This window comes from Rhopalosiphum padi, chromosome 1 (genome assembly GCF_020882245.1).
Source record: "Rhopalosiphum padi isolate XX-2018 chromosome 1, ASM2088224v1, whole genome shotgun sequence".
NCBI lineage: Eukaryota > Metazoa > Arthropoda > Insecta > Hemiptera > Aphididae > Rhopalosiphum > Rhopalosiphum padi.
The window spans coordinates 68,326,526-68,398,614 of NC_083597.1; the positions used below are offsets into that span (position 1 = coordinate 68,326,526).

Below are 72,089 nucleotides of genomic sequence, written 5' to 3' on the forward strand. Positions count from 1 at the left end.
GTAATATAATAGTTAATCCATTACAACTTATAACTATTATACATTTTAAAGTTTTAACAAATGAAATAGTGGACCAATATTTAGAGAGTTAATTGCGTTATTCAAGTATTTCAAGTATTTTAAGTTAACACTCTGATTTGACAAAATTGTAAGTTGTAGAGTTTAATTTTTAATGAATAATAAGTTTGCTTTCTAGCTTGATTTATAAACAAATTGAAGGGGGGATAGTACGAGATTCCCCTCAGTTAATATTCGGCATGATTTTTAATCGAAGAACCTAAAAATTCCAAAAAACTACTAACAATAATCAGATACTTAAAAATAGCCCAATTTATAAAATGACAATTAACTTCTTAAATAAGATTAGATTTTCATACTATGTAATATTTTGTAAGATTAGATAGAAATATTTTCAAAACTCAATAATTTCAAAAATAATTAGAATCTTACATTAAATCGATTACTCAGTGTAGATATATGTAAACCTATGTATTATCATGTATATCGTGACACATAATATGTCTTACCTGCTTTGATCCGCTGTGAATGCAGTTTTAGTCTGAATACTTAGTTGTTTTGTAAGTAACGATAGGCAAAGCTTTAGCGCCTAGTGGTAAATTAAAATCTGTCACAACTATTCTGAGCTGCAGGTATCGAGAAGAGATTTCGTGGAATATATACGTATTTTCTTTGCTGTATGCTGCATATGACAGAGACTTGTTTTTAGATTTTTAAATGTCGTCTTTGAAGTATTATCGTTGACATCGCTGTTAAAATATTGCTTTGAAGGTTTAAAAAAAGAAACAAATAAGTATATAATATACTATGAGTATAGTCGTGCAAAGATGATTTTTTTTTCACGTAGATCGCGTAACAGAAAAATAATTATAAGAAAAATAATAGAAGAGTCATTTTATATAAGAATAATTTTTAGTAGTAAATTAGCTTTGAAAAAGTCATGCCAAAAACATTTGATTTGACAAAAAGATACAAGTCAGTTTAAAAATGGTGAGATATAGTTATCGTAATATAATAATTGTATAAGTTGTAATTTTATAAGAATCGATATTTAATCAATTTTGATTATAACGAAAATTTAACTTTTTACTTCTCCGAAAATATTTTAAATAACATACGAACCAGTGGTGCACCAAAATTTAAAAGTTAGGACATATTGTGTGTGTTTCCCTTCGGCGTATCAGGTTCTATAGGTATATCTAAATTAATATAACAATTATAAACATATTTTTATTTTACCAAATTATAAGTACCTAATTGTTGTGATGACGTCAGCGTACCATTAATAATTGTTTTTCTCATGCCTTGACCCACACACAACACATTTTTGTTCATCTAGATCTCAACGATGGGTTGTTAGATTTAATCGACCTATTATATATCAAACTTAAAGTTAAAAACTTAATAATATGTGTTCTGTATTGTGTTCTTTAACGGGTTAGCCGATTACCTATTGATAGTATTATAACACAATATATTATATTGTGTTACCGTAATTTGTATCATAAAAATATTTTAATCCATACTTTATTGATTGGAATCCCTCACCCCTTAAACAAAACAAATTCGTTGTTGTTTAACCGGTATAATTGGTACAATCAAATTTAACATTTTATTTTAATTTTTTGATCGAAACAGCGTAATATTTTTTTTGACGACGAAATTTTTTTTGCGTAAGTTTACGGTGTGTTGTCTGAGCATTATCAATATAATATAATATTATAATATATAGGAAATAAAACCGCTGTAGATTAAGAGCATTTCACTTGTTCTCCCGATGAGGTCATTTTTTGTCGGTCTTCTGACCGTCGAAATCCGCGACGTCTCGTAATAATATGGCCATGCACCGATCATGTTAGGTACATGGGCACATGGCGGTCATTACGTATGCGTACCACGCGCGCGACTATACACAGTAAGCGAGCACTGTGCAGTGCCGCCGCATAGGAGGAGCGAACGGGGCCGGCCGGGACAATCCAATCCGGTCGGACGCGAGAACGGTCCTCCTAATGTGCCCCTCCACGTGCGAGTCACGGCGACCGGCGTACATTTATAGGTATTATTATTATTATAATATTATTAATATTATTATTATCATCGCGCTGGTGGAAAAATATAATCGGTGGCATCTATATATTTCCCTCTCTTATTACGTGGAAACGACGATATTTACTATTATAGAAAATGTATGACATGTTCAATATTATTACTGCAGTCACTGTCGATCGAAAAAAACGCACGACAACTCAAAAAAACCGAAACTTTCTGAAAAACGTGTATTTTATTTTACTGCAACAGTTACGATTTATAATCGCTCTATTCTTTATACAGACGCATTGGACACGTACAAGCAGACGCGGCGTCAACTACTGCAGGTCTGGACATAGGTAAGCGTCTAGACGCTGTGCTGTTCCGCTCTTTGACGCTGCAGGGAAACCATACCTTAAGCACACGTACGACGTATCTATATATTATTAAATATATTATATATAATATATGCATACTCCTATTTTATACGTATATATATACTATACACATAGTGGTATACTTTCAAAAAAATAATAGATATTTTTATATTCCACGTATCTTACAGCTGCTAAAATGCTAAATATGCATTTATAGTTTGGAACATCAACCGTATTATGTTATATACTTTGGCTTTTGTTGTTTCAATATAATAATATATATGCTTGCCACTCAAACTTTTCTAAACTATAATAATAAATATATAGTATATATAGGTACCTATATATAATAGCCTTTACGTATCAATATATTACAATTACGTATCCATTCACAGATAAATATTATTATACCGTTTAAACTATAGACTAATATAAATATATCAAGTATCTTTTATAATAAAATTAGACATACTATCTACAAATCAACAATATGTGCTAGAATATTATAGAAATAGAAGAGTAGGGAGGGGGTCTAAAAACATTTTTAAAACAATATTTTATTATCATCAGAAACTATAATATTATACTTCCAAATTGTTTATAGACTTCGCCGAAAATGTATTTAATATTTGTGTTACAAAAAAATATAATTTTAAAAACTTTTTTTAAATAACACAGGATTTTAAAGTTTTTTTTCGATATATCTCCACCAAAGAGGTTTGTTTTTTCCAAAATGTTGAACCCTCAAAACAGTACATTATAATATACATAATACATACAAAGTTCCATCAGTTTTAATTTGTGTGAATAGCGAAGTTTTTGTTGTTGTTTCATTTTAAAAATCGATTAGTTTACATTATTGTTTCTTTTTGAATAAAAAGTGTACGCGGGAGCTTGAACAGGATAACGCTTTACATATTATGGTTCAGATCCAATATTGTCTAGTCTTATTACTATAAATTATAATGTCTTAACGTGTACAACAATAATTGATAAATATATTTCCAGATGAAAGTATCTGAAATTGTATAAATAAATCGTACAAGTATACCTGTGTCCAAAATTTAAGTTTTACATTTTGATAAAGATAGATAATTATAAATTTATAAATGTCGACAATTACAATATTCTTTTTCGACATTCCAATATTGTTCTTAATAACTACGATTACTGCAGATTTATTGGAAATATATCTAAGTTGCAATAATAAAAATTTAACTATCACTGATTAAATATACAATGAATTTATATGTATAAAATATAACGAACATTGTACAGTAGTTTATTTGGTACATACATTTAAAAAGAAGTATTTTCTTGTTCATATATTGTATAATAATAATAATGACATTATATTTTATTTTTAAATGACCATTTTATTATATATACAATACACATGTTATTAAGTTTGAATTGAACGAAAAGTTTTCAGACGTTTAATCTCAATTTTAATAACCATACATAAATTCAACGGCTATTGCAAGTATTTTTTCATAATATTATGTAGGGACAACTATATTATTAAAAAAAAATTAAAAATGTAATACCATGTCTTGGATAATTTAGCCCATGTTACAATTTTGTCTCTGGTCTCTCAACCACCGTAAAATATCTCATTATAATATTATTACCTACTATATATGTGTTCAAATAACTCCACCTGTTATTAATGTTTCATCGAGCAACCCGCTCCGGAATAGGCGCATCCCTCGCACAATGCCGCACTCGTTCGCCTGTACAACCGTTTACCCGCAATTTAATAATTTTTTTGAACCTAAACATTATAATAGTTCTATTACCATATCTGTATAATGTAAATGTTGTCTGTACATAATAATAATAATATTATCGTATTATGTTGGTAGGAACCTTTATAAATGATATCATCTGACATAATCTATTTTTTTTTCATCGCGCGTTCGAGTACAACGTATAACAACATAGCGTGTATTACAAAACCAATTTTAAATTTGTACCGATGCAGACAGGAGATAATAGTATTTCAATTTACTTTAATACATTGACCGGTGGGGTGTGTTCGTCATCATTTATTAGGTGCGGGTAAATTTGCATGTTGCGAGTATAACCGGGAGTTTCCCGAATGCGTCCAAAAATGACCCTTATTTAATGTTCTGAACGCGTTCCAAGACAATAAGATAATAATTTTGACATAGCCCAAATATATTCCAGTTCATTTAAGTTACACAGAAGGCTATTATTATTTATTTTATTATCTTATCTTACACCCATTTTTATATATTTTAAGTTTGGGTGAGTGTATTAATTTTTTATAATATTTATATTTTTTATTCGTTTTATTTACTGTGTTATGAAAATGAAATATACACATATTTTTTTTTATCAAAATAAAGTAACACGAATTCAAAAAAAAAATTGTATTTACAAAAAACCCCACGCCCTACAATATAATAAACCTAATATATATTACGACAGATCCATTTTCTCAACATAGTTTTAAATTATAATAATGTTAATGTTGTGCAAGGCATTATAAAGTCAGATAATACAAATACAATACGTACACGTAACGACTTAATAATTTAAAATTTTTAAATAAATCCCTTCATTCAAAAGCTACTATAGCTTCTGTTATACTCGTATTTCCTTAAAAGTGTAGCTATTATTGTAGTGTGAATTTGTATGCATAGTCGATCGCGAGGGAAGAAAATAATATTATATTAAAATACATTAGATCGTAATTCGTTAGTCCCTATACATTATTCAAAATCAAAATATGTAAGTCATATGTATGAGTACCACGACCTACCTATTTATATGAGTTTTTTTACGCTATCGTGTGTTGTATCGCTGTTGCAGTGAACGGCCATTTATTGTTTGCGTGTTTTGACAGCCATAAAACCGCGCGCCGCGACAACGACAGTGGTATGAAAAAACCACACACGTCGGTTAGGTATTTTTCCGTACGAAATCTGCGTTTTTGTTGTGTGTCACTCATCGGATTTACGTCGTCGACGAACAGTCCGATTTGATTATTATTATTATTCTGCCGATAATCTTCCGCAGGTATAAACGAGGTTTCCGAAACGTCGCCCGGCCGATGTCATATACCACAGTATTATACACACACACACACGAGGTATACAAAGCAAGGTTGGGCGTGTGCGATCATTCGGAAAACGCTATACGAGTGCGAGTGTGTGTGTATAAAAATATTGTACTCACGGTATATATAATACTGTATGGGCTATAGGTACCCGTATATAGGTACATCTATATATTATTATTTGAGTTGTGTTTTATATATAGGTATAATATTTTGCTGCTTCTGCTGCCGCTTACACGATGCGAAGGGATGTTTTCTTCTCTACACATACATTATTATTGTTATGTGCGTGCCGCTTCCGTTGTCGACGACGGCGCACACAATAATCGAACTCGCGGATGTCGGGTGGTCGATGTGTGTGGGTTTGTGGCTGTAGGGCAAGGAGGGTGTAAAGTGGAAATGAAAGAAATCGACGGGAACAGTATATATTTATCCTATACACCGCACCGCAATATATTATTATAGATATATGTCAAATGATCAACGACGTATACATCGAATATTATAGTTAAAACGTAAAATATTATATGTCACACAATAAAACATAATATTATACATCGACTTAGACCCCGCGAAAAAAATTACTATTTTATTAGTTGTGTATAAAATATGTTCACGTCAAGGCGACGCGTCATGGATAGTGACAGGGTCATCATTTGCGGATTACAATGAAGTGTATATTAAATTTGTATAATACCATAGATGAACTTTATGTCTTACACATATAGTGTTATTTGTAATTGATGACGATTTTCTAACGCAAATGTCGCAAATCATTAATTCTACACAAGTTCAATAGTACTCAACAGAAATAGTTAAATGTTTGATGCCTTTAGAGTTTAAAAAATTTTGAATGATGAGACTATTAGAGTGATTATTTGTTTTAAATTTAAATTCTTCTGGTCTTTAATAGATGTATTAAATGAATATTTAAGTGCTTTGATATTAACTATTTTAAATCATCTTCTGAATGTATTTTTGTATAGTAATTTTTAATTTTAAAATATATATTATTAATTTGTTTTGCATTAAGTTAGTAAGCTAGCATCTATATCTACTAAAGAAAAAACTAATTATAACATAATAACAATATGTTTAATAATAATGTTTGAATTTGAGGGAACTATTTATTTCGCTAGTGAGTGTAATCATGATAGACTTTATTGCATTCAACGCAAAATTCTAAAAGTACACCATAACTTGATGGAGTATGAATAAAGCGACTGTAATAATTTGAGATATGCGTCAGTTTATAATCAATTTTTTTTTACTTTGGAATATCAATTATTAAATGATAATCACAAGAAAAAAAAACTTAAATTTATTTCTCCTTCAACCACGTAGTCTTATGCCTATCACAGGTCACACTTTAAGGTCTCTGATATAAAATGAATCACAGATAATATTATATACGAGATGAGTGCAGGTAAAAGTGTTCATCTAGATACGTAGATATATATATATATATCAGACATTAGTGTGAGAAACAGATACACGCGTGCATTTAAAATTTGTAAGTTTTTTTGTATATTCAATGTCAAAACGCTTTATACGTCCAATTACATATATTCAATAACCGAGAACTTCATAAATAGTAAAATATTGAATTATTATCTAAAACAATATGTAACTTTTGTTTACGAGTACATCATTAGCATATAAAGTTATTGAAATATCTAAAATATCACAACAATATGTAGGTTATTTTGTATTTACAATTTTGTAGTTTTCTATAATAATATAGACATGTAAAACAAAATAAATATTAAATAATAACAAAAATAATAATAATAATTTATTAATATTTAAATTTAATAAATATTTAACAATTTTCGTCATTTCGTTGTAATTGAACAAATATTAATCGTAAGATTTTATGTCGTTTTTCAACATTAAGAATCATTATTTTGTTTACAACGGAATGTTCTAAATATTTAGACTAATTATTTAGTTATTTATATACAGCCAACTTATTTCCAACTTCAACGTATACCACACGTTGATACATTATTAGTTGTATACCTACTATGCTTTTAACCAAAAATAGTTTAATATTATAATTATCTACCGAATTAAGTAAATGGTAACGCACAATAAATATTTATTTTATATAATATAATACCCTTAAAAATAAACATTAAAGTTATCCTTTGTAGCACCTTCATTCCGAATTGTTTTTTCATATAGCTAATGGCTATACAATGATTTATTATTTAATTATTGAATTCAAATGTAACACATCCGTCACGGTGACCTGCTCAGTGACGAGGTTCATTCGTTCTATCGTATAAACTATATACGAAGGGCGAGTTTTCAGTTAAAAAAAAAAAATTGTTTTCGTAATATCTTTGCAAATCAACCTACATAATATATTTAAGTAGCTACTAGATAGTTTGTTTATATTTTTCTGCAAATAATTTATTTTTATTTCTTTTGATTGAATTTTTTTTTTGCGCGGGCACGAGCAAAGAAAACAAAAATACAAACGATTAAAGCTGATTTTTTAATTACACTCACTGTCGGCGATGTGGACACATGACATAGAAAATTGTGTTCAAACTTCAAAGTTGCTTCACATTATTCCGAGAATATGCATCAATAGTCCGTACGCAAATTATAAGCTATACTAATTAAAATACAAAATAGTATATACATAGGCACTTCATAGTAAAATAATATTTGGTATAATAATAATATAGGTACCAACCAACTTTAAAATCCATTAACAACGTATTTACAGCACTATTACATTGCTAGCAAAAATAATATACAATATATAATATATCCTTTGAAAGTAATTCTTTTATGTCATATTCTAAATTAAATCGTGTATACCTAGAAAATGTATATAATACGAACACTCAATGGATGTAATATAACCGTAATATTATGAATATATTAGTTACATTTTAATTTATCTTTTAAATAAATTTAAATAAACTAAAATTTATTATCTTTGTGGAAATATTTTCCTTTTACGATAACGTATAATAAACATAAAAATATAGGACTTGTATATTACGGTGTAAAAAAATGCTGTTTAGTCTATGCCAATTTCATCAAATTCCATGTTTTATATTACATAATAAAATATGTATATTATGTTCCATACAGTGCTTATAATAATGCTTTACGTACTGCATATTTTGATATAAAATTACGATCGTTTGGTACAGTGTACTACAATCAACATATACTGATCTATTTAAAGTAAGGCACTATATTTATTAAATTTTTCACTAATTTTATTGATAACATTCATTTTTAATTTTATATTTCGAAGGAGAATATTTTTTTGAAATATTTAAAAATATGAAAATCAAATTTAAAACAAATAGTTTGTGAATTCCTTTTTTAAGATAGACTTGTCTATACACGATTAAAATAAATCGAAATACTCCAAATAGTATTCTACTTTGGAATATAAAATTAAAAATGTATGTTTCATTCGAAAGGGTATTGGCTTAAAAAATTATAACAATACATAATAACAAATGATAAAAATACAATTGTATTTTGTAACGAATACTAAATTATCGAAAAGAAATATTTTCAAAAATTCTAGTATTCATCTTCTTGCGTTAAAACTCGATTTTTAATTTAACGGTTAAATAGATCACTTCATATATATAGTGCACGGGTATAATAAACATAGTCGATGGACGACGATGTAATATAATAATATTATAAGCTGTATATGACGCAATAAATAAAGCTTAAAACCGGTTGATTTGAAATGACGACGTGTACAGAGCGTGAAAAAATACCGCATAAATTTCCGTAAAATGTTTTGGGCGGAAAACGCCATTATAAGCACATACATAAACCCTTCAAATGTCCGTAAATTTTAAGCTCACCGCATCACGCATAAAAATAATAACAGTAATAAAAATACTCGACATTTTCTTCTCGCTCTCCATCGCCACCGCCACATCGTTCGCGTGGCTTTTAAATTTTTTTTTTTGTTTTTTTATTAATACGCTCTGGAGAGGTTTTTCCTTCGTCTTTTTTTTCCGTATACGCCACAGTGAACTCTGTCGCGCGCGTACGCACACACCCACATACACCCCGATTATACGTATGCTTATATATATATACACGGCCGTTGTGTGGTGATAGTACTGGGAATTTCATCTCCACCGGCCATCCAGAGCGACGTGTGTGTGTGTGTGTGTGCGCGTGAAGGGATGACGCAAACATCTCTGAAATGCAACTCAATTTCACGTTTCGCTACCCATGTAACGGCGGGCCCCGAAATCCCGAGCCAACCTTTATGTCTGTGTGTGTATATATATATAATATGTATAGCGTCCACACTCCAACCCACCACTCTTTACACGATCGTCGTCGTAGTCGTCGGTCGTTTGACGAATATGTGTGTGTGTGTGTGTGTCGTGTATTCATGGTGCACTGTGCATGCAGGATAAGACTTAAAAGAAAAAAATCAAAAAAAGGAGAGGAAAAAAGAAAGAATGAACCATATAATGAACCGCCGTCGTATATAATACTCTCACTACATTTATTATATTGCGCGAGTAAAATAAATCATAGAATGAAAGAAATAAAGTCTCTAAAACCAGAGACAGTAATATTATTATGTTACATAACCAAAGTATAAAATAGTATATATTATTATGCGCTTATATATGTATAAATACGTTGATAAGTATATGGAAATAAATCACACAACCGAAAACCATCTGTATATATTATGATATAGTAAACATGGTAAACATTCATTTTTTCGAATAGTATTAACGTTTTTAGAAATATTATTCACATACTTTTAAGTCATCTAAAGCATATAGTATTGATTTCATATTCCTATTTGAAGAATATTTTTTAATAGTTTTATCTTACGTGTAACCTATAAGTTTAATTAATAATTAAACGAGTGAAATGGCAAACCAGAAAATATGAAAAATGTTGTTTTGCTACTCCATTCATGCAAACTTGTCCAAAAATTAATTTCTATAGTTTTATTTTGATTCTCAGAAAAATATTCTGCTTGAATATTAAATTAAAAATGTATGCTATTGTTCAAAAACTTAAGATAAAACTTAAAAATAACGGCAATAAAAATAGAAAACACATAATAATTATTTTATTTATTTTATTATTAAAGTGTTAACTTTTGATGTACCTATAGACAGTATACTTGCATTTATTTCTGCGCCTATAGATAAATCTAAAGTTTTATATTTATTCGAAACGCGGAAATTCATTGTCGAAAACTAATTTTTTTAGTAAATAAAATAACAGTTATAATGGTATTATGATAACATTGATAACAACGATTTAGAACGGCAAATCATTTATATAGTTAGTTTCCAGAACATTGAGCATGTATTTTTTTGTTTAAACGCACCCAAAACTTTTGTTTTGTGCATTATAAATTCACACGTATTATAAAAAAAAAATAATATTTTTTGAAACAAAAGAAACATATATAAATAAATACTGAAGGAAGATATTATTGTACAACAAAGGCAGCAGCGCGGATGCGTCCTGCAATGCGCGTATATTTCCGATATCTGATTGTTCGTGAGAGACGACTCAGTCCGAAACTGTGAAAATAAAAATCCCACTCAACAAAGGGTGATGTGTATAAGTGATAAGATATTATATACGGCCGAACAAAAATATTGTTTTTGTTTGTTTTAATCCAAAAGTCATTGTAAATCGTAAAAACAGTGTTATAAGAATATTATTACGTTATAATATTATACGTAATATACGGCAGGTACAAGAATAAAAACGAATAAAAGAACAACTGCAGCGAGAGGAAATGATTATTATTTTTTGTCGTCGACTTATAATTATATTTTATAATCTGCATAATATCGAGATTTATTAGTATTCCCGAGAGCGACAAAAGTTAATGAAAACAGAATTCAATTGGTAGGAAAAGGGATAAGAATAATATTACACCGACGGATAAAATATATATGTATATAGTAAATAATATAATTATTATACTGCGGCGTAATAGTCGCTCGACGACATGATGTTCGATTTTCCAAAAACAAAAGACAACTAAACGGCGAAAGAAAATTCGAATGTTAACGATAGTATTATTACCTCTATACGTATCGTGTAATACACTCGCGTTGATATTAATGAACGGAAATTGACGCCGTTAACACATATTGTCTCGCTTATGTAAATATAGTGGAAAACAAAATATTATAATTATATTAATATGCTAAATGGTAATATGTGCTATACTGCTATGATAATTGCACCGATGTCGAATCGCGATTAACGAGGTACACAAATTCATTAATATAAAATAACATTATATTTTATACTCATTTTACAAATAATATTTTGGTAATCGTATTATAATAGCGTTCGAAAACAATATACTGCACATAGCTATTCATCAAGTATTTTCATCTCATTTTTATCTTCTATTAATATGTACATATTTTATCCAACTTCTTATTTTTAAAACGCTTTTAGTAAATAAACACATTTTTATTTAATTAAAAACCATTCTATTCTCAAAAATACATACGTTTTTACCATTTAAGTAATTTTCTTATGTGTACACAAACTTATATTTTTCAAACAAGTAATGTCACTATATTTTTATTGTAAATTTTTAATCTGATGATATTTTTGAAAGTGTTATTGATCAAAATAGAAATTTAAACAAGTTGAGTTTTTTACGTCAAACATAAAATATAATAATATAATATTATTCAAAAAAATATACAGTATTTTAGTTAAGTACATTGACTATTTTGAATTTCTAGTTTTAAAATAATCGCAGTTTCCGTAATGTACTCTAAACCTATTGTCATGAAATATTATTATTATTAATTTAAGTTATATGAATTTTAAATCACTCGTTCAAATTAAAAACTATAAATATTAGACTTAAAAAAATATATTTTGTTAAATATTTTACAACAAAAACTATGGTTTTAATTTAAATAATATACATTTTTATTACCACAGATATTCTTAAAATTGCATGCAAACTTAAGTATAAGAAAATGAAGGACCTTAGGTATATATAAAAATTATAAAAATCAAAATTTGAATAAACTCATTACTAAAGAAAAAAAGTAGAAAGCGTTTTGGCGAATCACCTCGTTTCTACCTACATATTATTATCATCGTATTTTATATAAATACACAGCCACATTAAATTATTTAAACTGAAATTGAAAATTAACTTAATTTATTAATTTAAACTTCAATATTTTAAATGAACGTATTAAAATAATTAGTAAATGAAGAGGTGCCTATAATATAATAATTTATATTATATACGAGACGAGGTTGGATAGTTATAGTTACATTCTTAATATAATTACTGCATGATACGGTTAAAATTGTGTTTAACCGTTCACAAATTCACGTAAGCATAATATTTGTAAAGGCAATATATAAACCATCATACGCCACTAAAATATAATAATAACATAACTATTATCGTCCCATATTTACTGGACGCGAGTGAAATGTTATATTATATCATGTGTGATAATCTACGACTGGAAATCGAAAGTTTTTGATTGAAAATTGTTTTTAGAAGAAGAAAAAAAAACACTTTATTCGTTTCGGTGTTCCCATAATATAATAATGTTACATACTCGAGAAAGTAAAATTAACCAACGCCGTAATGCTGTATAACATGGTAATATTGTTATTATAAATTATAATATAGTATTGTAATATTATAGTGATATATTCCGTGATCGAATGGTCCGCCGCCGCGCCAACCATAAAATGAATAATGTATAGTTTTGTGACGTTCGGATGTGCTACCTATATGAATTATTATACATTGAATATAATCGAATGACGCGGAAAACGCGGCGAGCTTGTGGTTGGATGAATATAATGTTATTATAAGCTATGCGAATAACCACGGCACAGGCGTCGTGTATAGCGCGCAAAACGACGAAATGTCGAAATGAGAGTGTGCAACAATAATACTGTAAACATTATTATATGTATATGCGCACCGATCGAAATTCATTTCTCTCCGCCAAGCGCGTATATACATGATAATATATATATACACACAATATCGCATTGTGTCCTCGGGGTCTTAAATATTATATAAATATATATATATATATATAAAAAAAAAACTTCGACAGCGACGTGGATTTGATTGACAGCAACAACACCACCGCGAGCGATGCGACAACCCTTAAATGCCCACCGGGCAACTCCAGAGGGGAAAAAGACAAGTTATCTATAGAAAAATTGTCTACAAAATTGTATTATATATTCAGAGCGCTCCCGCTGTGATATTTCTATATACAGATAGTACCTATGTATACGGTAGTACTTCTATATATATTGATATATATGTATATTCCACTATATAGCTGAACAACCCGATTTCGATTGGAAAATTTAACAAACATAAAATATCGGTGTGTCTTGGTTTTAGTGTACTACCAACTCGACATCTAGCATAACCTCATTATTTGTGAACTGATTTGAGTGCCAGAGTATAGATTTAAACATGGTGCAAACTTTTCTGATACTTTCGTTTAAATCAGTCAATTATTAATATTTTATAATCTATAATCTACACAAAAATTACACATAGCCTTTGTTGTACATTTGAATAACAAACAATTAATTAAATATTGTTTTCTTTCTATTGAAAAATAATCACATTGCAATGCATGGCGAATCTGTTAGTCTACATTTATTATTTTTACTTCTGCAATCAACAGCAACCCTTTATATTAACAACAAAATTATTTGGTTTTAGAGGCCGAAACAAAATACATATGTGAGACACCAACTTAGGGGTTGAAAAACGAACCAAAGAACAATACCCCAGTCTCTATAGGTGTAATCGTGTAGAAGATTTCGTGAAAATCAGTTCCATAGGAACCCGGAATATCAGATATTATAGTAATTTAACGTACCGTTTGGCCAGCCCCTCCCCCCCCCCTCAATGGAAATTTTTAAAAAAAATTATGCAAATATTTAGCACGTAATTCGTAAGCCTAGTTTCGAAATTCGCACGACACTCCTTCCCCTCAAAAATAAAAAAATTCTTGGTGGGCCAGCAGCACGTCTCGCCAGCCCTCCTCATAGACAAAATCAATATTTTTCAAATTTTTTTTGACGAAACTATTTTTCAAAACTTTTGACGCTGCTTCCCCCCGATTTAAATCCACCAATTTTTTATATTACTGATATGTTTTTACCTATAGCCGACCTATTGACCTAAAACAATACAGCTTTTTTTCACTTTGCTCAAAGTATAGACTACGCATATGTATATATACGCATTACGCGATATTATGTATATTATCGCATGCGTTACGCCGAGCTTGTTTTCGTGTCACCCGCAGCCGTTCCCCAAAAAAACCGTACCCGGAGCAGCACAACCACAAACGACGGCGACACGTACTATTATTATTATTATTATTATTATTATTATTATATTCTTCCACCAACGTCGTTGCTACCTTCTACCACCGTACATAATAGTAGTTGCACTCACGGACCACACACGCATTATATAATACGCGTCAATCCGTCGTGATGTACACACACACACACGCGCACCCGAAGACGAATATTATGTATTTCACTGCGTATACGCACTCGTATTATACTATTACAGTCGCCGCGGTGACTGACTGCTGACCGAGATTGACACTGCCGTAGTGATATAGCGATCGTATCGATTTTGGTGATCTATATAATATATATATATATGTGTGTGTGTGTGTGTGTGTGTAGAGGTAGGTACGCGTAGTGCATCGCGGAGAGCCTTATACCATCGTGTGTTATGAGAGAGCACACCGGTCCAGCGGACAACAATTATAATCGGACACAAAAGGACGCGAAAAAAGGTCGGTCCGAACATAATATTTTCTCGTCACAATAGCATAATAATACGCGTAGGCATACATTATATAATGTACCTGATGCATACCTACCTACTTTGATTTATATACATATATATGTGTAACGGCTCGGCTCGGTGCTTCCATGTAACGCTGTACGGTTTCCCCTTCCCCGCCGCCGCCGCCCCACCGTGGACGTTAAACAATTGCGTGCGTTTGACTTTGATGTGACGTTTCTACGAAAAAAACAACCCCATCGAGCGTGAACGAATCGACGGTTTTTCGTTATATTCCGATGAATATATTATTATTATTATTTCGTCCCTTTTCCCGCTCGGCACGCCGTCCACCATTCGACACTCACGCACTATATTATATATTTGTATGCTGGACAAAATACATATCGTATTAGTACATATGTTACCAATATAAATACAGAGTGATTTACTAAGCATACGCACACCCTTTTTTTAATATTTAACAATGCAATTATTGAAATTCAGATTTTTGTGAGTTTTAAAATATACCCACTTTATAAGTGGATAATTATAAAGAAATTATAAATAATTATAAAGAACATATTTTCAATTATTGGGATTTTCTTAAATTTACTTAAATTCCACTCTTTTACTAGATACCTACATACATTATTCAATAGATGTACCTCATTTAAATTTCGAACATCAAATAAGTAGTTTTTTACTTTTAAAATGCTTGTATACTAAAGATAATATTACCCTTAGTTATATTATATAGTTATAATATTAAATTACCGCATTTATTAAAGAATAAAAATAATTGCTTGGTGAATCACCCTGTATATACATTGGTTACGTTATGGAATTCGTTTTACTTGCTGCATAGGTTTATGTATGCGTAGTTACATATTCTGCAACTAGATATAAAGCACAAAAGGCAGAAGCCCGTCATAGCAAAATATAACATGTGCACATTTGCAGATCGTATGATATATTGTGTATTACGAAGTAAATGTAGTATCATGTACCAACGAAAAAATAGATCAAAAGTAAATACATCATATTATTATCGAATAATAAATAATAATATATTATTTGTGGTTGGCATATTGAGAATTTGCAGAAAGTTGTTTTTTTTCTGGCTATTGTAAAATAGATGTCCTACTGTACAATGTTTGAACGCTTGGATTATTCAAAAATTAATTCAATTTTGAAACTTTAATTTCACATACTTTTACATTTTTTTATTAAATTTAATTGTATTCTTAACAATTTGTCTATCTATTAGTATTATTTTTTATACAGATATTAAGATTTTTTTTACACAAAATAAAAATATATTACATATATTATTATGAATATACATAGTATAGGTATTAGTGTTTTTATGATTTATATACATTCACCTAAATAAATCAAATTACTTTCTTTTTGTTCATTAAATATGAAGATAAATTACATAATATGTCTTTTATTTTCAAAAAAAGTTCACTATAAACTCTTTGTATATATTTTAAAAATTAAAAAAAAAATGTCAAATGTATATTCAAGTGCATTTATCAGAGTTTCGAGTGAATTTTAAACTGAATTACTCATATTTACTATTTAGTTAACGCATGCGATTTATTATGAGAACGAAATATGTTATGTATATACGTCTTTTATAATCCTTATAACTATAAATAAAATCATATGCCATTTTATGTACCACATACCTATCTGAAGATACTACTCAACTTGTTTCTCCTATTATAGTTCCAAATATCCCTTTTCGTTTTATTTTTTTAATTTTTTCTTAATTTTCTCTGAACAAAAAAACATGTTTTGATCGCTTCCTGGAAAAATAACCATTCCTATAATTTATTGGTAATTTTTGTGGTAAAATAGTACTTACATCGTATCGGGCCGACTTAAGATTTGTTCCGGTACTTGTTGTTCGTTGGAAAAACGTTATTCTTCGATATACCCAATGTCATACGTGGGTGTAGAAATACTGTATTATTGTAAAAATTATACACGTCGATACGACAACATTTAAGCTACCGTCGACACGTGTGGTAATTCAAATTCCGTGGCGCAGCGGTGCAGGTGGTTTGAAATTTCATAAGTCACAGAAATTATATAGTTACAAACGGTTTAAAATAATATAAGACGCAGTCTAGGTATGTGTAAGCGTTCATTCCATTAATATTTGTTTCATATTTCAATCGGTGTTGTATGTATTGGCTGGGTAATTGTTGTGAGAAAAATGACTTGTAGTTAACTTTAAACGTGGTTTTTGAGCTATTCTGTTTACATGATTACATATTATCATATCATATCATATCAATATTATAATATACAATTTTTTTTTTATTTAATGTTTTATTGTTATAAGTTATAACATACAAATAAATTAATCAAAAAACTAATTAAAAACAAAAATAAAACCAATTTTAATAACAGTAAATTTCTAAGCTTGATTGTTCATGGTAAGGAGTTACATACTATTTATTAGTCAAACAAGTTAAGATTAAATAATTGATGACTACCAAGCTACAATAATAATAATAATAATAATAATATTATTGAAAATTAAAAAAAAAAATAAGTTTGCATATTGTTCGAACTCTAATAAGGTGACTTCTAAAGTCAATTCTCAATATTGGTACATTAAAATTTGTCTTTTTATATATTGTTTTTAAATATATATATTATGCACATATAATATATATGTATTATATCACACGTGTGTGCTGTGAACAAACTCCCCGAAATTAGTGTCGGTTGTTTTCCGGACCTATGTGGCTGTATGCCGGAGTTAAAATGCCGGGGGTAGATTACCACGTCACGGTTGGCGAATTTCAGTGTACCTGTAAAAGAAAAAACAATATAATTTCTAATGACTATAAAATGTGCGTATAAACTATAAGGGTGTTATTTGGGGTAGTTTTTTTTTTATAGATTATACGTATATAGTTATCAGGTACCTACAATGGTTTTAAAGGTACCTATGTAATTTACTTATTTTTACATTGTGTTTTAAAAAATATCTATACATAATATTCTGCAGATAATCTATATTAAATTATGTATAAATTAAAAAAGAGCATCAATTAGATTTAAAATATAAACTATATAAATATACATAATTATTTAGATTTTTTTCTTTATAGTATAATATATCATGCATAGTACCTATGTCATATATTTCTTTTGTTTCCGTGATATTAAAGATCATATCTGCATTATATTTATTCCATTTATATTATTATTGCCGGAATTATTAATAAACGTAGATAATAATAACAAACCTAGCTATATAATTATATAATCATAACCAATAACCATTTTTAAGTCTTGTATTTTTTTTCTTACATTTTTTATAATTATAAAAGATAATTAAATTAAATTTTTAAAGGAGATATCTAGTTTGGTTCTCATTTGATAAATAGAAGTTTATATCACTGCAGAACATGGGAAAAAAATTCATGATTTGAAGATAATACATTCTTTGAAAATTCAAAGATTCAGAATTTGAATAAATTTATTATTTGTTGCAAAAATGGGAGTAAGTATTCTTGACGTGGATCATCGTAAACATAGACTAACATACACATCCATGCATATATACATATAATATACTATACGTATAGCAACAACGATTTATAATTACTAGATAATAATATTAAGTAAGCAGCGTCCGACGAATACAATATTCAGATAAGGCACACCGCAGAAATCTTCGTCCAGCAATAATCTATGTAATATTATTAGGTATCTCAGGTGAAAAACACGGGTGCAGCGCTATAACCCGTTTTGCGCTGCACGATCTATAGTTATTAACGGTTTAAAATGCGCCCATTATTCGGGCAATTATTAATTAGCACTCGTGCATTCAGGAAATCGAAAATATCCCTCATCGATCCTCCGCTGCCGCCGTCACGTCAGGTAACTATTTTATTAACTATACCCACGAAAACGGTATTGTATACTGGGTGATTCTTTTACCAAACAACACTAAATATTTCAAAATATTAAATTAATGTTTTTAAAAATATATTTTGTTTTACTTAATTTCCAGTCGAAGTAGCACAAATTTTTTTTTAAAAAACGTTTATAGATTTCGAAATAATTATAGTGTTGTTCGATAAAAGAATCACCCTTTATTATTATGTGTATTAATTATCTATGCGCCCGTTAAGGTCAGGTAGGAAATATCGAATAATTAATCATGAAAGATAAATCGAGACCATCATATTAATAAGTTATGCTATAGGAGTGAGTTTTTGGGATAGTGTTAATGCGAACCAACGGACAATTCTAATTTCTAACGATATAATAAGCATAATATGTCATATGTGTAACTTGTCAACGCTGTGGTGTTGTAATAAAAACAAAAACTTTGTAATAATAAAGAAGTCTCAAATATTACAATACAACATTAACGTCGACATGAATATTGAATTTAATTTTATGTTAGTACATAATTCTAAGGAGGAATTAAAAAAAATATCGGAATTTTAAGCGGTTTTAAAATAAAATATATTAAGTTATATATTGTATGTATAAATACATTTAATTGGAAAACTCAATTTAAATTGTGTCTATACGTAATCGATTAGATTGCTACGTAGCACGTTATTTGTACGCAATAATATACGTACATTATTGTTATTGTTAATATAAATGTATGAACATTTGAACATTTTGAAATTATCTTGACGTAATGTAAAGTTTAAAAACTTTCCAAAATATTATATTAAATTTTTTATTATATTTGTACCATGTATATATTGTTATGGTATTGGCGAAAGCGAGTAAACTGTTATATTTTGATAATATGAAAATGAGATAGGCTCATATTACGGAAGTTTGGAACGAAAATAATATTGTAACATGCATAAAACGATGATCTCAACTGTGTTCTAAATTAATATGTTTGAATTAGCCATTTTATAATATTTCGGTGATTATCACACAAGTATTTTAAGCCATTGAATATATATTATGCAATATAGCTATAGCGAAATAATCGTTTAAAAATAAAATAATAAGATGAAACAACGCGTCTTAGTTTTACTTCGATCATATGTCTATACAAATCTAATTTAGGTGCCTACAATAATGAATATAATATGGCTATAATAGTAGGTATTCTTGACGTAATCATAGTGACATATGATGATGTAAATATTATTGTACGGAGTTTTCTATTTAGAACGATTCAACGGAAATATATTTTGCAAAACTTGAAAGTATTCAATTTCTAAAATATTTGAGGGATCAATGGCGTAACTAGGAGGGTGGGTGATATATCAACCTCCAAACCGATTTTTTTTAATATTACTAATACTACCTAACCTAAAAATAATAAATTAATGTTATTATAAATTATGAGGTTTGTTTGTTTTACTTTTTCTAACTTGTGGCAATTATGAAATCTATATCATTTTTTCCCTCCACTAATTGGTCCTATTTACTCCACTTTAAGGGATTATAAATTATAATAGTTTTAAAATTATTATTCTAACGTAATTATTAAAATTTTATAATTTATGAGTAGGTATAGGTAACTCGTACCTATAACGGCTATATTAATAAATGCCAGATTAAATTTATTTTATATGTTATGTAGGTAAAACCAATATTAATGAGTAATGATTAAATTATCCTAGATCCATTATAGGTCATATTGTTTAATACTCAAACTTAATAGCTTAAATTTTGATTTTGATGCATCAACATTCACAAAATTAATCATCAGTATAAATCTTTATTTAAATATTAGAAAAGAGTTGTTTAATTTGAAAAACATAAGTCTGTTCTATTACAGAATAGTCTTCAAATTTTCAAATACTACTTAAATATTTAATTAGAGACACGTTTTTATGTAGGTTTATTTAAAAATTCTATAATCGATAATAATATTAACTTATTAAAGACCTTATAAACTTAAGAAACAATATGGGCAGAAGAGAGGAATGAGCATGTTTTGTGAATTACCCTGTATTTATGTAAAATTTTTTTAATGATAACTAGTAATTTTTACGGATCATAGTTTAACACGCCTGACACAATTTTAGATGGAAGTTAAATGTTAAAATGATAGATTTTGATGATGCACTCTGTATAAACAGCTTGCTGTACACTGCTTGTAAACTCAGTGTAAAATAATTATTATGTTATTATTTCGTATAATATTATGTACCTATACAAAACCCCAGAATAATACGCGGTGCATTTATACGGATTTGCATCTATATATTGAAGAACGAAGCTTTTGTCCGTACACAAATATAAAAACTCAAAGCGAACTGGTGTATTGTATTGGCAGTAGCACAAAATAATAATAATACAATAAAGGCACATATAGGTAGGTACGTGACAAATAATATGGACAAAAAAGGAACACGGAAGCCGGAACACAGACGCTGCAGGCTACCTTGCTATAATATATAACTCTCTGTATAAAAATCACTCATCATGCCCAAGCCCCTACCGCTGCAGTATGTTTATTCAAATCCGAATAGGTACCTACCTATATAATAGCACCTAACGTCTGTGATGCATTTTTTCTTCTTCGCGACAATTAACTTTTATTTGGGCTGTAGATACAATTAAACTATCAAACTTAAAACAGTATTATAATATTGCATAAATGCATAATCAGATAATTGTTTGGCAACTAATATAAATATATATATATATTTAACATACATGGTAATGTCAATATCATCACCTGCACTAAAATATTACTACGGATTTATATTTCATTTTCATAATTCAAATAAGGTACGGATGGCCAGAGGATGTATTAACGTTAACTATATTGTGTTAAAACTAAACTACATTATGCATTTTAAATAAGTAAAAATAACTACGTATTTTTACAAATTTTAATTTTGAGTACGAACCAAACTATTCAAATTGTAAATAGAATTAAAAACGAACTTTCAAAATTATGTTAATTTACGAAATTCATATTTATTGTTTTAATTCATTCCACATATCTATACATTTTATTAAGTAAATATTGTATTGTTTGAGTTATTAAAATAAATAAAAATAGAATACAATTAAACTTAACTATAAATTCGAATTGAACTTATAAGCAATATTTACAGCTACTAGTTTATTTTTCAAACATGTCGAGTATAGTTTTATTGGAAAATTGAACGATTCGTGGTTTTACTAAAAAATAACTAAATAAACCAACACCGAAAAACAACAAAATATTAATTTTGTTGTCATAATATAACTTGCTTACCTATTATAATAATATTACATTTGACAGGTTTTTTTTTACAGTTGGCTATTTTCGGCAGCTTCAAAGAAACGAGTGTGCATTACAAATAACATTTCTTCATTAAAGTAGATAATCATTATGTACAATAACGAAAATATAATGTGAGAGTTGAGTTAATACTATACGTTTAAATCAACATAAAACAGAAAAAAGAAAATATTTACTATGTGTAAAAATGTGTTTTAAATAATAATAGTAAAATACAAGAGAAACATACTTAGAAAAAAAAAAATCCAAGACCTTTGACGTAATATAGTTCCTCAAAATCGAAGAGAATTGTTAATTCGGTTTTTTTCACACTAGCCTCCTCGTTGTTCAGAAAGTGTTTCTATTACTACTACTATTATTATTATTATTATTATTATTATATATATAATATGTTTACCGGCAGCACAGGAAGAGAAAAACCAATTATATTGGCAAACTCCGCCAACAAACGACTAGACGAGCTATGATAGTAATAATAATAATAATAATAACAATAATATATTATAGTAATAGACGCGTAATATTAGCTTTGTACGGTGATATATACCAACCTGGCAACATGAGAAGAAGAGGAAGAAAACGACGAAGTATAAATACAATCTTCGCCCAAGAGTGAAGACGCGATCTGTAAAAAAACAGCAAAACGGGAAGAGGAAAGGGAGAGAATATGAAACTACGAAGAGACGTTAATAAGTATAGAAAAAAAATCAAATCTACCAACCACGCAGTTTTCCCTTGTAGCGTCAAACACTACACACACACACCGACGATGCTCACTCTCATCGACCTCGTCACGAGGTTTTTCTTTTCATCGTGCATCATCATTATTATAATATTATAAGACATATAAGCTTACATAAATTATCACAAAAAATAATATAATAATATTCTCACTTTCGACACTACGCGCGCGTACTGCGACGAATGTGGAATGACGGGTGCATTGTATGATATATAGGTACATTATATATAGTAGATATTTATAATAAGGATTGTTTGCGTAATGATATATTCGTTTTCGGTCTTTCTTTACAAATTTTTGTTTTGTTTTCTATCCTCCCCTGTATCAACCCCCCACCCCTCTCACTGTAATAATAATGACGATACCATCAGTCACTATATATAAAGTTAATAATCGGCGCGCGCCGCGGCATATACAGTATAATAACGCACACGTGTAATACACACCCGCCTCGTAAGTATAACATAACAAACAATATAATACCTATATAGGTATAAACATAGGTATATAATATTGTAGGTATACGTTGCTACCATCGCACAGTATTATCATTATTATAACTTTGGTCACGTACCGGTAAAGTCTATGCGGTTTCTACATAATATATATATACATGTACCCGCTGGCTACCGAGCCAGAGCTATATAATATTACATACGTAGCTTGTAGGTTAGGTATAGCCGTATAGGTATGTACTGTCTATATTACATTGTATTATACGAAACTCAAGCATTGCAGTGCCACACACACAAGCAAACTTATTATGTATAATATCTTGATATACAGGTAAATTACAAACGCGTCGGCAGATCCGTTCTTTTTTTATTTCGCGCTCTCCCGGAGTTAAAATAATGTAATCAATTTATGTTTAAGTGAATACAGGGTAGCTCATAAACGAAATAAACAAAACTTACTCTCCACCCTTCTTATTGTTTGGTGCATGATGAATTTAGTCGAGTTCTTGTTTTTAGTTTACTTGTAAACTTATTCCCATATTTTCCAATGGGAATCTGTACTTTTTGTCGTTGTGATGTTCTATTCAGCACACGGTTATTTTTTTTGTTGTAAATAATAAATCCATTCAATTCGAACCAGTGCTTTATAAATTCTGAGTTAATAAACTATTTTTATTATTTTGTTCTAAGGACATAATAATAAATAAGGTCCTTAATAATGATTTTCATAAGAAATAAGAATAACATAAAATATATGTGGTAGGTATCGTTTTTTTTCACTGCAAATGTAGTAAATTCGAAAGATTAATATTACTCAAAATTTTAAAATCATGATAACCTTGCTTATATAATATTATTTGAGAAAAAATGAAGTTTATAATTTATATACCACTAAATGTTGGGAAAATTTGGTTGAGCATGTTTTGTAAATCACCCTGTACAATATGAATAATATTTAACCGCGCGCGGCGCTCACTTTCATCCGTTTCGAATCTATAATAAAAATAATAACGATGAGAAGATTTGCTTCTGCAGCAGTAGGTATCTAGTAGTAGTCCGCGTACCTGCGAGAAGGAGCACTCGATAGTATAAGTACATTATTATTTATAATTTATCTAGCATGGAAAAAAAACGCATACATATAGTCACGTCTTCGTCGTCGTCCGCACACGTATTATAGGACCTATATGATATTATTATTATTATCATCATCATCATCGTAGTCCATCTCGGCGGCGAATGCGCGCTTACGATAATAACAATAATAATAACGAAGACGACGAAGACCGTATCATAATAATAATAATATAATGTATACGCGTATGATATCCGTACTGCACGTGTGTGTAATGCGCGCGCACAAACATATACAATATATATATATATATATATATATGTATTATATATCTGTACGTTTACGAATATTCCGGTGAAAACGAAGTATAGCCGAATAATAATAATACACTCACCAGCGTGTATATTATATACCTACCTATGGTTCTAATTTTATTCCGAAATCATTACTACTACTTGCTGCTGCTACCAGCCGTACCGCACACACGTAATTATAGACGGTTGCACTGGCACGTAGCAGTATTCCGCGCGTACAGGACCCCGCGCGTTTGGGGTCGCAAAGTTCATACATTAATGTTATTATATTATTATGTAGGTTCGCTACTTCCAATATTCTCGCAGCGGTCGTACAGCTGAATACCTACACACAATATATATTATTATTATTATTGTTATTATTGTACGTGCGAGTCATCGCCTGTTATTATACGTACACAGAGCTCTGGGAATTGACTAAAGCTATGTTATAAAATAATTTTATTTTTGAACTTTTTAACTCGACAAGTTGGTTAATTTTCTAATTGACTTAATAAATTGATCAGATCAGTTATTGAATCAATACTTTTGATTTTATGATTTTTTTTTTTATTATGATTAAGTTTTAAGTTGAAAAATCGCTCTTATTTATCATTGTTCCAAAGTACTTTATTGATTATAATGCAGATTCATTTCTGAACCTAAAAAACAATCCAATGTATTTCCCCACGTGTAGAATATGCATGCCATCGTGGCTAAGAAATCTCGTTCTAAGACCTTAAATATTCCATACAGAAAAATAACTGTAGTTGTATGGCATACATATTTTTTTAACACTGCTAATTTATAAATAATATGCAACATTAACACGTAGGAACTAAAGTTACACGTCAAATACGACAATAGCGTTGATGTTTATACTATACTCTGTCCAGCGAACTGAACCAAAATCAGTTTTTCTACGCATTCCCCAATGATATCCAGCCATTAGCGAACCAGTTTTGATAGCATGGTGACGCTGCAGGTTGCGCAGAATCGGCGCGTTCTCTCGCTGGACAGAGCATAATATAGCTGGATTATGATGTAGCCATAATGCAATCCACCATTGGCTTATCGCATTGTAACGTGATACTTATATAGTTGGTATCTAGTTGAAACTATTGGTTTTCTATCTTATATATATATAGTTATCGCGTATCTATAATATAGTAATTGTACTTAATTATCAGCATGTCGTTTAGTTGAATATAATTTTCTTACAGAGTTTTTAAAAATATATTAAAAGTTAAAAAAGAATCCTCATAAATAATGTAAAGTATATTTTATGATAAATGATAATTGTTTATGTTTTATGTTACTGCAGGTGCTTTGAGTCAAAATTGCTTATAGCATACAAAATAAACACATCATATTTATAATATAATCACAGTACTTAGGTTATTATGAAACATCTATCTTTTGCAGAAAACGATATTGCTGACTTCTTATAATTATTTATTTTATTTTATTTTTTTGTTAGTTTTGCCCTCGAGCACTTCAATCTCTAGTAATGTGATCCTGCCCACTTCGTTTGTAATAAAAATAAAAACAAACAGTGTTCAATTTGACGAGCGTTCACAGAGACCTACGGCCAGATTAGCTTAAAATTAGGGAATTTTTTCTCTGAAAATTCAAAATTTATTTTTTTTAAGAAATAACTAAACTTTGGAATGCGCTTCATCAAAGAATATTATATTCAATCTTTGTTCTTTAAACTTTTTTTACACTTTCAACATTTATTTATTTAAGCATTTACCAAATTTAAGAAACAGTATTTCAGACTCGTTCTTAGCCAATTGTATTCCTCCTTGAAGAATACATTATTCCTTATTTATTATACAATACTGGATACATATACATTTGAGGGTGGGATTAAACCACTGAAACCCTATCTAGTTTCACCTATAATAGATACGATTAAACACTAGAATGGAACACTAAAAATTGCAATAATTCTATAATCTTAAATCAAAACAAAATTAAATTTAATAATTGCTTTTTACAGTGATTTGTATATTTTTTTTAAATTGCATTTTTAATTGTAAAACACGTAATTCTACATCGCGATTCACCGTATAATCCATTCGGTACCACTCACATACCTATTATTGTGCCTATTATAATATTGTCGTGTGAGTAATGTGTATAATATGGAAAAAATAATATATTCGTCAAACCCAATGTCAATTTAAAAATAAAATATATTCACAATAATAATATCACAATTCAATGCACCAACGATAAAAATAAATAGGTGTACACGGCAACAGTTATTATAATATTATTATTATTGAGGATCCTCAATTTTAGTATTCGAATACTTTAAACAGCGAATAAATAACGGCACGTGCACAGTAGTCGAGTTTCACGTACACGAAAGCCACACAGTATTGTCATGCATCAGCGACGAATGACTAGACGCATCTTTTTGACAATACTTGTAAAGTAAAAATAAAAAAATAAAATAGAAACAGTTAGATCGTAGGTACCTCACCCATACAGTATACACGTATCATAATATTTCTACTCTCGGCAATTATAATACAGCTCCAAATAGTCAACCGGAACACGCATTACCGCTAATGCATATGAAGGTATTGTGTAACGTAATATGTACACCGTCACATCCGTATGATTTTTTTAATGCGTAGGAATCATCTATACTCTATAGTATTATATAATACTCTCGATTTATAGCAGACCAAGGTAAAATGTTGTCTTTTCTGTATGCGATATGATGGAGTTAAAAACAGACATTTTAAGATCTATTTCCCCGGCCTTCCCTCCTACTTTGGTATTTCAGAACGCACCTGGTGCAAAATCGTTTGTAGATACCTTGTCTGTATTCTCCATTGTATCTCAAAATATTGATTAAAAGAACATTCTTTGCGTTTTTAAATTTCTATTTCTAAGCACCGTGTTATATTATAATATTATTTGTGTTTACACAAATTACCAATCGTATAATCTTGTATTCTTTCTATTTTACCATAATATAATATAGGTAGGTAATAATATGATACTCTTTTTAGTATGTTTGGAACGTTTGAGTATTCACGAAACTGCTCTCATCACACGAGTTTTAAAGTTAGCGAATAGTTTTTGACATTTTTCCAGACAAAAGGCGTGAGTTTATTACATAGATCTATATAACTAAAATCTATAGTGTCAGTCAATCGCAGTCAAGGGAGAATTCGAGACGTGATCACGTCTGTGGTTTTTAGTTGGCAGTTAGATTGAGCAAGGTGAAAGGCGGTAAAACATGATACGTTAATGTGACTATATAGCTGAGTAAGTATTTTCAGGGTCCAAACTTTGTATACTCCTGTATAAAGGATTGGAAATATAGTATTACTGCAAGTGGTGGTTTGAAGTAGGCGAAGTATATAAAAATCGGGTGCTCTTATTGACACGATTTAAATTTGCCACACCACTGAATATACAACATGTCCAAGTAGTTCATGGACTAAAAATCAAGCCAGAAAAAGGATAACTACAGATAAGTGTATACATAAAACATATAGAGCATACATAATATATTCATCAAAATATCTAAAATATGATTTTAAACGATTAAAAAAATTGGATAAAAGCTGCTAAAAATAATAATGGTATAATATGCATATTATATTAAATATATACAATGCATAAATTAGAAAACCGTAAATATATCTGCTCTTCTGCTAATCCACAAAAGTTTTTTTTATTGGGAAAGTTTTATTAAAAAAAAAATACGAGTATACTATAAAAACTAAATACCTATAATTTAACCGAAGCCAAATGAAAATAAAAATATAAAACATTATGTAAAAAACAAAACTATTGAATAATATTTACACAAACCATAATATCCAAAACAATTTAAAACTATACAATATATTATATTGAGTGTATATATTTATCAGGATATCAATATATGACTAAAAATACATTGTTATAAAAATATGTAAAATAGAAGTTTTTATAATTAATAATGTATATTTTTCATATTATGTTCAATCGAATAGAGTGAAGGCGTTATTATTGCTGTTTTGTATTTTTGCACTGCTTTTTCATGTTATTAAGATTTGATTATAACTATAGGTATATAATATACCGTATATTATATTAGTATATATGTATATAATGCGTCACCGACAGAAAAAAAGCAAAGGCGTCCCGAGTTCCGCCCAACAAATCAACCCACGGCGGCGGCGTTTCGTAGTGAAATATATATTATGCTCAAAGGACCTCACACGCTGGAAAAATCGGCGGCAGTCCTGCAAAAGCGGCCTGCGGTACTATATAATATATCGCTACCCCGCGGCGAACGTCGAGTCCATCGCGGCCGTCCATCAAACGCACATATATACGCGCGACACATATGCGTATCCAGGGCGCCAGTCGGCACACACACACACACACATGACTAATGCTCAACGAATAAATATCGTATATCTTACGGTTATTTGTGGGTCTTATAAAATAAATTACAATCTGTTAATTAATAAAAAACAATACGAATAACATTGTTATGATAAACAAATACGCAAAAAAAAAGACCAATGAGCGAGCATTTAGTAACCGTAGAACCTCGGAAAAAAGGTATTTTACTGTGGACTTTAATGCTAATACGTGGTCCAATCTCTTTTAGGACAGAAATGGGTATTTTGAGATGACTAGTGAGAGGGCGATGATAATGCTCAATATTATGTTTATCGATTGGAGTTGTTTGATAACTTTGAGTGCAATTTTTGGTAGATTTAATGATTTTACAAGTTTATTGGTCTTTCATATAATATTAGATCAATGCGGAGATCAGAATTTTTTGGGGCAACTACAATAATAAGTCTATATTAATATAGGTATACTTGATGAACTGAAAGCTGCTTGTACACGACTATCATTTGCTGGCTTGATAGGGTATTTAGAGCCCACGTAACCGCAGATACTGGTCTGATGAAAGCAGTGCTCTAAAAATGATTTTATTTTTATTTTTCATTTAAGTTTTTATTATTTGTATACTGTGTATGTAATTTTCCAAAATTTCAATATGATATTATTCTTTTGGTGGTTTCTTTATATATCAGATAATTAATTCTTCGTTATCACTTTATGACCCATTCCGCTCAACCCAAAACAGTGCCAGTCCACGTTACAGCTGTAGCCTGTAGTAAACCTTAATATATTTTAGGCATTATTATACATAAAAATACACGATTTGTTGCCAACTGGACTGATGAGTTTTATTGTTTAAAATTCGAAAACGTTAATGACAACATGAAAATGCTTCAAAGTAATTATAACTTAGAGGAATAAAGCACAATATTACACAATAACGTTGAAAACTATTATAATTTTGTTAAAAAAAAAATCTAATATGGTAGTATTATTTTCGACTAAGGAATATAATATTAACTGATATCAATATCGATTTTCATTCAGAAAAAAAAATTAATATTTACTTTTATATATTTATTTTTATCAAGTATAATTTTATAGTAGCTATTACTGAAATTTGTGAAAAGATATAAGTTGAAAATGTTTATCATTGTTGTAAATAATTGTTTGTTTTTTTTTTCAAAAAATATTTTATTGCCATCGTAAAATTTAAAAAAAAATCTTTTTTTGTAATACTTATATATATATGTATTCCTTATATATTATACTTATTATTTCCATACCACACTGTTCAGTATAGAAACTATATATATATACACTTATAAAAATAATCAGTCATGATTAAAAAAATAATGTTTATGTCTTAAAATCCATTTACAACTTAAAAATGAATGATCCGTTACAACAAAATTGTTAACACAATATTGGTAACCAATATATTTTTGAAAAAAGGTAGGGAAGCAATTCAAAGTTACTTATTAAGGGTAAAATATTGACTACCTGTATTGGGAGCCAATTCAATTGCGCTGATTGAAACCACTGTTTTGGACTAGTAAATTTCTTGATTTACAAAACCATTAAGGCTAGGGGTCGACAACCTTTTGAGACAGCAGACCCAAAAGTTACAATTTACATATTTTCATAGTTTTTAAAGCACCACAAAAAATTTGTGTTTCAATATTTTAGTATTTGCTTATATAAAATGGATTTTTGATTTAAAATAAACGAATTTATACACGAAATAATATTTATTCATGTAAAATCATACAAATATCTTAAGCACAAAAAATATTTAAGTATTTTAGCCATGATAATAAATAATATATATTTATATGATTACATCAATGGAAGCATTGCCTTTGCATGCATTTGGAAAGTGTGGTACACACTTTTAATTTAAGTGTATTTAATTAGATTACGATAGACAGCGTGTTATTCTTAAAATCAAATAATTATTTTTACGTATGGACATAGAGAGCCGCAGGTTTTTGACCCCTGGATAAAGTCTATCAAAAGTTATTATACAAATTTAATAAAATTATGAATACCACAAAATTTTAAAATTGAAACGATTACACCTACCTGTGTTTAAAAAAAAAATAACGCATAACCAATAGGACAATAGATATTTTATAGACAATTTTAATTACTTAACAGTAATGATTAAGTTATAATATTGTACAATGTTACGAAAACATTGTATATTTGCTACAATCGATATAATATTATAATGTGGAAAAGGTCCATGGACTGGTTAAAATAAATTATGTAACATGTTGAATAATTTTAAATGTAAATCTGATATTTTTTTTTAGAAAACAGTATTTTGGTTATATTTTTGTTTTAACGAATATATTATAAATGACGCCACAACTACCATTATTATATACATATAGAGTGATTCACCACCAAATAAATATACTTACCACCTCACTATGTTTCCTTAAATAACAAATTTATTCAAATTTTGATTTTCAGAATATTTTTTTTAAGTAAACCTTTGTATAATATTTAAAATATTATATTATTCAATGGAAATATAAACTTTATATTTTTAAATGAGAACCACCCATTTTTCATATAAATTTATAAGTATAGATAACTTTTTTTTTACAAAATGTGTGTATCTACATTAAAATTTAAATTCGAATCGTATACTATATATAATATTAGTGCTTATAGTTTTTGGGTTACTTATAGCTTATATGTTACAGACTATAGCATTGTGTACTACGTATAAAAGGTTTGAGGTTTGAAAGATAAGTGGACTATGATGATTTATAATCATAGTAATTAAAACTTAACAATTATAATTTTTAATAATTTGTAAAAAAACATCCGATACCATTAAATACACTACATTACCTATATATTATATCTCTTTTATATTTTTGTTAAACTTTTTTTTAAGATTGTTTATCATCCTTAGCATTTAGGTAATATATTATATATAATAAATGAGAAACTACTTGTTTGTATTTTGATTTAGACACTCAAATCAACATAACAAATATAATTCTTAACTTAACAACTTAATGCATAAAAGATAGGTTTTCATAAAAAAAAATAAAGTTCGTACCTTTACTGCTCAGTGTTCATGCTATTATGAACACTCCATAAATAGTATAGGTACTTAAAAAATATATCAAAATTATAAAATTAATAAATTTATTATTAAAGGATAAAATGAGGATGAGTATGCGTGATGAATTACCCTGTGTCTCTGTATATGTGTGTGTATAAATCAGTATAAAGATATAGGTATAACAACTATCAAATGAGATGGGAAAAATCGTGTTAAATGAGGTCAAAACATAGTGGTTGCATCAATTATTATTATGAAAAAACTAAAACGAAATGAAAAATAAATGTTACACAGCGTACGATAGTATTATGATGATTGAATTACACGACACGAGTGAAATTGTAAAATAAAAACACGAAGAAGGAGCGCGTTTCTGTTGATTTTATGAAGTTTTGGCGAAAGTTTCTAAAATTCTCGATAACGCATACTCAACGAATAAAATTAAATGTCTATACAAACGACTATATCATAATATTATGTACCTTCATAATAAATAATATTTTATTCAGGGCATAGGTGAAACCACAGCTCGTCCGAAACCATATAATATAAACTTTTTACTAAAAATTTGGAAAAAAATAATTATAATCATGTAATTTTTGACGTGTACCAAGGCGTGATATTATATAAAAAAAAATACATAGTAATAATAATATAACTACAGTCAACTGATGTCATAAAATTATAAATAAACAGCAAAAATTGTTTCCAAACACCGAACACCGATCACCTATAATATATTATAGGTTGTATGCGTATACAATATCATGTTGAGTGTTGACCCAACTGTTTGAACGTTAAAAAACAGTATATAATATACACCCACCTGACACAAGCGTCCGTTAAGACGTATGACGAGTGATTGACTTTATATAAGATCATAATTCATAGTAAAGATAAAAAAACGCATTTTAGCGAGTTAATTACAGAACATTGGTAAGAAAGTCGAATATTTTTATTTATTAGCAAAAAATGTTCAGGTGACGTATCATAATATTCATAATAATATTACCTGCATATACGCACATATAAACACGATGTTTTTTAGGGCGGCTGCAGTGTTTTACGCGCATGTTGACAAGAGCTAATCGAAATGTTTATTTTCGCCCGAGGGGGACAGACACAAACGTATATCCGGTTGTAGTGCCTATATTGAAACGTCACTGTAATGACGTTATATCGAATATAATAATAATATATTTTGAATCGCGTATCCCTTGTAGCTGATGCATTGGCCCTCTTGCTCAAACTGTCGATGGAAATGGACGTTTATATATATCACCCAAATCAAAACACTAATATTCTCTCGAATAATTCAGTAGTGTAGTTAGGATTTTAGATGAGGACGGTGGACTAATAATTTTATGTATAGGGGAGGCTTTGTTAGGATCACACAAGTTTGGTTAGGATAGAGAATATAAGTTATTAGTTAATTATATTTTAGACTTTTGCAACAACATTCATACAGAGATTACGATATAAAAAGTTTTAATATATGTGCAAAATAATTTACAAAATTGTCAAATTAAATGCCCTTTTTTATGTCAACATTTTTACAAACAAGTGGACAGTGAACGATTATAATTTAATTGATCGACGACTTAAGAAGTAGAATCCATTGTATATTATATGTATAGGACAGGTATACAATGTATACGTCTATTTGTAGTATAGAACTATATTTATACATATGTTTCAGGACGTTCACGCGCACATGAAAGTTATGGCCAAATAACCGGAATTGAAATTTATTTGGACACAGTAACACGATTTTTATTTTGTATTGTAATATAAATAAAACGTACGTGATGTATACCGCTCGACGTGTATTATTTTTACATACTGTGTTGAGCTCGGCCCTTCCTATAGAAATCGGCCTAAGGACGCCACTGCTGGAATCCGCAGGTGAGCTGCTGCTATTTCGCATAGTCGGCTATACCACGTCGGAAACCCTGAAAAATCGAAAGCATTTTCAGCTAATTTATTTTAGCGGGCGAACAGTGATAGAGCTTTTTAAAATTTTTACAGTTTAAGATTTAAATAAATTATTCACAAGCATTGTAATACGCAGAATAACTTGTGTGTGTGTTTGAAATAATTAATAATTCATTTTGTGTTATGTTTATAAATCATAGAAGTATTATTCTAGTATTCTACTCTAGGAATATTAGGGTAGGTGTTTTGATATTTAAGTTATGCTACTTAATAACGAAAACAATATTAGGAATTTATAGGAATCAAGAACAATAAATATTTAGCCTACTGTATTTACTAATATAATATTGTTTTATCGTACAAAGTAATTATTAATATCGAAAATTATTGTGTAAGTACCTATTTACTATTTATGCGTATAAATAAACATATATCATAGCACAATTTCGGTAGGTATGGATTACACAAAAAAGTTGAGTAATTTCAGTATTTTTACTGTTTATACTTAGATGATAATTGATTAACAGTACATATTGTTTCCGACGTTACCGTATAGAAATAACAATCATTATTTTACGTTGAATGTGTCTTATGAAAATGTATTAGTATATAAACTGTGTCTTAGTGAAACTGTGAAAGCATTATGTTATTATAATTTATCGCATTGAACAGTTATACAAATATTATCAACTGGAATAGGTACTAAAAAAAAACCACTCATTATCGGTTAGTTAATTATAGTTATAACTTTATAAGTTATAACTGTATTTACGCATAATTTCAAGTTCACATAATGGAAGTAGTTGTCTAACATTTTGTACCATTGCTGTATGATTCCTCTCCACTCTCCAAAACTTTTAATACTTAAAACTTTAAAGTTATAGGTACCTATAACTAGTTAACTGATCATTCGGAATCCCATTTTTATGCATAGAAATTTTAGAAAAATATAGAAAATAAAAATATATGTTATTATTCAAAATAGTAAAAACAGAACATGAAACTACATAGTTACTAATATTAAATCAAAAAAATATATTTTTTATAATAGTTACAAATAATAATAATAATAATAAAAAAAAATACATATTTACAAAAATGCTAATACTTTTTTCACTGAGTTTTTTGAAAATGCTGAAACTATAATATAATAAGCATAGTACCTAATACAAATTTAATGAAAATTGTCTAATTATTTTACTATATAGGAGATGCCACGAAAAAACCTTATTTCGTAACTGGATTTTTATTTGTAACATAAAAAACGACCGTTTTTCATTTAGGCCCGTTGGAGATTTTTGTCAAGATTGACGTTGTAGGGAAAAGTGTATTTTTCAATTTCACGTCTGATCGTTTCCGAGGGGTGGAAGAAGCGACACGACAGCAACAAAAACGTTGAAATGAAATTAAACGAAAAAAAAAAATCGGTCAATATATATAAACAGTAGGTAAGTATATATAGAAGAAAATACACAGACTTTATCGAAAGTTTCTAGTCGATCTGATGAGTGGATTTGCGAGAAAGTGATGAAAACTTTATTTTTAAGATCCCTCGACGGCTGCAGTGGTAGTAGGATAAGACTAGCTGCAGTGGGTTTAAAAAGATATAATGCAATTTATTAAAAAAAAAAAATATAAGCACATTTAATATAATATTATTATAAATAGGTTTATTTAATATAATATAATATAAACGCGCAAAACAGAGACCGGTGGTGTATAATATTATGTTATAAGTTTATAACGCTGTACAGGTTCGGCGAAGGAGATGCGTACGTATATACCTTGTACCCGAGGGCATCCGGCCAACACACGATATTTTATATTGCCCTGCAATTTCGGGTACGATCCCCTACAGTCTAAACGCGGTTAAATTGGGTAACAATTTTCTGAGATACCGCCGTCGGTACGGGACCGTTGCGACTTCCTGTACGTTATACTCGTACACATACACTGGCTAACCTAATAATATTATATATAACGTCCGAATATTATTGTTTTCGTGCGAAGAAAGACGAGGCAAAAATAGGGGAACAATAAAATAATGAGAGAGAGAGAGAAAGAAAGAGCGAAAACCATGATTATTTATTATTGTAGATTACACAGGCCGGAGTGCCGCTCCCCGACGTTCGGTCACGTTAATTTGGGGTTTGGAGATGAGGACCTGCCGGAGGACAGTCAATCATCCGGTTGACAGTTGCCAACCGACGTGAAATATCGTTCTCGACACACTACCTATATGCCTATGTATATTATTATATTATTATATCTACCTATATAATATGACTATAATATATATTATACGTACTACCTACGAACGGTTTACTCGCTACCACTATATTATACCAAACCCATCAGTTCTCGTCCAAAGCAGACCGCAGCCTCCACGACCACGACCACGGTAACCTGCAGGTTTAGACGTCTTGTGGTTATTGCAGATGAGCTACCTATGTGGATATTGCGTGCACGTTATGTGGTATACCCGTTTGTTCGCGACCGCCGTCTTTTTACACGAGAGCTAGCTTACGATATGTAACATGCAATATATATTATTATACACGGTGAAACTTGTCTTAAACAAAAATACTAGTTATTCACATAAATAAGGAAATTAATTGATAATTTCTTACGAGTTTTCACCGTTTTAAAGATGGTCCGTTCTGTATAAAAATGTCTGTACGTTATGTAAATAACGTTGTTGAAATACTTTTAAAAAGTAGTCTAAATTTCGATAACACTCAAGTAATAAACTAAATCAATACAAAAATAAATAATAGCTAGTATACACCGTTATATAGAAATACGGTTATACAATCATTCTATTAGTCTCCTCTATATATAATGATATCAAATGATTGAAAGAATTATTAATTAAGATGATATAATATAGACTAAACCAATATCTGGAAATTGACAAATTGTATTTATCATTGGTATTTGATAAACGTGTTTATTTATAAATTTAAAAGGATCAAAATCAATAGTAACTACACCAAAAAATTATATGACTATAATTTTAAAATAGTTAATTCATTAATATCATTATCGCTTATTATAATATATAGCCTTTAATAGGCGCTTAAAGTATAAAGTATTCAATACAAAGTAAGTAATGTATTTAATACCGATTCTCAAATACCTACTTAAAAACATTGTATTAAACTATTTTCCGGATATTTGTATAGGTACATAATATTATTATGCATACTGCCTAAATTTGACTAAATAAATATTTATTTAGCTCAATAACCATCTAAAAATACTAAAATACATCATTTCTAATGACAATAATAGTGTTTTAATTAATTTCAAAGTGACAAAAAACAAATCTGAGTCATCATTTTCTAGTTTAAGCTGTTTTACACAGTTTCATATATATATATATATATATATATATATAATATAGCATATCTATTACTAATCTAATTCTTTTTGTTCAGCTTTTCAATAACGTTTTCACGGTTAAACAGATACCGATTCGTTTTCGGCAACGACTGTGGTAGTGAAATCTTGCTTGCATTCACCTACCATCGTATATAATAAATACTAACTGAGAACGACTTTTTTTAAATTTTTTTTAACGACCGCCGTATACTGAATGAATTCAAAACCATTCAAGTATCTATAAAGCTTAAAAAAGGAACGCGATCCGCTTTGAGAAATTGCTCGGTAGCTTTTTAAAATTAATTTAATCTTACTGTATAAAGCTTATCATGGGAATAGTATAATTGTGCGTGCAAAACGAAATGTTCAAGAGCCCTCATCGACACGGATGAACGCGGCGATTTCCAATTTTACATCTTTCATTACCATCAAAGGTACATATTAATTTGAATACGATATTCTACAGAGGATGCCATTCAAACCCGGTTGCACGTTTATATTATGTTGTACAAATTGCTGGTATATAATATAATAAATGATCAATTATTTGTGAAGCTTCGTAAAAATACGTTCTGCTCAAACTCGTATTTTGCTAAATAATATAAATGCTTTGCAAGATTACGTATTAAAAAAAAAATTTACTCATTGCTTATAAAAATTAAGTACAGTTAATAATATGTACGCTTTATATAATAGTTAAATATACATTTTTTTTAAACCATGTTCTTAGAATTGCATAGAGTTTTATATCTATTTTTTAATGCTATATTCAACATAGTGAGATGTGTTTCCTGTAATATTAGTCGCTATAAAAATCTAGTATATAGACATATTACTGTTTAAAACTATTTATAATAGGTACCTAAACAAAATATACTATACATAGTACATACCTATGTCAGTTCTAAACATAAAGCATGTATGACTTTAAAATACTTATTAATATTATTTAAATTTCAATAATTTATAATTTTTATAAATTATTATAAAAATAATTATTTTTATTATTTTTATTGTAAGGCCCAATCATTTATTTAATGAACAATTTTTCTATAAAATTAGTTTCAAGTAGAAAGTACCCGTAATAATAATATGAGTTTATTATCATAAATTTATGTTTTATTTTAAAGTACATAATATATTGTTTGAATATTTCTAATGATTTCAGATTTGTATATATAAATATTTAACGAATAATTGGTATTTAGTACCTATATATTATATACCCTGCAGTTTCTATCTGTTACAGATCCCTAGTTATAAATCAAACATTTTAAAAAAATGTAAAAAAAAGCTATTATTATTTATATTATTAAATAATTGTTCACATTATTATTTCAAAAACTAATACTGCCAAAGTATACAGGATTGAATAACGTTTCATTGACATATGTTTATTTTCGAAAATTTTAAATCATGTTTAACTATAAATATCATAAGATATGACGCATATATGCATAATGTGATGAAATATTTGAAAAAGTATGTAAAATAAAAATAAATTAACTTTGATGTGAATCTTTTAAAATAGATTGTCCACAGTTGCTTAGTATCATAATTTATAAGATTGTAATCAGGTATACATAGGTACTAATTAAATTCTTCAATTATTCACACAGTAATATGGATAATATTTCTGCTAAATGTATACCTATACGTAAACTATATTAGGTATACAAAATGCAACTTTTTTTCGTCATTTTAATATCAACGACGTGCGGATTCCACCACAAGCACCTAGCAATGATAGACTAGCATACTTAATAATTTATTGTTTCGAGTGTATAAGTGGAATACCAAATAATATACTATACATACTAATAGTCATTATATTGTTTAGATACATATAGTTTATCGTTTATACATTTTTTGAATATAATTTCAAATAACTCTTAGTTCTTACAAATCCAAAATTCATTTTCAATAATATTTTTTTAATTGATTTAAAAAATACTTACAGGGCATATAGCCTTGTTAAACCAAATGTACCTACTACCATGCCATTGAAAATATATATACCTACATATACACTGCAGTGTTGTAAAGTATTTGAGTAAAATTATTACTTTTTAAAGATACTTATCTATCTACTTTCAGCATGGAGTATTTCCGATGATATTTCAAATACTTTTTTTGTATTAAATATTTACTTTTATAACATACTTTTATTTTTTATTTTTAAAAAGCGTTAGAATATTATTGTCCATTCAAAAAATAAATAATAAATAAATTTAAATTATAATATACTAGAATATACTGTGTTAAGTTAATTACAAACCTACAAAATAATATTTAAAACTATTCGAGTAGTATTTTATATATATCTACTTATTAAAACAAGTATACTTCACAAACTTACAACACGTTGCATAATATATATATACATACGTTTATATTTTAATTTATAATATTATATCAGATGCGGTCATACATGATTTATCTATGATATATAATAATATAATTATAATATTAAGGTAGGTCAAAACTATTATACTATTACTATTACGCGTCGTATAATAATACGTTTTCTCGATGCAGTAGTCTACTAGTCTGCTAGATCATGGCGAAAAAGGTATTCCAATCCTTGTTTGGTCACCGCACGACGTTCCCGATCGCCGCAAAATGCAAATGGCAGCCTGCGCACCTCTCTGCCGGGTCGTCCGCGCGCGTACCGGTCTGCGTCGCACGTTTCGCTTGGTCGTCGTGTGTCTGATGGCAGTGACGACGGCAGCAAATAGCATCGAAATCACACACACACACACACATACACATACACATACACATACGCACGAACCGTATTATGTTATACAGACGACGACCATATTGAGTTTACATGCATTAATTATTGTTATTTTTTATACTAATAATAATACAAAATATTATTATTCATGGCCCCACCGTTGTCCTCAGCAGCGGCGGCGGCGGCGTACAACCCCCGGAGGCGGACAGCAGGAACAGCTCTCGCTCGGACTGCGGTCGCGACGTCGTTCAAGGTCGTCTCGTGATTACTCCAGACGACCGTGTCTATATAATATAATATAGGTATATATCATTATTATTATGCGCATATAAGTACGAATACCGCGTATCGCATGTACTTATACATAATATATACGACGCATACGATATAATTGATCGTCAGTTACACCCGTTTATGGATATTGTTATGATATTATATGATATAATATTGTGGTAAACCGCCGGCGCACGGCGACTTTATAATATGTATAATAGGTATGAATTCTGCAGAATTAAAAATTTAATACTTAAATAGCTATATCCAAGTACCTACTAATAGATGCAATTTAAAAGTATAATATTTAAAATAGGTATCTAATTTGAATACTTGATAAAAAAAAAATGTATTGATAGATATAGCCATATTGGTACAAAATTTACTGCACATTTTTTTATTCTAAAACAAATTTTAGTTTTTTGGCATTTAATTCACTTAGAATATTATAAAACCACATCATCATTTATGTGTAATTATAAATGTCCCATCTGTTTTTCTCATTAGTTGAAAATTTGATTCTAACTAATCTACCTATGTACAGGCGCATGTAAACTCTGCCAGAAAAAAAACAGGTAAAATTAGGTTCATGTAAACTCCGCCAGTGAATAAAATCAAGTAGCAGTATAAAATTAATATGATATATTATTAAAAAAAAAATTATAATATAACATAATATATCGTTCACATTAAATATTTAAATCATAGTAAAAAAAATCGTTATACCTAATAAGTAATAATATAAAATCATATTTTTCATAATAATAATCGTTATTAATTTTATATTATTACTTTGTTGCGACATATTTTGTTCGGACATATTTCGTTCAATATAAAATATACACCTCGACACGCAGACTACGAATGATTATGTTCGACAAAGTATACTTTACGTATACCTTACTTACTGCCGATATCATCATTGGAAATACTGATTTCAGATAATATTATGAAGATAAAATTATTAATAAATGAATCGATCTCACCTTGATATGATATTTTTGTCAATTTTGACATATATCATTGCAATAGATGTTAGCGTATTTAATGTGAGAAGGCACATGGCAATGTGAGCACTGACCAGGTAAACAAAAATAACTGGCGGAGTTTACAATCGCCCCTATGTACTTATGGTAAGTGACATTAAAAATATTTTATTGTGTGAATATGATCATTACACATTTTTAGCTCTATAAAGATGTTAAATTATGAAATCGATATTAGGTAGTATAGGTACGTTTTTTATGGATTAAATGGATTTGAACATTATTATTTAAATTGAGTACTTTGAAAAAGTATTTAAAATATGTTTTTCAGTACCTACTTAAAAAGTATACGAACACTATATATACTTAATAAGACGATAATAATAATACTTACGGGACCTACCTGTATGATATAATATAGGTACATATAAATATATCATATTTAATTAAATATTATATAATATAATATGATAATTAATTTTAGAGTAATTCTATATGTTTTTTACAATTTATTTGTTTAACGTTTAACATCCAATCTAATTACCTGTACTATTGGGTAATTGCCTGTTTTATTCATTTGAATAAATCGTTATCATTATTATTATTATTATTTTATGACGTGGACTGCGATAGCGAAATTGTCAACAATAATTGCTGTTTTTATACAGGTACAATCGGCTATTGGACATTATAAAGTTTTGTCCAGTTTTTTAGTATTTATATAATTATAATAATAATGATATAATACTGTATCGGCTGTACCATCTGTGGCTGTTCCATACGACAATTAGTATCGATATAACGATTATGACGGTCGGAAGCATTATTAATAATAATATAATACCTCAATCATTATTATAAACGACTACGTACCTTTTTCTTTCGTGTTATTTCACTGATTGATCTAATTTTTTTTTGCCTACTTGCCGTTGTAGCAGCAGTCACGCGATGACGCCGTGCCATATACAAGAAATAAACGCGCGCTCATTCGCACGTTACGACTTACGACATAAACGTCGCTTAACGTTTATAACCACTGTAGCTGTTTTACACGTTATGTATGAACATAAATTATGTGATGACGACGTTAATACATCATATGGATAAGTTCAGGTCTTCAGGACCGTTGCGAAGGTTGACGAATTTTTAAACGGAATATAGCTTATTACATTATTATCTTGATCAATAAACAATATCGATAAGAAGCTGTAGCGGTACGCATATAATTTTACAAACTATAATACCATGATAATATGATAGACGGTTAAACCATCCAATTAAATCGCTATCTCAAACTGTAGAATATAAGAATTGGTATACACAAAGTGATTTATATCAAACCAAGCACGATCACCTCCTCCCCCTTTTTATTTTTTAATACCTAATGTATTTTATTAAATTCTGGTTTTTGGAATTTTTAATAAAACCATACACCATATTTTTAAATACTTACTAAATTTTTTTACAAAATTAAAAGTACTTTTTACAAAGAATAAACTTGATTTTTTCATAAGAAATATACACTTTTCTATTGTCAATTGTTTAGTTTATGATTTTTTTTTTTTTTAATGTTTTTGCATCTAAATCGAAATTCAATCGAGGAGTTCCGAAGTTGTTAACCCATTAAGTAGTCATATGTATTATTTTACATAAAATAGTTAATATGTACATATTATAATATAACTTAATCTATAATATAGGCTGACTATTAGCTATTTATTTCATTTGGAAATATATCTTAGTAAACTAATATTAATTAATATAATTTTCAAACAATCGTGACCTCCACCACTATAAACCTATTAACATAGATTATTATCCTTATAATTATTAATAAATATATATATCTCAATAACTTAAAAATTATTCGTTCAACATTCAACATTTTGAAAAAAAAAATCATCTTAACAACTTAGAAAAATTATAGTGTGTTGACTTTATAAAAAATTAAGTTTGTACAATCACACTCCTTAAACGTTAAAAAATATAAGTATTTGAAAATATGATAGACTTTTCGTAGATGCACTACTTAAAAATTACAAAAATTAAAATATTAGTATTATAAAAGAATAAAATGTGAAAGAGAGCATGCTCGACAAATTACACTATATAGGTATGTAGCTACTTATATAGTTATAACTATTATCTAAAATTAAAATAACGCATAGTTGCAGAAATAATAACTATAATAATATGATCGATCTGGCGAGTCTTGTATGGAATAAAATATAAATAATTTATACTAGGTAATAGCATATACATATATAGCAACTAAAAAATCTTCCCCGTATTATAGTTATACAATATTATAATTACACTATTATATTTTAGTTTTCACTTTGCGTCAAATAAACTCGTTGAGAATATTATACCGAGCTCTATTCGTTACGATTAATGTACGAGTCGGGGAACATATTATTACATAGTGGATAGGTATTATAATAATATTATAATCTCCTGCAATGCCCTATAATATTTATACGCAATCGATGGCTTTCAATAGTCCAACAGCACGATTACTGAATAATGATATTATTATAGCTGCAAAAGCTTGTTCGATCGAACAAGAAAAATTCAACGCATAGTTGGTCGTGTTATAAATTTGCATCACTATACTATACAGCACATATTTTTCCCCGTTCAGATTGGATGCAAAATAATGTACTTAACTAGTATATTATATATATATCGGACAAGTCAAGAGTACGACCAATTTACCGTGCAGTTATTGTACATACTATTATATAGACGTCTTATTACGAAGAGTATATATATTTTACGATTCTGTTTCAAGTGTAGCCGAGTAGGAAAAGGTACGTAATATAATATAATATTATATTATATATAATACGCGTATAATACGAGAGGGTACGTGTTAGCTTTACGACCATATTATTATTATTTTTAGTTATGTTGTGACTTACAAGTTTTATTGTTATTGAAACTGCAGAGTGGTTTCGTAAACAATAAAATTTACGTTTTCAGAAAAAAAAAAAATCACGCGCGGCAGTGCTCATTTTCGAAGGTAGAAAAAAAGTAAATAATAATAAAATAAAATGCCGACCGGGGATACTGCAGCAGCAGACACCAAGTGTCCACGCATAAAGATAACGGTATAATATGGAACGCGACCAATTGGCCTACACTGTAATAATTGTTTAACCTCTTCGACACTGTATAGAGGCGTATTACTATATTATTGTCTGTTCGACATTTCCATGTGTTTGAGAAAACTATATACTACAGAGTATAATATATTATAGGAGTGCTATTCGATGATCAAACAAGTAACTACCGAAGAAACCTCCTCCCTCCCTCATCACCGTAAAACCAATTTATATACACGTTTCTCGTCTAGTCGAGATTCTATATACATAATATTAAATAATAGTATATCGATAATCGACGAAAAATTAAATTATATTCAGTAGTGGGGTATACATATATATGTATATAATTATGTAATACACGAGTGTGGTAGTAGCTAAGTGTATTTACGAATTATACGTAATCACATATAACATGGAGAAAATCCGCGACGGGATAAGAGTGATTTTCTGCTGCAGTTAAATTTACACCACCACAACAACGGTTATATCTCTTATATGAAACACAAATCGAAAGGGTGTCTTTTGACCGTTCATAATGATACATGTAAATTACCACGTATATTATTAGCATGCATTATAAGTACGTCAGCAGCGTTTCCATTGGCCGTAATATATGAACGTGCGGGGTGCCTAATATATATAATATAAGGCTTAGTTTTAATCATGGCGATTTCACACGGATAATTTTCCCTTTTCCTTCACACATTATGCAACAATTGCCGCTGTAAAGTCGTGGTCCCCGGTCCGCGCACGTACCTACCTGCTGTATATATCATGGCGATACGAGAATGGGGAAAAAATCTAGATTTCCGTCCTGTGTAATTTTCGTGTATCACGAATTCGAATCACGTACACCGCAACATCATCGCGCGCGATGCGCTCGGCGAACAGGTCTCAAGAATCAGACCGGATGGACCGGAGATGCTGTACAGGAGAGGATGTACATAAAATACAATATTATATACACACACGCGCGCGCGCACATCTAGGTGTAGTTTATAATATTATATTATATATACCTATGTGGTTGATATATATATATATATAATTGTACGACGACGGTGTGGCGGAAATCACAGACTATTCGGGTTCACGAAATAATTATATAGGCAGGTATACGCGGCGAAGAGCATATAATATAATATAGTAAAAAAAAAAGTAGTCCGGCGGCAGCGGCGGCGTTCATTCACAAAAATATAAGAAATGTTTGATGAATATAATATGTATTTTCGGCGAGGGGACAAAAAGTGGGAGTCTCCATACCCCTCTCTACCGTCTTACCATGTTCGTCTTACACACAATATAATAATATCACGAGGTTATAATATGCCCGTATTTATAATAATTATTATTATATATCCGTCCGGGTGTGTGCGTGCCACAGTGCTCCTCCTCGTAGAGCTGACAGACGTATATACACATAACTATACATAGGTAGGTGGTGGTATATTATTATGTGTTATACAAACGAATGACACAATATATATATAGGTATGCTGTATTATATATTATATTATATTATAGTACGCTGCAATGCATTATTATTATTGTTGTTATTATAGGTATATACTATACTATTATCGCTGGCCGGTCGACTTCTGTCACTGTGAGTTTAGCCGCCACTGCAGTCAGCGTGCACGGCATATACGGATAGACGGTCAGAGATCATATTATTGTATATACATATATTCGGAAGGAACCCCGAACCCGGAGAACGTTTAACACGCCATTTGTCTCTTGGCCACATGCGTACAGGACATGACACGGTGCAGACGGTCCTACACGTATACATATAAATTATACGTATGTACACGATTTTTAGTTTCTTCTCCCGAAGACGGTATAATGTAATATAATTATACCGGATATATGATACATAATACTTAATCTATGTATAGAATATAGATATGCCCCGATGGTGTGTATAAGATATTACGATCACGGAGGACCCATTATTGATTTTGTACTACCTTTCCGTCGATCACCGTTTTGACCTACCAACGAGTCATAAATTTAAAATGCCTATAGATTTATAATATTATAATATAACAATTGTTTTCTGTAATCTTTCGGCCATAATATTACATTTTATTGTATTGAGCAACACGCAGCGTTATATAATAAATAAAAAACAAAAAAAAAACCGAACGTTCCGAACGCGTCTTAGCGTGTTTATACGTATATTAATATTTACGGTTAAATTTCATATATTCATTGCCATTTTGCATTTTATAAGTCTGCTGATGTAGGTACTGCTGTTAGTGATTCTGCGGTCGAATGCGATACGATATATACAGACACCGTGTTCGCAGCCTGGTTAAGAAAAACAATTTGTCTCAACAACCTGGGGCTAAATCAACTTACGTAGTTATATAAATAAATATTTTTTTATAAAAAAAAAAAACTTTTAAAACGACTTTATAAAATATAATATTGCCAATAATTCTTTTTCTTATATACTTATACTATGCACGTTATATTATGCGCATAGTATATAAACATATTCTGTTCTTTCATCTTATTTAATGGATTTTTGTTAAATTTTTCTGCAAGTTTATTTCACTAAAATCATATTTTTACGAATATTCTTAAAAATTATATTTCTTACTCACTGTAAAATTATATAGGACAGAACAAAATATTTTGAACTATCCTAAATATTACTTATTATAACGTCTTATAAGCTATCGCGTAGATGAAAACAATAATAATATTTTACAAATGATTATTGAATAAATAAATTGTATTATATTATATACTATAAATTATATATATATATAGCTATTAAAAGTTTTCATAAGTAGTTGATTTAAAAAACAATTTAATACAACTTTAAAAATATGATGAAAATAAATCCGAGTTTAATGAGAGCGTTTTGTTGTAAAAAAAAAAAAAAAATGAAAACAATGTAAACACTTCATTTGCATTCGCATTATAGTTTTCGCGGGTACCTAATATATAAACACAGTGGATTATAAAGGATTAAAGGCGTTGTTAACAGTTTTTTGTAAACGTGTACATGTTTTTTTTTTTTTTGCTTTTGGGGATTTTAAATGAAATATAGGCACATAGTAATTTATTCGTCTGAGTCGCGGTGAAATCGTGATGATTTCCGTTTACAAAATTATAATATATTGAATATGATGATGTATTATGCATCATACAAAGATACGCGGTGGCGTTAAAAAGCAGCCGTACATATATGTATATATTACATCCAATCTACGTCGTTCTTAAACCACGCCGGATTATCCACGATACCTATGTATACATATACCTATACATAATGCATGCGCCACAACAACTATAAGCAACTATTATAAAATATATCTCCTCGTCTTATTCTACTGGGTAATTCATAAAGCATGCTTACAATGAGTTCAATCAAATTGCTATTTTGTGTACTTCAATAAAATCCATATTTTTAATAGTTATTTATTTTTTTCATGTGAGAATCGACCTTTTTTACAGTAAATTATTAAGTAGATGATTGATTTTTGAACATTAATATACATTTGGTATATCTAGATTCTATAGATAAAAATTTAAACGAATATAATTTTAGAAACAAAGATTTATTAATATATATATATATATATATAGGTATACTAAGGTTAAAAGTACTGAAAAACTGTTTAAAAAATAACAGAAAAAATATATTATAACATGGGAACTATATTAGTGTTTATTATAGTCGAAAAATTTAAAAATATAAGAATATGTCAATAAACCAATATTATCATTTATCATAGATATATACAATATTATTATAGGTACTTACATTATTATTACTATTTACACAAATTTAAATTGGAAAGTTATTTGTTTGAATTTCCACTTAAATATATTCCAATAATTGAAATTTGAATCAATTCATTACTGAAGGAAAATATGGTGGTGAGCATGTACGATACGTCATCCTGTATATAAGTAAACGTATGTATACGATTGATAGGATTTGTCAAGGTGGAGTCACTATAACAAATACGATGCGTATAACGGTAGCTACTGAATACCATTACCGTGAACCATTACCGTGTAATTAAAAATTTAAATAATAATGACGATAATTAGGTATCAGGAATACAGCGCTTAAGTCCGCGAGCGTAATATTTATAACATACACGTCTTAGTCACGGTGATATATTATTTCTTTTTGGTATAGCAGAGAAAATAGAAGTAAGCATGAGCCGGGTGCACTATTAGAGACATCCTATGCTTCGAAAAGATTTGGGGAACCAGTTTGTAAGGTGCTGTAGGTTTTGCTCGAGAGGAGAAAATGACGACAGTGCGAGGAAGAGAAATAAAAAATAGTAATAATAATAACGACGATGACAATAATATTATATTAATGTATACAAGCAAACGGGGCTCGACGTGGTAAGTTATTTTAAGTCGATTATACACTTTTCAAAAAGTAATATGAAATCGCCCGCTGGGCACACCAGCCGGAGGAGTGGAAACTCGATTTCTGCAACGCAATGTATACATATAAATGTACACAAACTGTGCCAAAAACCTCCAGCCTCAGTGTAGTATATAATACGCACTGCACAATACGAGAGACGAAAAACGTTACCGACGACGACGAGAAAATATAATAACAATAACTCGGTAGCGCGGCGACGCGGTAATCCAATAAAAAAATCCAATTCCGAAAAATATTACGACTCGGGCGGATGTATAATATATAGTAGCAGCAGTATACATATTATACCCGCGAGTATATATAATAAGATTTCGGTGTCAATCTCGGCAGGACGACTCACCGTCGTCATCGTCATTATACAGGATGATTAACCAAGTATGATCACCCCCATTTTTCTTTAATAAATTTCACGAAATTCTAATTTTTTGATATATTTTAATACCAAAGTTACAAATTATTGAGAATTTTGATACTACTTGAGAAGTGTCCAATGGCGATATAAACTTCTATTTTTAAAATTAGAACCTCTTTTTTTGCTTTTAATTATTTAATAGATAATTCTTTGAAACGTTTTATGTAGCTAATTCATAATTTGAACGAGTAGTTATTCAGTTATTAGGATATTTGTATTAAGGATAACAATCTTTAAAATGGTTTTACAAAATTATAAAATAGGTGTCATATTGGAACTTGTATGCATTATACTTGAATATTTTTTTTTGTATAAATATTAATAGATTAGTATAAATTACAAACATTTTAAAATTACTATAGTTCCTATATTTTCCGTAGTATAAACTATAAGCCCACTATCATTTATTTATTATCTTTATTCCTTATTACATAAAGTTAAAAAACTCAAAAATTATTCATTACATTTTGATTTTTATATGTTGAAATTTTCAGAAAAATTATCTGGTAACTAATTTACTGTTTTTTTTTAGGAGTGTTGTCATTTAAAAAACATAGGTTTGTACTTCTACAGAAAACTCCTTAAGTAGTAAAAAAAATCTTAAGAATTTGAAAATATGGTCTTTAAGTATACCTATTTAAAAATTTCAAAAATAAAATTTTGAATGACTGCGTTTTATCGAGGAAGAAAATGGAGCTAACTTGCTTGGTGATAACCCTGTGTGTTATTATTTTTTTCGACCGACTGCAAAACTAAACGCGCGCAAACGTAGGTACGTATAAATAAATTATATAGGTTTATTACGTATGAGTACGCTGTTGTATTATTATTATTATTATTGCGTATACCACCCCAAAACCTCTCATCCCGGTCGGTGCCGATTTTGCGAAAACTTCGCGCCGAACTATTGTGTTGCTAGTACAGTTCACGCATACCTATAATACAATAAGTTTGTGTATATAACCGGGACCACACGCTGGGGTGCGTCACGCAAACTTCCCCGAAGCTATATTATGTAAACTTATAATGCATCTATATATTGACGTGTTACAAAAAATATGTGGAACCTTTACGTGCAGTATGCATGCATCTATATACATGCGCAATAATACAATATATATTTTCAGTGAGTTATCTTGACGAGATAACTAGTATGTGTTCTAGTTTACGTTGTTGTGTAGAGCTTTACCCAGGTATATACATTTTTTAAATGGACAATAATCGAAAGGACTTTATTTCCAAATCGTATAACCGAGAATATGGTTCGTAAATACAAATCATTCTAAGTTAGGTTAGATTAGCGAGAAAAGTGATTGAAAACTAAAATGTCACCTAAGATGAGATAAACCGTATAGTATCGTGCATAAATAACGATTTGGGAATCTTGTTGCCACGTTACCATCTACTAGTTTAAAGTTAATAATTGTGGGTGATTATTATAATAGCTGTAAGTTATGTAGAGAAAAACACATAAGTACTTAAACTTAATTTAAATTAAATTATAATGTATTACACATTGCTTCGGGCCACTATGATATGAAACAAAATTATATAACACATAAGGATAAGTGATAACCTAATAAAAATACTTAAATCTTAAATTTTAAATTATTTTTAAAAAAAACCATCATCAGCAGTGGTGGTTGCTCTAAAAGAGTACAAACTGTTCTTTACAGAATATTAATAACGATTTTGTTTACTTGACCGGAAAGAAACGGACTATATAATATAAAGGTATACATGAATAATACTCTTTTAATTAAGTAACCAAAAGTGGTTCAACATCCTGCTAAGTAAACGGAATTTTAATTATAACGTTATTCATAGACAACCTGAGTTCTGCGAATTATAAGTACCTACCTATTGGTACTAATAAAACCTAGCATGACCTATTGGTACTATTATTGTCACAAAGTTAAAAACGATATACATATTTACTAAAATCCATTGAATTTTAAATCTACTAAGTTTCTATACCAGTGCAATTTCGTATGTCAATAGGACTAATAATAGGAGTACATTATTAACGGGGACCATGATACAGAAATCAGAATTTGATGAAAATATAGTGAAAACAAAATATTGTTACTACAAGCCGCATTTACAGTGTTCCTTGAAAAATATACGAGACAAATGTACAAGTTTGTTAAGTTAACTTACGCTTTATATATATTTTAAGTTGTAGAACTATAATTTTAACTTAAGTTTTGGAATTTTTAAATTTATTGATTCAAAAAATTAATACTACAATTTACAAATATAGAGATCTATCACTTACTATTAATTTTAGTTTTGTGATTTAAACAAAGTGGGTAGAATATATAATTTCACCCACATGATATTTATATTATGTAATTTCAATGTAAGATTATACTAATTCTCCAGACATACACCCTACGTGTATTTTATAATATAATATGAAATAATATGTATAATGTATAGCACGTTATATCATTCGTAATTGGTCCGCAACGTTGCGCGTCGCCTCGTAACAGTACCGTTGAAGTTTCAAGTTCGGCCCGCCGCCACTGGTCTTATCGTCTGGGATATCATCCCTGCACTGCAGATAATATTATATGCGTACACCGTACACGCGTCTCTTGTTCACGTGGTAATAATTTACGTCCGGTTTTAAAAGCCTGCCAAGTCCGGGGGACAGCCCGCGAAATTAACCACTGGTGCAGTGTCCGGGACACATAGCGATCGCGAGCAGCATACAAAATACCCTCTGGAGGGTTGACCCGAGGGGTCCTGCCACCGCCGGTGTCTGATGTGTAACACGCGACGGCTTGCCACTTGACGTATTTTCTCGGCCATAGGTCCCCAGGGCGGTGTGATACTACTACAATAACAACAAAAACTACTACTGCTACTACTACTACGAATACTACTACTACTACTACTACCTACTACTAAAACTAAAACTACTACTACAACTGCTATACAAATCCTGAAACGTCGACATCAGTTCGGGGCAGCCTCAAACATCAGATAGCAATCAACCGTAAATCAATGTTTTTTAATTGAAAGTTAACTCTGTTTAATCCTATTACTACACGTAGGCCGATATATCTATGATGCAGTTGATACTTGGGATTCGTTTAAAATAAATTAAAATATAATTGCAGTACTTACCTACATATACTTACTGCACGATTATTTTAATAAAACATAATTATATTACATTTAACAAAACATAATGTTTTATGTAGTGCTGCAGAGACCAATGACAATCACTGTTGATATTCGTTTTGTATTAACTTATTTCCATTTCAATACTATACGGTTTATAGAAAACAGATTTATTAAATTTGTGTGTGAAACTTATAATAGGTAGGTACTATATTATAACAATAATTTAAATTTTAGATAGCATAAAATACAACTGGATAATATGATTGAATAATAAAATCAAAATTAAAAATAGTTATCGTTTTGTCTTGTAAATTTAAACAACGTGATTTTATGATTGCATACAAGTTAAATTCTTAAACTTTTTACGGCTTATTTTTTATGTCAAACTACAAGCATGTGTTGAGTTATAAATTTCGAATAAAACGGGAAGATACAAATTCTATACCATTGGAAATATACTTTTTATTCATAGTCTTATGAGATTTATGTTGTTATAGAATTTGGCTCACACAACTAGCTTTATAAAAATAAATGCATTTATTTCAATCAATCTATTTCTCAATGTATGTAAAGATTATTTGTTTTTTTATTAATTTAAAACCTTTTGATTTGTTTATTTTTATATTATTTAGTTAATAATATAAATTGCGATTAATCAAAATTCTGTAGAAAAATACTAAAATTAATTATAACAACCTAAATGTTGAAAAAAAATTGTAAAAATATATTATAAATTTGGTACGAAGATTCACGTTTCTTTGTTGTGTGCCAAATACTCAAATCTAAAATATATAATATAAACCTAATCTTATCTTAAATGTGGTTAACTTACGGATGTAACTACCGTAAAATTATTTGCAGTAATATTATTTTTCTTTATAGTTAGTAATAGTTATAGAATACCTTGAGGCTTCACATTATTTCGACTTTTCTTAAATGTTATTATTATATATAAACGTTTATTAGACGTTCAAATTAGCATTTTTTCAAAACTAATGAATTTAATATTTTTATATATTATATGCACTCCACTCGAAGAAAGAAAACAATTATGTACTATAAAACATGTTTATATATATTGATGATTGATACAATATACATGTTGTACTCACTAAATAATGTATATAAATATGACAGAAAAAACACATTGGATAGGAATTTATGGAAATTTTAAGAGGGCTAAACAAGAAAAATAACCAAAAAATGGTAATTTATTGACGTTTATATCGGAAACGGTTGAAGCATACATGGCTCCCGGTTTGAATTTTCTAGAATACATATACTTACACTGTTATAGGTATAATATATACGTTGGTTGGTCTCAAAAAGTATTGTTATTTATTACCGTACATTACACGATATAATATATAATATATATTATATTTTATCCGATACCTATTATTATTATACGTTCTAGAGTACGTTTTTATTTTATTAAACAGTCAGTTTTATGGGAAATAATAATAGTAGCTAAAATCATCATTTGATGATCTATGTGCGCGTATACGACACTTTCCGTTAATGCCCGCCAAGCATTTGACTACCGCTATACATATATACGCAGCATAATATAGCATATATTATAATATTATACCGATGGATCAACGACGACAACGACCGGTCAGAGCCTCGGGTAAAAAATAAAAAAAAACATCTTTCATTCACTGCGTCGCGGCCGGTACCTATCTTAGCCTATATATACCCCAAAATCGTATCTATAATAATCTCGAAAATTATTATCCGTAGAATAAAACAAATCGTACTATATAGCTATATACATCATTATGCAAGCCTCAAGGTAAAGACGTAAGAAATTCGGTAAGACGCTGCACCTGCGCGAAACGCGTATAAAAAGGTATAATCAGAGGCGTGTACTATTTACTTGCATATTATAATATTATGCACACCTGTGTGTGAACACCGCGTAACATAGTAAGTATAAATTTGTAGTACATACATAAACGTACCTTATAAATCCAATAACAAGCTGCAAAGTCAGTAAAATAGTAATTCCATAAGCAACTACGGCACCAGAAGCGGCAGAAGCAGCCGGACGGACGCGGAGGTATACCAACTATGAAGACAGCGCAGCGTTATTCACACTCGCGCACACTAATTGAACTCAGTATAAAATATTGTAGTAGTAGAATTAATGGCGTCGACCTGTGAATTTATACGTTTAATTAGTTTCGGCCGACGACGTCTCTAGCACAGCGGCACGTTCGAACAACTTAATCGAGCAATAATAATGCGCCTTTAAATACACATATGTGCATACGTATACAGGGCGATTTACTATGCTCGTTTATTGATTTAATAATGAATTTATTTAAATTATAATTCTTGAAATTGATAAGTAAACGTATGGACTATATTTTCAATTGAGTATAAAATGTCTGTACCATTTATGATGGATTGTGAAACTGTGGTGATACTAATCTCTTTTTTTTAAATTAAAATCACTCTGTTTTCCTGTAAATTATTAATCAGATGACTATTTAAACATGTTTTATCTAAATCGAATTAATTCGAACAAGTAGTTTTGAGTTATTTTACTTTGTCTACTCAAGATAATTGATCCTAAATAATGGGTGGGGATATATTTATGGAGATATGATAATTTAAAAATGTTAGTAATTCAGCTACCAATATTTTATAATTTGTAAAGATTGTTCGTGTATAATAAATATACTAGATCCAACATTATTACATCTATTTTATATTTTTTTCTGACCTTTTTAAAACTATTATCCTTATGATAAATACATTTTAATAGGTAACTGAGAAATTATTAGTTCACATTTTAATTTAGATTAATACAAACAATTTTAAAAAAATTATCTACTTAAAAATGTATAGTTAACACTTTGGTATTCTCATTTTAAAAAGAAGGGAAAAGCTTGTAACTCACAGAACACTCGTTAAATGATATACAAATTATTAATAATCAAAAATATAGTTCTTATAATTATATGTAGGTACCTACTTAGAAATTCCAAAGTCAGAAATTGAATAACTTCATTACCAAAAAAAAGAAAAACTGAGTTGAGGTTAGGTGAATTATTTTGTATTTATAGGTACTTACGCGTATAACGTAAAGTGAAATTTTCTGAACGAATTTCCGTGTAAAAGTGTGGTTTTAATATTAAATGTATTGTAGAGACGGGAAACGTCTGTCAATTATATTATTATCGTTATACAGAGTACGCATTGTTTCCGTGACAAGAAAAATTATTTTCTTCGTCGGCGCGGCTCATTCACACTCACACACGACCGACAATGTTTTGTCGTTTATTATAGACGGCGTCGGCGTCGGCGTTTGGAGATCTGTGTGTACAAAAACTATACGTAACACGAGATGTTCTTAGAGAGACGAAAAAAAGAAACACACACACCATAAGTAGTCATAATAATAATAATATAACGTGTGTGTGGTGTAGTGTGTATGTAGAAAGTCAAAAGCGGACAGACATCTGTGCAAGCGTATCACGATTATACCCGCAATGTAAGATTTTTTTCTTCCGTTCGTCTTCCCACGATAATTCCGGCACACATATTATACGCAAGCGAGTATAGCGTATATTATACTGCACAAATGCCTATAATATACTACCAGCCGATCGTCCGAACCCATACGCGTCGTCGATCCGGTCCTATATCATAATATTATAATATACAAAATGAACGCAAGGTACGTTGTGTGTGTGTGTGTGTGTAGCGTAATTACGTAATCATTTAACGGGCACTGATCACGTAGTATCGACTATCGACGACCGATTGATAGGACAGTATATTATAGCTATACGTACGTGTATTATAATAATATAATCGTACGGATTAAAAAAAGAAAACATTTTGCTTCAGATTTTTTTTTATAATCTCTATATGTGTATATCATGTATAATAATATCGGCCATCTCTGTACATTAATAATTATCTATCCTGTCCGTCGTCGTTCGTCGCGTATTCCCATCACTATACACTATAACATACTATACCTACGATATATTCCTATGTAATGCGTATTATACCAGATACCTATATTAAACACCACGCGTGATCTGCGTTGGTGGTGGGCCACGAGATTCAAAAACGCGTCCTATAATAACAATCATAATAACGAGAGATGGCGTAATTTTTATCTGTTTTCAGTTTAGTGCTTATAGCTGCGCGTACCTATACTATACAGTCCATCGCCGTCGCCGCCGTCGCTGCCCAATCTAATGTCATTAAGTAATTATTTCACGTTCGGTTAGGCGGTTTATATTACATACCTATATCACACACACACACGCACGAAGGAACGTATACAACAACGATGTGGTGTATAATATATGTATACATAATAACAGGCTTAATATAGGTAGTATAGGTACCATCTATGTAGAGTTGGTTTTTTTTATTCATCCGTTCGTGAGCGTGTGTGCGTATCTACCATTGATTATTATTCGGTATACACACACACACATACACACATAATAGGTGTACGAGCAATAGCGTATTCAAATTGGACAGGCCACTGACGCAATTCTGTGGTCTTCGTCCGTTATTATAATTCAGAGTTTTCGATAATTTGCCTATAATAGCGCGGCGACCGACCACTGACGCCGCCGACAATACGGACTTTATCGTGAGCCGGCTGTTACTATATCGAATAGGTACCATATATATTTATATATATGTATAAATAATATGTATCGAAAAATGTACACCATCGTCATTTACACATATACGTATACGCCCGTAAAAGAAAAATAATGATAAAAAAATTATTTTGCTATTACAACAGATATATCATGGTATACCGGTGGCGGCGAGTTACAAAAAATGAAATAAAATACCGTTCCGTGACCTAGCTCTATGAAAATATATATAGATATTTACACACCGCGTCCGCCGCCGATTGTTGCTTGACTAAAACTTGACCACGACGAAGACGAGGAAAATTATTGAAAAACAATATCGATAAATATTATATGCGTATTACCTATGCCAAAAATCGTTGAAAGAAATCTTGAATCGTGTCTCTAGCACATGTTTCTAATTTATTACAATTTTAACGAACAGCCGAGGTTTATTATCTATATTTAGAGTATGTTTTATATACACTCAAATAATACTTTTGCATGTAAAAGTCATACGTTCGACTTATGTAATTAAGTTACATAACGCGTAGTTTAGTAAGTTCTGCTACTTCTTGGGATGACTTCCGCCCACTTTGCATACTGCGAAAAGTCACTGAAGAAAACTGTCAGCACGCGCTGAAATTTATCCGTTACCCACTCCCATACTTCTCCTTCATCGATTAAAACCAAAAAGAAATTGTAAAAATGTAAAATGCATAATTTTATTTTCAAAAATCTTTTTTGACGAATTTTTTTGAGATAAGAGAATATTAACAGTTAAAATAATTCACCCTGTATATTATATTTATAAATATCTATATCTCCCCCGTAAAAATTAGGAAAACTTCACTCAGCACGAATGCGTTTGCTGTCTCAATAAGTCTATAAGACGTATAAGTCTATCATAAGTTTCAATGGTTTTGTACGATTTTATAAATATTGAATTTTTTGAAACATCACTGTTGAACAATGATAAATTAAAAATGCTCACAGTAAGTATTTTTTTTTTTTTTAATCGAATGTACATTTCTATTGCATATTCTTTAAACACTAACACGCACGTATGATGGGAAATAAATGGTTGAATTATAAATTATATAATAACAACACCCGTTACGGTTCGTTGCGATTCAATGCATGTCACCCTATCGATTAAGCTATTTATGACAGTATGACATTAACCAGTTTAGTCAGCTGCTTTGACAAAATATAAAACTTTTTAACAAACTATTAAATATACAAATAAACCCTTAAAAAATTATCTTTATCCTGTACGAGTGCAGTTATTATTAGCTACACTTACTTATTATAAGTATTATAATAGCAATATAATGTCTTAAGTAGCAATTATTAATAAACACCTAATACGAGTATAAAAATCAAATTTATTTATTCCTATACTTATTAATTGCAATTTATCAAGAGTCATTATTTAAAAAAGTGGGTATCGCTCTGCTGTATAGTAGAGATGGAGAGTAGGTCTATAAAATGGATATTTTAAATTTGATTGCAATGACAGGTATTGTACGAAAAACAATTCTAAACGGAGATGATTTGTCAGTCTAGGATAATTATACAGTAGGATATATTATATTATTACTTATATTTAAATGGTAATATATCGTTATTTTACTCGATTTCGTAAAAAAATAAATTTCATACGCTCATAATTTTTTTTTTATATTGACGCTGGAGTTTTTTTTTACAGTTATTGGAAGAAAAAGTTATGTTGAATTGTAGTGTTGGATTTTTTTAACCTTATATATAAATTACAAACATTTTATGAATTTTCAACTTCAAAATTCTTTACAAATTTTCGCGATTTTGACATTTAATATAAATTATAAATATTATTTTGTAAACATTTGAACTTTTAATGCTTATAAACAAAAATTGTGACAAACGATTTTTGATTTTTTTACTACAATAAGAACAACTTATAATAAACCTCGTATTATATTTTAAAGATCTTTTTGAAAGCCAAATTTTTTTATTGGCATTTTAAGAAAAACAATTTAGAAAAATCGAAAATTTCAATGGTCTATAAATAGTTTAAAAAAATTCTAAATATTTTGAAAATTTAATCGTAAATTGATAACGTTAATATAAACATTTTGTGAAAATTTCAAGTTTTTACAATGATTCGTTTTTGAGTTACAGCAAAATCAAAAATAAATTTTGTTAAAAAGTGGTTATGCGTAAAAATTCCCGTTTTTCCGTTACTTTTTTAGTGTTTTTTCAGACGCTTTTGAAAACTACTGGACATTTTTTACTTTTGACTCCACAAAGTACTAACTATTCAATTTCCTTTTCAAATAGAGGGGCTGAAGTCAAAAATAAAAGCACTATTACTACTCCAAAACGTGATGACAGACACAAATAAAAAAAAATACACATCATCGTAAAATCAATACATTCATCACTTCGTTCAGAATCTAAAAAGTAATAATTGATTTTAGACTTTTTATAATTATCAGTATGGAAGTGAATAACACAAAAATAGTAATGCACATGTATTGACATACCTACTTTAGAGTGACATTATTTAAAACATTATTAGGTATTTATACTGTTCTTTATTTTACCTTCGCCTAGATTATAATATATGTGTATATATCTTATTTGATATTCAAATACAAATACACTATTTACACAAATTATTTGAACAACTTCAATTGGGTAACGTATACGCTTGATTGGTATCTTAATATTCTATAAAATCTTAAAAAATATTAGTTACATCATCAGCAATTCCTATCAAAGTATAATATTACGGTATCGAGTAAAAACCACTTGAACACACCAGATTTATGATCGCGGTTGACGTTATAGTACAAAATATGCTTAAATTATAGTAAAATATTTATATTTAATGTTTTTCGAATTTTTCACTCGCGTGTTACCCACTAGTTGCTAAAGCTAAAACAGTAAAACACCCATCGTCATCGTTGTCGGAACTGACGTAAGCACCTTGCAGCTTAACTGCCATCTGGCGCAGTCGCTTCGGATGGAGAAGAATATATAGAATAATATATATGTATATAAATAATGAACGAAATGAACAAAAATCCAAACAGGCCGATCCGAATCGAGCCGATATCCTGCACCGCAGCAGATATTATAAGCGTGACGTTTTTATAGGCGGATTGATTGATCGTCGCCTACTGGTTATATACAATCTACAAAAGGGGTTTATAAACAATAACGGCAGCGAGCGTATAATAACATATATCTGCTATATATGTATATAATAATATTGTGATGACGAGTGTGTATACCGCCATCGTTTTCGAGGGCAAATTAGCGGTAATTCCGGAAAAAGAGGGTTGTTATTGGAAATTATCGAGGTACAAAAAAATAACACGAAAGGTTAGTTACTATAACGTATATAGATATATAATATCGTCCGCAATTATTACCGTTATTGTTATTATTATTATTATTATTAGGCGACCGGACGTAGTCGGATATTATTATTAACCGGCGGCGGTGGCGGCGACAGGTATAATATCATAACACTCGTCGACGTCCAATGCCGAGGGTGCGGCACAGCAATCCTGTGAGTACAAGCATAAGCTTTAAACATTATGGCGTGTTATATGACGGTGTTATAATACGAATATACGATCAACTAATTTATAGGCGCCAAATAATCGAAATGATGACTCGAAATAGAATACATAATACTGTTATCACACACGTACTGTAGAACTACTATTTATGTATAGTAGATATAGTGTATGCTTACCAGTATTTAAAATCTAAAATTAATTGCATTGTATTATCAATATATTCTAAAAGTTGTTATTATCAGTATATACAAAATATTGTTTATAACTGAACGAAAAATTATAAATTCTTTATTTCCATTACATGAATTATTATATTATATAATATCGACTATCGACTACCTATTATTTAAAACTCCAACACAATTCATGCAGAAAAACCCAAAATAGGTATCAACCTTCTTAGTTTTTTACACGTAGTTTTTTTATTCACGTCCATTGTTATAATTATACGTAGGTATATAAACACCATTCATATTGTTTTTATATGTGTATTATAGAAGATACTATACGTATGCAAGCTGTTTATTCCTATACATAAATACATTATATTATACACATTTACGACGATCTAAATATTACTATATTATGATGATAATATGAAGTATGAACATTGAACACATAACAGTGATCGGCTAATAGTACCTGTTTTAAACGTGATATGCTCTGTCATTAAATCATTATAATATGGTACGTTTAACGGTGGACACGATTGGGATCATATTTTTATAGCTGAAAGAATACAAATTAAGTTACGAATATTAAAATAATGACCGAAAATAAATATTTATTATTACTTATTAATTATTATTATAGTAATGTGTACAATACACCAAAAAAATTAGGTAATATAACGATGTGACCCTTTACTGATAATAAATGTATGATCGACAATTTCATTCTTTATTCAAAATAAGTCCGACTAACAGCAGTTGATCGAATATCACATATTATCATTTTGACTTATATGTTATAAAATACTGTTACATAAGTTGTACGAATCATTACCTTGGAAAGTGCGTTAATATTTATTTGTTCATAATATTAATAAATTGAACTAAATTCATCAACTTTTACATTTTCTATAAATTAATTTATTTCACTCGTTGATTTTGTTTTATGTTATATGCATAACGTATATTCCTATACATAACTATGCACCTAACAACAAATATACACCAACGAAAATCAGAGAAGATTCAAATTTTATCGAAAGATTAAATGAAGTTACTTACACAAATTATTTTAAACTTTTCCAAATGATAAGTATACGCATATAGTATAGATATATAAAAATATTTTTAATCCTCCGACGTAATAGATGTGCCTATATAATCTAGGTAGTAGAAAAGCATCACCATAATTGATGAACATCATAAAAAATATTCATGTAATTAATTAAATATTGATGCAATTCACATTGAAAAATAGAAAAAAACAGTGAAACTAATAAGTACAAAATATACTAAACATGTTCAAAAATACGAATCAATTTGAACACGTAAACTGCGTGATGTTTAAACTCATAATAGATTATTTGACACTTGCTACTTTATTATTTAAAGCTCAGTCATTTCATCACACGATAACGAAATTGTATTAAATAGTATTTTATATTTTTTTCAAAATGTTTAGTATTATAAGCATTTTAAAATAATTAAAACAAAATCAATTTGTTATGGTATTTATTAATATAAATTATTTTAATCCTAAACTAAATATACTGCACTTTGAACACAAAATTAACTTTCCAGAAGGCCTTTAAGTTCATCAAATTATAAACGTTGTTTATTTTTGTTCATACGAATTTTGAATGAATTAGCGAGTTCATTTCAGCCCAACTTCGATCCAAGACACAGCCACAGTAACGAATTTAGTCTTTTTATTATATAAGAGTAAAAACTTGACCATATTTTATAATCGTATATACGAAGACTGTGAAAGTTTTACTATTAAGAAAAATATTTGTTGTATCTACCTATTTATGTATTATCAATATAACGCGGCATATTAATAGTGTGATGATTATTTGTCATGAACTCAAACGAAAGAATATATTATATTATATTACACAATTTTCTATTCAAAGGCCCTGGCACTATATTTTTGATATATATAATATATATATATATATATATAAATGTCTAGTAAAACGATATACGATAATATACATAGGTATATAAATATACCGTTCACTGAGAATACACATTTTCAGTTGTCAATAAATCTCGGTGCCGATTTTCTTATTAGAATCGCTGAAAAACGATTTTACTCCACGACCCATACACGATTTATAGACACGACAATATCTTTATGTATATTTTATATATATATCTATATATACCTATACGATGTAATATATAAAAACATTTTTCTCTTTGCGGCGGGCCCCTCTACTGCAGCAGCATACCGTTTACGAAATTCAGACCCTCAAGACCGCGTATATAATATATATACATTTCCCCCGAGTGATATTCGTCCGAATACGGTTGTGCGTTGTATAGTTGTTGTGCGTACGGGGCTCGGAAGTGAAGGTGTAGTGCGTTTATATATGTTTATATATATATATATATATATATAAATGTACACGCGTACAATACATGTATACAATATAAATAAATATATATATATATGTATAAATATATATTATATACGTATGTGTATACGAGTTTCTCATTTCGCGCCAAGACGGTTCTGAAATTAAATTAACCACCTGTGCGTCCTCTCCATCGCCTATATCCCCTTACGCTTAGTATATATATATACTTCGCACTCGACGTTGAAAAGTTTTCGACCAATTTCAAAGGAACCCTGCAAATTCACTTGAAAATTGCACACCATATATGTATGCATGTACATATATATATTATATAATATCTATACACGAAAGTCTACGGCAAAGTATATGACTTTATTGTTCTATGATATAATACCTATACATACTACATACATTTATTTTAGAGAAAACCAACTAAGGTTTTGGCGATAAATCTGGTTTGAAATCATAAATTATAATAGATAAAGGTACACATATACCTATGTTACTCACTATATTATTGAACACTGATACATAATGCGTAAATACCTCTATAATATGTATCTATTAGGTATATTATGTATATTGTACTTCCTATACGAAACTACAACTAACCGATTTTCTCTCATGCATAAGACTGGAGCATACTGTATGTGGCGTGACAATAAAACGTCCTAGGTAAAGAAATCGTAAGACAATAGTCTTAACAAACTGTTTTTTTTCTTCGCGATGAGACGATAAATATCGATAATCATCTATAAATTCCATATATAGTGTAATGTCTATACTCTATATAATACAATATAATATATAACTCCATGCGTGTTTACTATTACTATTGTTATTTTAACCTCTAATTTAATTTTTTTATTGCATAACAGACTTACGCGTGAAGGTTTTTCAGCTTATTCAGGAATTAAAAACTGTCTGACAGCAGATAATAAATATAATATACAAAATAATATTAATATGGGTATATTGTATTAACTAGATAAGGTATATACAGATATAAATATAAATGAGAACCCCAATCGATTTTTAAAATAAATTTACGATATCATACATTTTTTAATGTTTCAAAATATCAAACGTAGTATGTAATACACAAATTAAATTAATAATAATACTAATTTAATATATAAATACTAAATAATAAATACATTACGTAATATAGTAATATAGTATATATAATATACGATTATACTGAAAGGTGATAACATAACAACAAATCGAAAATGTTTAATTATTACTTATTTGTAACCTAACCTAATTGTGTGAATAAGTTAAAATATGCTATAATGTAGTAAAACATAAAATTATAGGCACGGACTGTATGAATATTTATCGTAGTAAAATAAAAACGTATTATATGATATGATTTATATCTATCTACCTATATATTAATATATTATTGTTCAAGTGTGTACATGTGTGCTATTCACAATATAATAATATTGTAATGAGATGATATTTAATATTTAAAATGATTTCAATTAATTATTATTTATTATTGTTATTAATTTGATTATTATTAAAATATATTTCAACTTAAATACTATATACATTATCATAATAATATCATCGTGTAAACGTGACATGCCATAGGTTATGATGGATATGTAATACGTAGTATTACACTCTTTTCGTAGTTTTTTCTTAAACCTATATATTTTAATATTTAGATTTGCTCAATAGATAATTCGATTCACCGAGAAAGTAAAATATAAAATGAGATACTCTGATAAGAATAAATTAATTATTCCAGCGTTTAGAACATGGCTCTATATGATTAAACATTAAAATAAAATATATATTTTTTTTTCAAAATAAAAGTAAAATTTTTACCTACTTGTTTATTAAATTCTACACAATACTTCTAACGTTAAACAAAGCTTCTAAAAATCAATTTAATTTTATATAATTTATTTTAAAAATATACAATTTAATAATTATCAAAATAACGAAATATAAAGTATAACTATTATATAATAATATAATATATTAGAAATATAATTAATAAATATGATATTTTAAAGTTGAAAATAATTGAATTTATTTAACATCTAGCTTTTTAAACAAAAATAGTAATTTGTAATTTGTTCGGTCTAATCTTTTCGTGAAAATTATTTAGATTACCTAGTAATTAGTATTATATCTACGATACATTAGTGTAGTATATTCATGTATATATTACACTTAATATTCTTATAATTGAATAATAAAATAATATTTCTTTATTGTCCCTTTTTAATAATAATAAGTATAATAATAGTTATAATTATATAACCAAAATATAATTGCAATTAATGAAAATAGGATAAAATATGCTCAAATTGAAAATTTTTAAATTATACTTTGATGTAGCATTTTAAACTTTTATGATATCATAAAACCAAAAGAAGTTTCATTAAAAAGTAATTAAAATATTTTTTTTTTAATTTGCTTTCCTTTTGCTAAAAATTCATCAAAATATTGTTTCTTATAAAATGTGTTCTCCGTTTTCTGCAGCACATATATATATACAATATAAGGAGATACATTAGAGTTTCAACTTGTGATTTAATAGAAAATATTTTTGCAAAATTTATAAAGCATATATATATATGCGACTACTGACGGGATATATATATATATATATATATATATATATATAAATATATAATTTTATAATATAATAAATAGGTATACAAATTTTAAATCAATAAATCAAATTTGTAATACCTTCAACTTACGTTTAAATTTGTTGTAATTTATACGTTTAAATCTGTATATTCATTATTATTTTTTAATAGCTTTGTGAAATTTTCTTCGAATACTTCTGTCGAGACTCATATTAATATTTTAATTTATTTACGAAAATTAATTTTAAACTGATAAGATTAAATGAAACCACATATACCTAACGTTTGCAAATAAATAGAAGATATCGATGTTATATAATATGGTAGTAACATCATATTCATAAGAGATGTTTCGTTTCTAGGAAAAGACAATAAACACTAGTGACATCATGGTATATTATGCGGACAGAAGTTACTCATTTTGACATTTTTACAATCAAATCTACTCGTATTTATTTTATTATCTTTTTCTGAAAACAAATCTCATATTATTTATTATGATTGAAATATTGAACGTATAATATCTTTTGAATATAATTTATGCTAATATTTTAAAAATGACACAATAGTAATACAGAATAATATAGGGAACATTGGCCTGCACAAGAACCTATATATAATACCATTCACCTGCTAATAATATATAACTTAATGAAAATATCCGATCACACAAATTGATTAATGATTAATATTAATTATCAAATTTAAAAATGCACATTTCCACGATTGTCACTTATTAAGAATTTTCCAACATATTTTTGACATGTCTTTGACAATCATTAACTGTCAATGTCAAATTAGGATTTAAATTATTACACCTATTAATATTAACCAAAAAATTCCATTGCGAATTGAGCAAATTCTTCTTTGTAAATCCACACAAATAAATTCACTCTAGTCATACGCCAAGTCGATATTACTAAATTACAAATAACTCTCCTATAAAAGTAGAAGTTTCTAACCTACCTATTATATAATATATTTAAATCCAATCGAAATACATCTTTTTATAGATCTCGTGGCATCTTATATTATCTGTCGTGTCTCGTAAGATTATAATGTTATATAGATCAAGATTAGCCATCATACTGCCAGGATCAAATCAAAAAGAGATTGTGTCATTTGTCCCCAATATACACGAGGAAGTAATATTAAACTTTCAATTGAAAATCGGCACTTAGTAAATTTTTTCAACATTAAAAAGTTTGATTGGCAATTTTAAACACCATGCTCCCCTATGGATATGAGTATTTTTAAATATCATCCAAGTATTAACACTAGACTTAAATAAACCACGAAATACGTTAATACAATATACGTTGTCCGTAGGGATGCCAAGATAAAAACACTACGTAACCTCCATGAGTATTTTATATAAATCCACATAAAATAAATAAATTCGGGTGGAGATAATGGAGGATATATCTTTTCACAATATAAAATCACGGTAGTTTCGTCATCCTATTTTTCAGTGTTATATTTCTATAATACCTTCATATGGATAAAACAATACTTCTTATATATAAGTATTATTTGATATGTCTTCCTATGGTTGAAAATAATAAAGCTGTGATCAAGCAGCCTGAATACTATAGTATTTAAAATTATTGAAATTTGAAATTATTAATGGTATTGTTATAGTCACTGAATTTGTCATACATCAACAAATAAAACAATTTTTTTTTTTTTTGATTGATATATATTTGATTATTTATTTTCAAATAATAAACCAACTTATTTTTTATTTGTACCATTACTAAAAAACTAATAGTGTTATGCTTATAACGTCTGAAAAAGTTAACTTATTCACACACTATGATAAAATCATTTTGGTAATCAGTACTGAAAGCACTTGGTCTACGAAAAAAATAAATTAAAAAGTAGTATAGGTATACACAGTAGATGTTGTAGTACATGTATAGATACTGCAGAGTTCAGTACCTATTAATATTATTTACTATAACTATATATATTTTTATATTTATATTAACGGACGAAGCCCTATACAACAATTTAAAATTAAAAAAATTAATATATATATAACACAATGTGTCATGTAAGTTAAAATATGATAATACTTCAATAATAATAAGTAATAGTAGTAATACGTAAGATATAATAAATAAAAGAAGTAACAACAATTTATAATTACAAGTTATGATAAATGGTGCTCTCATTGACCAACCGCGTCATGCGGCCTATTGGATTTATTTCTGCCATAGTTAATAGTATGCGCAGGAACTATGAAAGGGACCTTGAAATTGACCAACACAAGAAGTGAAAGAACATCAAAACGAACATCCACCAGTTTTTTCAAAAACTCTACGTTGGTGTTAACTCTCCTGTCTGCCAGTGAGATGAAACCTAGTTTCTGCATAACTATGGGACTAGTCATAAGGATGATGTTTTATTTTAGTGTAAAAGCTGCTCAAGATAGGAACCGTTTCTGAACTCGTTCTAATTGACAGAAGTCCATTATCGTTATATATACATATAATATATATATATGTGTGTGTGTGTGTGAAATTAGTTTTTAACTGACGGCTATGATTGCAGAAACTACTGGACCAATTTCAAAAAAAGTTTATCGATAGATTTCTTGAGAGTTGAAGAGTGTTAATCTTCTTTTCAACAACTATAGGTTTTTATATAAGGTATTAAGGTGGCTTAATTTTGTTTTGCCACACAAAAAACAAATATTTTTTTATTTATACACAGGGTTGTCATTGGTCACAGAACTAAAGTGTATTTAGAGTTTAGACTATCCGTGCCACCACACGTTTACACGTTTTAAAAATAAAATAAAGTTATTCAAATGTACAGCAAATGACAATGTGGCATGTTCTATTATTATGATTATAGTAACTTTTATAGACTCAAAAACTATATTCGAGCGATATTGACGAAAGTTTCAAAAATAATTTTTAGTTTTTTTGTGAGAGTTTAGAAAATAACAACGTTCGAAAATATTCAAAGTGCAAATATTAAATCCACAACTGTCAGGTTTCCCATCCCAGTCAAATTAGTTTACAAAACGAGTTACACTATAGATGCCAATTAACCCGTGATACATCCGTGTACATTAAAATCGAGAAACACCAATGTATTTTATGTTTGTTAAATTTTTTCCAGGCAAAGTCGGGTTGTAGGCTATAGTTTATTATAATATTATATACAGATAACCTATCCATACCACCAACCTAACCATAATATTATTTAAATAATACGCATATATGTATGATGTGTCCTATGTACTAATTACTACTCGTTCGTCCTATACACGTACGTAGTTACGTGCGCATAAAATATATATTGTACGCACATATTATGTATAGAGGCGGAGACGTCTAAATAGCACCATGGCAGAGGCGACCTTATCGGCGGTGGCTGCGTGGCGGCCGGTCTCGGAACGGAATGGGAAAACGTGACCTAATAACGGTGATCGGCCGGCCGTGACTTTCCTGCGATAAGCGCACCGCCGCCACGCCTCCGCGCCGCCGTGGAAAGCTGCACACACACACACACACATATACACGAATATAATATAGTATTGGACATGGGAATATATTATCATTAATATTATTATTATTATTATTGTGTTGCACCGCGACTCGTCCTGCCACAGCTAGTCCGCCCCGTTGCAACAACAACAACAACATGGCTGAAGACCCGCAAAGGTATTCTCATATAACGTGTAATGTTATAATAATATATAAGTATACAAAAAAAAATAATAATAAACACTTACAGGCGTATATATTATATTGTATTTTATGCGCGCGCAATATTTCATACGAGTTCTTCAGTGGGTTTTTTTTTCATTTTTTATACCTACACATATAATGTACTAGGTTTGCAAGACGCGGCTGGCAGGAGGCGGTTTTCATTGTGCGGCGTGTGGAATAAATAAATGCGCGATTAAAACTGAAAACTGAAAACGAAAAACACGACGACGACGACCGTGTGTATAATAATAATAATATTATTATTATAATGCTAGACGGAGATAAAATATAAAACGTAAAAATCCGGGAGTTGCTCCTTCGCGGCGCGCGTATACGCCTACCGCCCGCGCGCGCGTAAAGGGTCAGCAGTCGCGCCGCATAATAAGCCGCCGAACACGTTGCGGTCGACGCCGCGCGCCGCAATCCCACAACGATTGTTGTTCGTGTGCACACAAAACGTGACGTGCGCGCGCGGAACGCTGCCGTATCCCACGCCCACGCCTATATGCGTCGTCGACAGTTGTAAACCTATATTATATATATATATATTATATATATATATTGTACGAGTGGTTTTCATTTGGGCGAATGACCCAAAATCCCATATTATTGTTTGAACGAAATTTATATTGACATCTAATATGTTTAATACATCGTTTGGACACAATTTGTATACTATGAATACCTATCAATGTCATGTTTCGAAGACATTTTTAGAACCACATAACAACCTAAGATTAACAACTAGACATATTTTTTTCTTGATAGTATGTGTTATTTTTTTAAATATCACAAATCTGATTATATATCCAACTTCTATTGAACTAGGCAAAGTAGGAAAATAGCGTTTTACGGCATAATAGTTAAAAATATTTTTTATATTAGGTACTATATTCTTTATATTATTTTTCTATTAAATATCTTATTAAAACAGAATAGATAATTTCGACATCGGGGTTCACCAATTAAGTTTGACATATAATTTTACTTTATTTTGAGTTGAAATCCATAATTTATTTTATTTTTACAATTATTACAATTCTTCTTATTTGATCTAATTCTATCTAATTCTAGAGACTTTAAATAGTTATATACAACAAAGTTAATTTCTGGACCATAATATTATTATGTACTATGCTCTACTCAAGTAAGTGTTGGGCCATTCCTCCAAACTACTACAGCCCTCGTGTTGTCCATGCGTAACTACTTAACCATACAACTAGGTAACATGGTGCGGTACGGATATTATACCACGACCGTGGTTGATTTCCGGTAGAGCTATATCAAAGCAAGTACAATGCAGTGTAAATCATGTGAAGTGTTCAAATATGCAACACGAATGACTGATTATTATGAGCTGAGTGTCAAAATCGTCAGTACACAGACTCGGGCGATGAACGTTATCGTTATGCCTTTAGCAGTCGAATGTCGGGGGGTTTTTTGTGGTTTGTAATATGTTGTATAAAGTTGAAACTCATATCGAAAAAAATGAAACCGATGAATTGAAAAGATCTTAGGTTTGAAAATGTTTAAATAAATCAATCAAATCTGTCAAAAAAGTAAAAACCACTATTGTACTGTAGTCTATATTAGTGCCTAGACACGCTATTTCCAATTTTTAAAAGTGTGCCACTTAGTGAAGATATTATAAAGATACTATATCACTAATTAGAAAGAATGAAAACATATTTAGACCTTAAGACTATAGGAACCTACAGAAACCTGAAAGTAATGAAAATATGAAAATAATATTTTATTGTACAACGGAATGGCGGAATATCATATTGTTGCCTTTACCGTCTCTTATTTCGACTCATGGCTCTATAATAATATTATTAAGATAATATTTATATACGGTTGCAGTAGCCATACATAATATATTAATATATTTATGTAGAAGTGCGAATGACGGCTACGCGACGAAAACACGCGGATTGCTGAGACTCCTGCCATACACGTGTGTATATATATCCAT

The 72,089-nt window shown here is 29.3% G+C and overlaps 1 long non-coding RNA gene across 1 annotated transcript; it reads right to left on the reverse strand.

Annotated features, from left to right (window-relative positions):
* Positions 1–17,809: 17,809 nt before the first annotated feature.
* On the reverse strand, positions 17,810–56,486 carry LOC132917336 (uncharacterized). Its single transcript, XR_009660269.1, has 4 exons — positions 56,124–56,486; positions 55,006–55,201; positions 34,440–34,586; positions 17,810–18,180 (listed from the first exon to the last, which is right to left on the reverse strand). It is a non-coding gene; the product is annotated as an uncharacterized LOC132917336 (long non-coding RNA).
* Between the last annotated feature and the right edge of the window lie 15,603 nt (positions 56,487–72,089).